This window comes from Cajanus cajan, chromosome 3, assembly GCF_000230855.2.
Source record: "Cajanus cajan strain Asha chromosome 3, NIPB_CcT2T_4, whole genome shotgun sequence".
NCBI lineage: Eukaryota > Viridiplantae > Streptophyta > Magnoliopsida > Fabales > Fabaceae > Cajanus > Cajanus cajan.
This window is the reverse complement of record NC_138519.1, coordinates 10,397,191-10,469,279: the sequence shown is the minus strand read 5'-3', so window position 1 is coordinate 10,469,279 and position 72,089 is coordinate 10,397,191. Positions and strand designations below refer to the sequence as shown.

The window sequence follows — 72,089 nt, the reverse complement described above, 5'->3', positions numbered from 1 at the left end:
ATGCCTGGTTCTCCAGATCAAAATGGTGTGGCAGAAAGAAGAAATCGAACATTGATGGATATGGTGAGAAGTATGAGGAGTAATGCAAAACTTCCTCAATTCTTGTGGGCTGAAGCACTTAAAACGGCTGTGTATATAGTAAACCGAGTTCCAACCAAGGTTGTTCCAAAGACACCTTTTGAGTTATTCAAAGGTTGGAAACCCAGTTTACGACATGTACGCATTTGGGGATGTCCGTCTGAAGTAAGGATTTATAACCCACAAGAGAAGAAACTAGACCCGAGGACTATTAGTGGGTATTTCATTGGATATGCTGAAAAGTCCAAAGGGTATAGATTCTATTGCCCATCTCATAGCACTAGAATTGTGGAATCAAGAAATGCAAAGTTTCTTGAAAATGACTTGATTAGTGGGAGTGATTTAATTCAAGATATTAGTTTTGAAAAGAATCACTATGAAGTTGAACCCTCTCAATCAAATGACAGACTGGTAGTCAATCACGCTCCTTCAGTTCAAAGATGTGTTAGACAACCAGTGATTCAAGTTCCACAAGTTGCTGAAGATTATAATGTGGATCAAGTTCTTGACCAGGAGCAACAAGTAAATGTTGAACAACCTATTGAGCAATCGGTTGAACAACAAGTTCCTGACCAAAGTGATGAGACAACATTAAGAAAATCTACTAGAATCAAAAGATCAGCAATTCCTAGTGATTATGTAGTGTATTTACAAGAATCAGATTATAACATTGGAGCCAAAAATGATCCTGAAACGTTTTCACAAGCCATGAATTCTAAGGAATCAAATTTGTGGTATAATGCTATGAAAGAGGAGATGAATTCTATGACGTCTAATCAAGTCTGGGATCTTGTTGAGTTGCCTCATGGTGTAAAATCCATTGGATGTAGATGGGTCTTTAAAACTAAAAAGGACTCACAAGGTAACATTGAAAGACATAAAGCAAGACTTGTTGCCAAAGGATTCACTCAAAGAGAAGGAATTGATTATAGTGAGACATTTTCTCCTGTATCTAAGAAGGATTCTCTACGAATAATCATGGCATTAGTAGCTCATTTTGATTTTGAACTACATCAAATGGATGTAAAAACAACATTCCTTAATGGTAATCTAGAGGAAGAGGTTTACATGAAACAACCTGAAGGATTTTTCTCTAGTGATGGTGAGCACTTAGTATGTAAGCTTAACAAATCCATCTATGGATTAAAACAAGCCTCACGCCAATGGTATTTAAAATTTCATGAAGTTATATCTTCATTTGGTTTTGAAGAAAACATCATGGATCAATGTGTATACCAGAAGGTTAGTGGGAGCAAGATTTGTTTTCTTGTTTTATATGTGGATGACATTTTGCTTGCAACTAATGACAAGGGTATGTTGTACGAAGTGAAACAATTTCTCTCAAAGAACTTTGATATGAAGGATATGGGTGAGGCATCTTATGTTATAGGCATTAAGATCCATAGAGAAAGATCTCGAGGTATTTTGGGTCTATCTCAAGAGACCTATATCAACAAGGTTTTAGAGAGGTTTAACATGAAAGATTGTTCACCAAGTGTAGCTCCCATTGTGAAGGGTGACAAACTCGAGTTGAGTCAGTGCCCGAAAAATAATCTTGAGCGGGAACACATGAAAAATATTCCATATGCTTCAGCTGTTGGAAGTCTTATGTATGCTCAGGTTTGTACTAGACCTGACATTGCATTTGCAGTTGGAGTTTTAGGAAGATATCAGAGTAATCCTGGAGTTGACCATTGGAAAGCTGCAAAGAAGGTAATGAGATACCTTCAAGGAACAAAAGATTTCATGCTCACATATAGACGGACTGATAGTTTGGAGGTGATAGGCTACTCTGATTCAGACTTTGCTGGTTGCAATGATACCAGAAAATCTACATCTGGTTATGTTTTTATGCTGGCTTGTGGAGCTGTATCTTGGAGCAGCAGAAAGCAGACCTTGACTGCTACTTCTACTATGGAGGCTGAGTTCGTTTCTTGTTTTGAGGCTACCTCACATGGTGTATGGTTGAAGAGTTTTATATCTGGGCTTAGAGTTGTGGATTCAATTGCTAAGCCATTGAAGTTGTATTGTGATAATTCTGCTGCTGTTTTCATGGCTAAGAATAACAAAAGTGGAAGTCGAAGTAAGCATATCGACATTAAATATCTAGCCATAAGAGAACGTGTTAAGGAAAAGAAAGTTGTCATTGAGCACATTAGCACTGAGTTAATGATTGCTGATCCTTTAACTAAAGGCATGCCACCAAAGAATTTTAAGGATCATGTAACTCGAATGGGACTTGGTTCCATGATGTGACAATCATTGTAATTACTTGTTAAAACTCTTATTTAGTTTGATGTTTTCTCATTTATCTTGTGCACATACCTATTTATTGTGAGAAAACTCATTAATTGTGACCTGGAATAAACGTATGGTTTATTCATTAGAGCTAAGAGATTAGGATGAGAGACTTAATATATTGTGATACATGGGAGATAATACTCATTATCAAGAGGACCTATCACCATGATTCATATATTTGGTTTCCTATTTGATTGATAATTGGATAAATGAACCAAGTGGGAGAATGTTGGCATATGCGTTTCATTTTGAAAAATTGTTTTGCAACAGTTGGAACAACCACGTAATAGGAAACAACGTGCTTCCGATTTTCACGTTGTTCTCTTGATCCCTTTACTTGCTACGGTTAACATATAATGTATGTGGTCCATTTTTCAACCCATTATCAAATAACTGCCGGATATGGTACCGTGATTTCCGCGCGTTTTTCTCCAACGTTCAAAGAGGATCTACGATGGATTAGAACTCTATAAAACTGAACACGTATCTCTGTTTTTGGGTCCTGAGCCTACTCTCCTCTTCAGTATACTACACCATCGCGTATAGAGAGCAAGGGTTCAGAAACCTGAAGCAACAACCGAGCAACAATGGCTGGAGGTTGGTCTTTTAATTTCCGCAATTATAAGTATGATCTGAACATGTTTATTTTGTTTGATTTTTACCATGTTTAGATCTTAAGGATATTAGTTCTCATATTAAATTCAAAGTCAAACCATGTCCCTCATTGAGCAATTTTTTTGAACTCCAGATATTCCATGAATTAAAAAAAAAAAAAAAAACCTGTGACCCTCGCTTACTTTTATAGTGTCTCACGAAATTGAATTTATTTATTTGCTAAAACCTATTCCGCTTTTGTACTCTCCTTATATATTTTTCCTTCTACTCTTTCACTGATTCAATTAACACTCCATCGATCTCAATTCAATTTTAATTTATTTTGTTTAGTATTTCCTCGTGCATCTATCTTAACGTGTAAATCTTCTCTTCTCCGTCAGCTGAAGTAGCTCAGCTATCTGAAAGAAGAAAGGCATGCAGAGATGAACATTGCGAGAGAGTACGTAATATATATGATTTCATTATTGAAGTTGCTCATTTACCTCCGGTATACTTCAGCCTATTTAGTTCATTCATAATATAATTCCCACACGTTTAACACAGGAAATAATATAGAAAGCACAAAACTGAACAAATGCATAGCTTCCAGTTACAGGTAGAAAAGAAGACAAGCACAAGATGTTTCACTCTTCAAGTCATTTATTTACCTCCACTATACTTCAGCCAAGTTTATTTTTAACCCAATGCATATGATTCAACTTCACTCATACTCAAAAAAGCATGACCAATTTCCTCTAAGGCATGTCCTCTACATCAATTAAAACTTTTTCTCACAACATTTAAGCTTCAATGATCTCACACCTATCATCAGAATCACTTCAGGAACAATAATGAAGCCTCCCAGAGTAAAGTTTCCCTTCACCAAAATCTGTGTCCTTCTGTTCATAGCCATCTTGTATGCAGAGAGTTTCAGTTACATTTCTTCCAGTTCCATTTTCAATTTCAGACCTTGTTCTACAAACAACACCAACCCTATATCAAGTAGGTCCTCATATACTATTCTGTGCATGTGTTGAATCTTTCGGTGTAAATTTTGTTTTTTTTTTTTTTTTCTGTCACAAATATCTTAGTCCAGTGTGGGTCAGACAATAATCTCGCTCGCAATATTATAATTATAGTTGGTATGAAAGATTTTCACACACCCAGACTTTTGTCTAATTGCAAAACGAAAACAAAATTTTCATTTCACAAATTTAGTGTATATTACAGCTTTAACTTATCTACCAATATGAGTATTTGACTCTAATGCATCAATTAATGATGTCTCATGTTGGGTTATCCAAAAGATTATAACAAGACAAAAAGGGTGGTTCCTAATGTTTCATGGTTTAATGATGGATTCGTTTATGAGCCTGAGGAGTGCGATTTTAGCAATGGAAAATGGGTGTTCAACAGTTCAATAAAGCCTTTGTATTCAGACACTAGTTGTCCATACGTAAGTAGACCTTACTCTTGTGTCAAGAATGGGAGGGTAGATTCTGACTACCGCTATTGGGAATGGCAACCAGAAGATTGCACCTTGCCCAAGTAGGTCTCAAACTTTATAACATGCATCATATAAATTATACTATATGATTGCAGAGCTAGTCTTATTTATCTTCTGCATTCTGAATTTGCCTCTTCTAAAACTACACTCATAACCAACCATGGATTATCTTATAACAATGTAATTGATATCTAATCCTAGAGTATCATATAGTTTAAAGTTGCTGACTTTTGTAACATATCTTTATAAATTCATATTCAAATTGATTTCTAACTAGTGAGACATAAATTTTTGTTTTTAACAAATTACATATTAACACTTTATTCTAAGGTTTCGAGAATTACATACAATATAAACTTTTATAAAGTCTTTGTTTTATGTTTGAAATAACATGACACTAATAACAGTTAAATATATTATATTAAACCCATTATTTAATTGTTTAAAAAATATTATATCTAATAAGGAACGTTAATATAAATATTAAAAAAAATAAGAAAGTTATGAACAATTTAACGTAATCTCATTAAGAGTATAATTTACTTTATTTTTACACCAACAACAATAATGTATAATAACTAAATTCATGTTAATAAATATAAATTGCTGATTTAAGTCATATAGTCATTGGATGTGTATTTATACACCCCAAATTATAAAATGGACACAATTTTCAGGTTTAATCCAGAGCTAGCTCTAAAAAAGCTTCGAGGAAAACGGCTACTATTCGTTGGGGATTCACTGCAAAAAAGCCAATGGGAATCTTTTGTGTGTATGGTTGAATGGATCATACCCCAAAACCAGAAGTCTATGAAACAAGGAACTCATTCAGTCTTCAAAGCCAAGGTATTGATATAATGAATATATGAGGTCAGAGTGACACACTTAGATTCAACCATAAATAATTCAAACACACGTTGCTCTGGTTCTGAATATGTAAATGTAACTTATCAATGATATTTTAATGATGAGATTAACAATTGTCCTAATCGAAATAATAAATACTAATGTTTAATATTCTTAAGTAGATTATTGAAAGAAATTAACGTTTTGTGAACAGAATGTAAAACATATTTCTTAACTCACCAGTATTTTTTTGTTTATGATGTCTTATATATGTTTTAATGTTTTGTAAAATGATGTGCAATTTTTAATATCGTAGATTGTCTTGAGAAAACAGATTAATTACTTAGTCCCTGCTTGCTTGACATAGGAATATAATGCTACCATAGAATTCTATTGGGCACCAATGCTTGTTGAGTCCAACACTGAGTTTTTTACCATAAGGGATCCCAAGAAGCAGATAGTAAAAGTTGATTCGATCATGGATCGTGCCAAAAACTGGACTGGAGTGGACATCCTTGTTTTCAATACCTATGTATGGTGGATGAGTGATGCTAAGATTAAAGCACTGTAAGTCCTCTTTAATTTGAACCAAGCCATCACATGTCAATGTCACCTAAAATATAAAATATGTAAAAGGATAAGTCACACACATTCATCTCTTTTGTTCACAATCATTTTCATTGGTCAAAACACACTCAATTACAATTTGATCTTTAACAAAAAGGAAAGAAAAAAAATGTTGACTAATGTGAAACATGATTTCAGATGGGGTTCATTTGCCAATGGAGAAGAAGGGTATGAAGAATTAGACGCACAAATTGCATACAACTTAGGCTTGAGGACATGGGCCAACTGGGTTGACTCAACTATTGATCCAAACAAAACCCGAGTCTTCTTCACAACTATGTCCCCAACACACACAAGGTCTCTCTCTCTTAAAGGAAACTTTAAGCTTCAACTTTCCTTGAGTTTTTACCTTCAAGTCAATTGTTTCTTTGATGCCATGTTTCAAGCACTAGAACTAAAAAAATTGCTTATGATTAAGTACAAATCTTGTATACAATTTCTTAGGTATTTTTATCCATTGAAGAATTGTAGTTGAGATTTGGTTATTATTACTAAAAAAATTCAAATGAATGTGTGATGTTTTCAGAAGCGCAGACTGGGGCAACAAAGATGGTGTGAAATGTTTCAATGAGACAAAGCCAATAGAGAAAAAGAATCATTGGGGAAGTGGGTCTAACAAGGGCATGATGAGTGTGGTGGAAAAAGTGGTGAAGAAAATGAAAGTTGCAGTTAAATTCATCAACATAACACAAATCTCAGAGTATAGGATTGATGCACATTCCTCCGTTTACACTGAAACTGGGGGAAAACTATTAACTGAGGAGGAAAAGGGTAACCCACTAAATGCAGATTGTATTCATTGGTGTTTGCCTGGAGTTCCTGATACTTGGAATCAAATATTTTTGACAATGCTATAACGAATATAAGTGGACAAATTAATACATAGATTCATGCATTTTATTTTTTGTACTTGTTGGTTTGAACAAGTCTAGTATGGAAAGCTAAGTGAATTGCTGTGTTCACGTGTCTTCATCATTCAGTGCCATTTGTGTGTGATGAAGTAAATGCCTATGCACAAAATTCAGAAGAAAAAAATGCACCATGTTACTCTCTATTTATAAAATTCAGAAAAAGATATGCACCACCTTACTCTATAAATTAAAATAATTATCTAATTTGTAAACGTACGTATCACACTTTTCACTCGGTCATTTTCATTAGAATATTTTTCTCTCTTTAAAAATCTTTATTAAATTTCAGAAGAAAAAAAAAGTTTTTATTTGAATACTTTCTTCATTTTTTTTTATATATTAGAACTACAATGGCAACAATAATATTTAAATATAAGATCATGTGTATATTGTTTCAATCTCACATTGTTAGACTAATACTAGTGATTCAAAACACTTTCCTTCGAATCAAGAAAAGTTTTATTCAAATATTTTCCTTCCAATTAAACCCAATCTACGTTTAATGGCTAATGAATTAATAATAAAAGTTTAATTGATGATTAATTTCTACATTTTTATATAAAAATTATTGAGAGAAAAATTCTATTCAATTATTTATATAGTTTAGAAATAAACTCCTATATATTAAACATGAACAGTTTTTTACATGAAAGTGTTTTTAGATACTATTCATTTTTAGGATTTTTTTTTACTTTTTATCTAAATTTACTTTTTTTATCATGCCTATTTATAAATTAAATTTTAATATTTTTAAAATATACTATCAATAACAAAAAAATAATATTGTGTGAAAGGTTATCTTGTTTGATAGTATTTTTAAGGAACTTTTCTACAACAAGAAGTTCTTAGAGATTTTTTAATTTCTTATTAAATTTTTTATTTATCATAATTATTATGAATTAAATTTTAATATTTGAAAAATAAATTATAAATAAATAAAAATAAAACTTTATTACAATATAAATTATATATCATAAATTTAAAAAATATATTTAAAAATATCTATTTATACAAAATTTAAATATAATTTATATATCAAATAAAATATTCATTTATCTATATAATTTTATTATAAATTTTAGTTATATTTATTATATTATATATAATAAAAAAAATTCTGTGAGCGTGCACATTAAAATACTAGTAAATAAATAAAAGAGTGTGCCTCTGAATTTCAACTGGATCTGAAGCCCATTGAAATTCAAATTCAACCTTTGGGCCTCAATAATCTTAAATTACGATTTTAGCCCTGAACAGAAACCCTGGTTTACCTTTCGATTCCCCTATATATATCGAACCTTAACCCCAATACCTCGTTCCGTCGAACGTTGCGTTTTGCCGTTGTTGTCGCTCGTTCCTCACTTTTCACTCTCACTTTAATTCTCATTCCTTTTCATGTTTTAGTTTCTCTTTTGTTTTGCCGAATTTAGTTCCGATTACTTACGATTGTTCTCTAACTGATTTTCTCAGTCATAGGAAATTTTGTTTTGTGAATGTATTGTTTAATCATCGTTTTTCAAGTCCTTGCTTGTTGCGGCTGATTTATTGCCACTGCCAATGATGTCTTTCGTAGGCTTGTAATGATATCTAAGATGATTGGAAGGATTAACTTCCAAACACGAAGACACTGAGGCTTTATTGTTTTCAATTTTTCATTGATTTTTTAAGCAATGGTCGTTATTGATTTAATCTCGTATATTAGGTTTGGGTTTTTAAGTTTTTATACGTGTGAATGCAGGTTGTGTGGTTAATTGGTTATAGATATATGGCTTGATTGCACTTTTTTTTTTCTCAAGTTTTATGGTCTCCATAATTTTGTGAGATTTTTCCTTTAAAATCTTATGATTAAGATCATTTTTTTAACAGATTTCCTGTTAAACGGTCACGATGTTTTATGTAGAAGCAAAATTCATGATATTTTGAAAATTGGAGACATAATCCGTTGAAAAAAAATGGGGGTAATTTATGTGAGATTGTGAAACTTTGGGGGAAAGTGTGTAATTAAACCTAAATATAAATACTGGTATTCCTGCCTTGAATTTACTCAAGGCTTTAAGTTCTAATTGTTAGTTTTATGTGACACCAGTTTTTGGTATCACATAAATGGGGGTATGTCATAAGGAATGCAGGAGTAACAAGATGAATTTTCGGTATTCTGTAGATCATGTGATTAGTTAAGTTTAAAGGAAGTGTGTTGTTTTCAGTGGAATACTTTTTTTTTCATTATGTTTTTAGATAGTGTTTTTATTCATTGTTTTAACTAATATTATCATTATCTTATTCCGGCAACACATGGTGGTTTTGGTGTTCTTTACACAGCTAAAGATAATATGACAAGCTTATGATATGACAGGCTCAATGTATTCCCACAAAAATCACAAGTTATGCTATCTTCCTATCACTGGTCTTGTGAATTTGCCTCTTCAAATGATGCTTAATGCTTGCTGTCCTCTGTTGCAGATAATAAAAAAGACTAAACAGAACAGAGGCAGCAGTGTAGAATCTCAGAAGCGAAGAGAATGATTCGCCGGAAAATAACGTGGGTTTATGCTAAAAATCATGTTAAAATTGAAGCTAGGAATCATAAAAATCAATTTGGCTTGAAACTTCAGAAACATCATGTAGCTTATTGCATTTAATCACCAAACAATACTCATCTTTACATCCTTATGCCACAATTGTTAATCCGACTTGATCCTTCAATCCTTCTGGCCAAGCTTAGACTCTTTCTTTTGTCACGTGTATATGAGAGGAACTAATGTGTTGATTGGTTTGTTAAGCAAAACGTTATATATGCCTAGAGATAGTTTGAAGATTTATAATCTTAATCTTCATTTGCTTTTATCTAAAGTGTTGCCAGGCATGCTGCTAAAGTGAAGAGATGAGATTAAAAATGTTGAATGAATGTGTTAAACTGTGATAATATATATATATATATATATATATATATATATATATATATATATATATATATATATATATACATGGGAATGCTAATGTACTCCCACCTATTTTTTAGTAGGAGTATGTTAGCAACCTACACCAATTTTTTAGGACAAAAAAATCATTCATTTATTTTGATTTGGTTAATTCGTACAAAGGATATTATAGTAATTTAATTTAATTTTAAATGAAAATAAAATATTTTCTCTCTCTTATTAATTTCATTCTCTAAATCATTTCTCTCTCTTATTAAATTTCTTCTCCAACTCATTTTTCTTTCTTATTAAATTCTTTCTCTAACTTATTTATCTTTTCTATTAAATTCTTTCTTTAACTCATTTCTCTCTCATCTCTCATGATGTCTCCTTCCTCTCTCTCTTTGAACAAATAAAAATTAATAATAGAAAAAATAAATGAATTGGAGCATGAAATTAATAAGAGAGAAAAAATATTTTTATTTTTATTTAAAATTAAATTAAATTATTATAATATTCTTTGTACGAATTAATCAAATCAAAATAAATGAGTGATTTTTTTGTCTTAAAAATTGGTATAGGTTGCTAACATACTCCCACTAAAAAATAGGTGGGAGTACATTAGCATTCTCCATATATATATATATATATATATATATATATATATATATATATATATATATATATATATATATATATATATATATATATTAATCATGGTGTGCAGAGTCAAAAATTAAGATAATAAAAAATAATTAAGAATATTTAGATTATACATGCATGTTGTTGTGACCCTAAGATAAGAGATGATGATATTTGACCTTCTATAAGCAAAGTGTTATTGAGAGGGGAGTATGAACTCATGTCCCATGCTTTAATTTTTTATGCATATAATAAAGAACAAAATTTTATTAGGTGTAAATTTTTAAATATTATAATGTTATTATTCCTATAGAATTGCAAATCTACATTGATGATTCACATGATATATTTCAAAATGAAATTTCATTTTTGATATGAAAAAACACATAAAAATATCCATTTAAATAATTTATGTGTGAGTATATATATATATATATATATATATATATATAATCAAATAATATCTATATAACTTTTATCAATTATTATATTATTTAATAATTTATAATTAAATAATTATTTTTTAAATTATTAAATTAAAAGTTTCTTTTTCTTAAGTTGTACATACAAAATTTATATTAATTTAAAATTATTTAATATCTCATTTATATCAATTAAAAATGTAATATATATTTTAAAATATACAAAATACGAATAAAAAAAGTAGAAAATCAAGATTATTTTACTCCTTCACAACTCATACTATAACTCATTATATCCCTGTTAAACTTTTTAAAAATAAAATAAAAAAGAGATAATGAAATAAATGATTGAGTATAATTATTTAAAAAGAATATGAAAAGTGATTATTTTCTTAATATTTGATAAGTATAATGATTTATTAAAAAGTGATAATTAAAAAAAGTTACACGTATTGATATTTTTTTTTAATATATATATAGATACATAAAATGAGAAACTTATAGTGTTTTGTTTGTGAAGGTCCTGAAGGAGCTTGTAATATAAAATGAAAATTATAGTTCAACTTGATGTTTTTATTCTCCCAAGTATTGAGAATTATCGTCAAGGAAATTCCCATTTTAAAGGAAGTGATATATAGTTTTTTTTTTTTTTAACAATAGAACAAAATCGTGTCGATAAAAAAGGAGAAATTTCCAAAGTGTTTTAATATTCCAAAAGATAAAAATAATCTATTGAATAGGCTACCAAAATTACAGTTTTTTTTATTATTAGTTTTAGACACGTGTCTACATTTTTAGGTTTATATATAATTTTAGATTAAAGATATTTTATATTTTTAAATAATTTTCTAATAAAATATTTATTAATAAAAAGATATGTCAATCACAAAAGATCTTCCTTCTTTTAATAAAAGCTTTTTCCTCTTAAATGGTAAAGAAATAAGGAAATATACCATTAAATTTAATTTTTTTTTAAATAGATTAGTTTACATTCTCGTCATAGTAAAAATTATAGTCATCTCTTTAGGCTTATCTTGCTCTAAGAGTTGTAACTTGCAATATTATGAATTTCACCCTTTTAAAAATAACAATTAAATCATAGGATACATGATATACTAATTAATTTGTGAAAGTAACTATAATCGAACGCACATGTCACACTTAGTTTGAAGAACAAATTAAGTAGTGAATAATCTTTAATGGTAAAGAAATAAGGGGAATGTTAATCATTATCGAAATAAACTACTAAATTTAATATTTTAAAAACAAATTAATGTTACATTCTCATAACAATAAAAATTGGAGTCACCTCTTTAAGGTTATCTTGCTCACACTTGCAACACTGAATTTAACTTTTTTAAAATTAACTTAATTAAATCATAAGATTTATGTTATAGTAACTAATTTGCAAAAGTAACTACAATCAAACACACATGTCGCACTTATTTTGAATAACATATTAGATAAGTCAACTTACATAATATATTCACTAACAAGAAAATTTGGATAGTAAGGTGTATATAAATGCATATATTATATTAAACAAACTATCTGTATGGTCATAAAATGGAATAAAAGAGAAATGCTTAATTACATGGTATTTAATTCTTCACGTTCCTTTTCTACATGCTTGCGGGCATCACCATATACAAAAGTAGCCTTAGCCAATATGGTGTCACTATTGTTCTCAGCTCTATCTTGAAACATGTGCTATCAAAAGATGATAAAAATGACTGATGTGACATGGAACCTTCTACCAAAGATTAAAAAGACCCTAAAACTTCATCTTCCCTAACTTTACTTCCTCCGATACATTTTTTTATTAGCAAATCAAAATGTAGTTTTTACCTATTCAAGAGACATGCATTAATCTTCATCTCTTTCCAGCTCCATTAATTTTCATCTCCATTAATCAGATCCTTTTATATTTACTTGCAGCTCGACTTTCATATTAATCTTAAATGGCAACAGTAGCAACTATTTATGCGTGTTTGCAAACTGAGTGACAGGTTTATTTAAAGACCCCAAAATTTCATCTTCTCTAGCTTTACTTCTTCCAATACATTTTTTTATTAGCAAATCAAAATGTAGTTATTACTTGTTCAAGAGACATGCATTAATCTCCATCGCTTTCTAGCTACACTAATCTTCATCTCCATTTATTAGATCTTTTTGCATTTACTTGCAACTCGACTTTCATATTAATATTGAATGAAAACATTAACAATTATTTATGCGTGTTTGCAAGCTCAATGGCATGTTTATTTAAAGTTACCACTCCATCTGAGTCACTACTAGAGACATTGATGTCCAATAAGTTCCAACTCATCCCTTAGCAATATATATACCTACCATTTAAGATACTTGGCTTTATAAATAGAAGTCTGAGCGAGAAATCATACTTAATGCTACTTTAACTTCATATTTGAATAGTATAGTATCATATTGTCAAATTTTAAGACATTGTTTTATGTTTAAATTTCTTATAGGCATGGTTTCTATTAGCATCATTGATCATTTCTATTCATAATTAATAAATGTTGTTGATATAAGAGTGTTGATTGGCATTGACACTATTTTAGTGATTTTTCTAGCTTATGAAAACATGTTTATTATAAATATATAATAGAATAATTTCCCAGTTGATCCATCAACATCATTATAAAGCAGTGTAGTAAATATTAAACAGTTTGTGTGAGTTGGAGGAAATCTAGCAGATCTCTACCTTCATAAGTAGAAATCATGCAACAATCATGCGGTAAGAAATCATAATTTAAGATACTTAATTATATAAATAAAAGTCTGAGTGACAAATTATGTAATAATATATTATACTTAATGTTATACTTCCATATTATCAAATTTTATGACATTGTTTTATGTTAAAACCTCTCATAGGCATGGACATGGACAATGAACAAAATTTAACTGAAGAAGCTGCTGCTAAAGCACTTGAAAAGAAAAAATGTGCTACACAAAAAGACTGCAAATATATCGATTAGAGGAGTTGAAACTAAACAGTTGTTTTCTCAATAAAGATCAAGAAACAATATTCCACTTTCTGGATTAGTTTCAACATACTAAATTGGGAGAACGAACAAATTTGTCACTCGAATAACATCTACACACAGCCAAGTGCACACCAAATTCTACTAAAAAAATAGAAGAAATACAACTTATGTTCATTTCCAGGATGAAAACCTATTGAAAAAGTTTGCTGAGGCCAATCATAACTTATCAAATCTAGAAGGAATTAACTCTAGGCCAAGCTTAACCATCACAACATCTACATCAAATCTTAGATTGTCACCAATTCGATGAATATGTGTTGTCTATAATTCCAGGTATTTCTTTCATCGTACAATCTAGCATTTTAAAATACTTAGAGTGATAAATAGTAGTTTCAACTTAATTGACTATTTTTTGTTGATATTGTTGTAGGTGATGAAAAAAATACCTTAGTTATGATTCTATTGAGAATTCAGAGTCAACTAAAAGCCAAACTTTTGATGTACTCACACCTAAGTTTTTAAATTCTCTTAGAACATTAGGTCTTCCAAATCATAAAATTAAATTGAGATTGGAACACCTATGATGCTTTTAAGGAATTTAAATCAATCTGAAGGATTGTGTAATGGTACTCACATGATTGTTACAAGACTAGCTAATCATGTCATTGGAGCAAAGATAATGTCTGAAAATTCAAACAGAAATGAGATTTATATACCACGCATGTCTATGTCTCCATCACAATCTCCACGGCCTTTTAAGTTGATTAGGAGACAATTTCCAATCATTATTTCCTATGCAATGACAATTAATAAGTCTAAAGGTCAATCGTTAGCAAATGTTGGATTATACTTACCTAGGTCAGTGTTTACTCATGGACAATCATATGTTGCAATTTCTAGAGTTTAAAGCAAACAAGGGTTGAAGATCTTCTTGATTCATGACAAAGAAAATAAACCATTGATATCTACTACTCATGTTATTTTTAAGGAGGTCTTCCAAAACTTTTATAAGTGTTGCAAAACCTTTAATAGGTACGAAATCATATACAGGTATAACTTTTTTATTGTAGTTGTTCTTTTAAAATTTCTATATATAGATATATTTTTATTTTTTTGATATTTAAATACTCAAAATATACGCTACATGGTAGAATATAAGGGTTCAATTGTAAAACTTAACAAATTACAATTTGTGAATGCAGGAACATTTGATGTCATATGTACAAATATTGTTATGCAATACTTTTGTATCTTTAATACTATGCTTATAGGTCTTATACCAAACTAGATACCATGGAACCAAACATTGTGAGTACAAAATTTATATAAATTTTTAATTATATCAAACTTTATAACCTCAAACCTATAATTACTAAATTTTTTTAAGTTTTTGTGCAGTTGCTACATTAATGGAGAATAAACAACAATTTTTTTACATGTACTTAAAAGTATTTTTATGAAAAAAAGTTATCTAATCATATAATATAAAATATTTTATATCTTTTTATTTTAATGTGTACTAAATTATTAATTAAATTCTTCTATTTTTTTACTAATTTTTTAAAAAAATTTATTAATTTTTAATTTTTATAAAATAATACGAACCAATTCAACTCGTGCGCACGCACGAGTAATTAGCTAGTGAATAATTAAAAGAAAACAATGGGACTTTGTTAAAAGAAAAAACAAATGGATAAAATAAATAAATTATTTAGTTAAAATGTGACGAGTTTTCTATCGATGTACTTCTAAAATAATATATATATATATATATATATATATATTAAAATTGAACAAAACAAATAAAGTGAAATTTTAAGTTATTTATTTTAAATTATAAAAAAAAATAATGAATATAAAATTTTTTTTACATAAACCAAGATTAAAGTGATAAATAAAAAATATTTAAATAAAACATGAAGTTAACAACTCAACAAAATATTGACTCGACAAAAAGAAATGAAAATTAAAATATTGACTTGCCATTTCAGTGTTTATCTAGAAGTACATGAAACTAACAATTCAACAATTATTAATATACAAAAGTAATGCAAATTAAAATGTTAATATAACAACAAGACAGTCCACGCCTCAACAAATATTAGATTATAAATAGATGTTTACCCAAAGATATTCCTAACTATTCAAGCGTAATAAGGAAATTATTGTATAGTGAAAACAACTATAAAAATATAAATAAATAAACTAATTGTCACATGCATGACACAATAATTGGACTATATATAATATTAATCAGATAAAAAAAATACAATTAAATAAATAAAGTAATTGTGACATGCATGACACAATAATTTGACTATATACATGTTACATATGCACAGTGTAGACATTATACAAGCAATAATTTCTCCAAGCAAAAGACCTAACTTGAAGGTGGGTAGTGAATAAAATGCTAGAGAATACTGTATACTCTAGAGCATGATACGTGTCAAATGGAGAGTTACAGCATCTGCGTGTGTTCTTTCTCCTTAAGCCGCGTCTGTGTCGCACGTGTCAATGCATGGCCACCCTTACAGTTCCACTTTAATCCGTTGTCACCTTCTTCTTTTTCCCTCTAATATTAATATTAATATCAATGCATCACACTTTGCTCTCTATATAAACCCTTCATGTCACACACCATTATTCACCACAATATTTCAATCGCATAAGCATCATTCAAAGTGAAGTGAAGAGTGTGAGAGAGAAAGATGGGATCTCGTCAACAAAAGAACGAACAAGACCTTGACGAAAGGGCAAGGCAAGGAGAAACTGTTGTTCCTGGTGGCACTGGTGGCAAGAGCCTCGAGGCTCAGCAACATCTTGCTGAAGGTTAATTCATTATCATATATATCATATTTATGCATGTTACAACATGTGACTCTATTTTTATGTTTTGGTGTGTTTGTGATTGTGAAAGGGAGGAGCAGGGGAGGGCAAACAAGGAAGGAGCAGTTAGGGACAGAAGGGTACCAAGAGATGGGACGCAAAGGAGGGTTGAGCACTATGGACAAGTCTGGAGAAGAACGTGCTCAAGAGGAAGGCATTGACATCGATGAGTCCAAGTTTAGGACTTCTAATAAGAACCACAATAAGTAGCTGCATGCATGCATGTCTAGTGCATCATCACGTCTGTTTTTATGTTATGCTAGCTTAAGTGTCACTGTTTTAATTATCGCGTAGGAAAGAATAGCTTGTTTTAAATGTTATTAGGTTAAATGTGTGTTGTGTAATAATTAGCTAGCATATAGGTTTTAGGTTGAGTCTTATGGGTTAAGTCGTTAACGTTGTCTACTGTTTTAGGTTGTTTTAGTTTAGGTTTGTGTGGTTTTTTCATGGGTCTCAACTGATGAGGCATGGCTCTAGCTATATATATAAATGTAGTTGGAGAGTATGTGCCATTGATGTTTAACTAATATTATAATCAAATGGTCTTATATGTAAGTTTATCTACTTGTAGTTTCTCTATTTATTTCATTTCAAATTTAATTTTCTAGCATCAATGCGTGTTTTCATCATCACTGAAGTTCCCTCTGAGAATTTGGCTTCTCTCTTTTTAACAATTTTTAGTACAATTTTTTGGTGGACGATGTATTCAAGTTTATGTTTTAAATTAATTTAGTTGATCAGCTATAAAATTCCAGGAATGACCTTGTTCTTAAAATTCAGTAGTTAACTCTTCATAGAGACAATTAATGAATTAATTTTACTTTGCATCAATTGATTAAATAAATATCCGGTCATATGTTTTAATTTGCAAATTTCCATCGATAATAAGTGAAATTTTCATGCATAAATAATTAATATTTAATTTTAAGATATCTACTGTGCACAAGCAAGCCATGGAATCCTGGACTGCTAATTATTTATGCATATCCATCTCTTTGTAAATTGCATATTAGACATATTTGTCAGCTTTAGGCGATATGAAGGTCTAGAAGAAGCCAAAAAAGTTGTTATAACAATATTTCGTGAAGACAAATGTAACAAAAATACTTTTATAAAAATATACTATCAATTTGAAAGGTTCATATGTTAGAATTTTAGATAATTTGTTTGGTAAGAAATATGCATCTGCATTCCTCCTGCTGTTTTTTTTCTTTCGGGTTGGGAGAAGTGAAATTTTCTATCATTTATCCGTGAGTATCTGATTCGACATCAATACTCTTTACTAATATTTTCTTTATTTTTAATTAAAAATTATAATTTTAAGTCAATTCTAATTAAGATTCATTAAAGAACATTTTAAATTTTTGTCTTCCAATTAGCATTGTCTATTGTCCGAATTTGATTTAATTAAAATATAGAATATGGTCAGGTTCATCTGACTTATTTTATGTATTAAAACTGAAGATAGTATAAAAATTTAAATAAAATAAAATAAAAAACTACTTGCGACTTATAAAATGGAATATTTCATCTTATTTCACTCGATAAATCCTTTCAACTTAATTGAAATAATTTTAAATATTAATATAATATATACCATTATAGTGCTACTTTTTTTCACATTTTTTTGAATCATGTATTCTTTCTAGTTATTTTCAATATTTAAACACTTCTTCTCACACACCGAAAAATGTAAGTGCACTCTTTTTTTTCCCTACTTCGTCATTATTATAACTAATTGTTCAGTTAATATTATTTAATTTCCGTTGGTTTTTTGACAACATACATAGAAGCACGTGCCTTTTTTTCTACTAGTAAAATCATAAAATTATAAATATTAAAAATTATAAATAAAATATATTTATAATATATATTTCAATAAAATAACATTTATGTAAGCGTAAAATGAAGTGAAAAAATAAGAAAACTAAATTTATCTATAAATTAAAATTAACTTATTTATAGACATAAACAAATTATCTTCTATATTTAATTAATGCACAAGTTAATTTTAGTTTTAATAACTAACCTGAATTAAATTATAGTTATTAACCGAACTCATTTCTTTAATATTTAAAGCTAAATTTTTTTAAACCGACCCGTCAAAAGTAACTTGGGACTCGAACATATTAATGAGACATGACAGGTCATAACCATTCTTCTACTCCACTTCACAAGTCATTTTTGTTGGCTGCACAATCCTTGACTGTTATCCTTCATTTCATTACTCGTTTTCTGCTAATGAATTGGATAGGTATCAAAAAAGGGACAAGGGGAAAAAGGAGAGAAGATAGTTTCCGTATCACGCTAACTATTGCATTTCTATATTCAGGCTTTCCTAATAGTATAGGTAAAATGAGCATACATATTAATACATACCAAAAATCAGGTCTATCGAGTGAAGAGATATAAAAAAATGTAACGGGAATGTAACTAGAAAAGAAACGAGATATAAGAAAATGGAACGAGGAAATAGAAGATAAAGAAAGTACAGGTTAATATTTATTAAACAAAATAAGGCCAATAGTCTTTGTAGATCTGCAACGGCATCAGCATAATAGATCATTACGGTACGAGTAATAGGGCCACCGTCTTTCAACTATATGGATAAATAGGAATCAAAATTTTAGGAGAAAAATGTCTCCCTTCAAAGGATCATAACTTACATTTCTAACATCAACAAGCATCATTTTGCTTGAAGCATGCGATTTTTGTGACCCCTAACCCAAAATAATACAAGAAAAAACTATTCTGGGGCTATGTCGATTTGTAGCTGTAAACCTTGCTCAATGCTCAAGCTCAGCGATCTTGTTGATTCTCTATAGTATGTATATATGGTTCATATCATCAGACCAGTAATGTCTTCAACCATAGGACATCTCTGATGTTGGATGGTTTTGACGAATTCACTTTCTACCTACAACAAGAGAGCAGATTCAGATTACTTCGGAGAAAGCCAAGAAATGCAAAATTGCAAGAAGTAAACCATAAGAACCTGCACAACGCACACTAAAAACTAAAAAGACGAACAGGAAATAAGGAAATGGTTCACAACCTCCATTTTTCATGCATGAAAGGAATGCCTCTGGCATCTTATTTGTCTACTTCTTCAGGAATGATGGCTTTGCCCAAATAAACCTGTTGCATTTCCTCTTTCCAAATCTGTAAACAGCATTCATAGTGTGATTCTCCTTCAACAGATTCACATAATCAAGAAAACATTCTTAGGATTTGTAGACTTTTTACCTAGCAAATATTTCCCATTAATTTTGGTTTCGATTCCTATTATATATACTTTTGTACTGGTTATGTTTTCACGCAATTTTTGCTCCCTATTGTTGAGTATCAACCACGTACATTTAACTAATCCAGATTTTATTCCTCATAATTTCTATTAACCAAAACTAGTCCGTACTTTGCCAGAAAGATTGGTCCTCTGCTTATTAAGGTAATGGTGCTTGAGGGATCGAACCTAGTAGTACTATGAAACTATAGGGACCAATACCAAAGGAAAAAGAATTATTAGGATTTTATCTCAAGTCAAGAAGTTATAAAAACTTATAGGGATTAAAGCTCAAACGAGTGAAAACTAAAGGGACCAAAATTTATTCTATACCATATTTTATATACACACTTTCAAGAAATAGGTTTTCATAACATGTGCCGTGCGAACAAAGTTAAGAAATCAGAGAAGTATGACGCCCAAATTACAAGTAGAGGAAGTTCAATTTTCTCCTTTAGGTAATAATTTTCCTATTCCTAGCAACCTCAATTTGTTTATATAATATAGTTCAACCATACATGAAAACATGGAAAGAATTCTAATACAATTTTTAATTAAAATCACGTGAAAAATTGCCAGTTGTAACAAGTTATATATAATTTAACAATAAATAAGTTCATACCGTATCACGGAATTCCAACCGGATGTGAGGAACATTTGTTCTCTGAATGTCATTTCCATTTGGCCCTCTCTTGTAGTACTCCTTACCAATCCAATGTGACTAAAACAAGAGACTGATCAGTTTTAAAACATTATAATTTTGCAAATAGTAACAATGTAACATTCGTATAAATATGTACCACGATCATCATTATACAATTTCATATTGGTGATATTATCGACACACTCTTAAAAGGTTAGGATTCAATTGCAATGTCCGGGATTTGTGTCCATGGGATTTATAAGTTGGGCTCTCCAACTACAACAACTAGCTATTCTGGTGTAATTCTCCAGAAGTTCTCATCAATTGGTATTAGAGCTTTCCACCATGAGAAACGGGGGGAGGCAGAATGGTGCGCCAGCGTTACAGTGCTCACCAATGACAAGTCAAAATGGCTAGTGCAGAGTCAGTCTGCAGGGGTGCGGAGCATGGTGGAATTTTAATGCGAGTCATAAGGCTTTGCAACAACTAGCTTACCAAAATAATTATTGTTGTGTCTAAATTTAATAGGAACCAACAAATACTGGAAAAAAATGGAGTTCATGTCATGGTGATTATGACAACTCTGTAGATTACCCTGAATAAATGGCAGGATAAGAATAAAATAAATATGCCTTAAGGGTAGGGGATTTCATTCAGGAGATTCACGACAAGAAATGTACCTTTAAAGCATGTGAGAAACCTGATTGATAAACTGAATTACGGGCAACCTCACATAAATCACATGAGCTCAACTTCCATACCTGTAAAATAAGCATGGTGTCCTGGGTGTAAGCATTGTCTGTTTACATGCCAAGCAGAGAGAGAGAGAGAGAAAGAGAGAGAGAGAGAGAGAGAGAGAAGAGAGAGAGAGAGAGAGAGAGAGAGAGAGATCTCACAGAAGCAGCTATGCTATATTCTTCAACCAATGGTTCCTTTGTTAAGTGAATTTGGAGAGGATCGTCAGTAGAAAGTGACACATTCAAGCCCCGTAAGAAGAACATTGGAAAAGGATTCCGATGGTAGTCTAAGAATAAGGAGTTATTACTCAAAGGAGACATTGCCAGCCCAATCTAATAAAAATATATTCAATTAAAATTTGATAACTGCAAATATCACAACCAAGTGAACAATTGACAAAGGGGGGTCATACCTGAGCTAAATAATATAAATATTGAAGCACGGGAGATTTTTTCAAATTGATTCCATGTGCAATATTGTGAGCCGTGAGAAAAGTTGCTGCTAGGTGGTCAATATCACCAGCCTAAAGCCAGTATGATGCATCAGGTCTCCTTAAAACAGTTAACAAATAGACAGAAAATATATTCAAATATATACCTCTCCAGAATGTGGTCGGAATTTGATTGTTGTCATCCCCTTTGATTCACGAAGCTGAGAAATATTTATATTAGGTTAACTTAGGTGTGTCAAAAGAAATCCCAAAAATTCAAATACTCATTATGAAGTTAGATGCAGAAAATTTGATACATTCTCTGGAGAAAAGCTACATACCTTGTTTAAGGTGTAAAGATTTGCATAACAGTAATAGACATAGTATGAAAATGCTGGATTGAATACATTAGTCCACTGATCAGGTGTGGGCATGTGTTTTGTTGGTCGCCTTTCAGGCTTGCTTTCATCATCCACCAAATCCAACCCGACAACCTAAAAAAGCCTAGATGATTAATACCATATAGTACCAGAATAAACATATGTTTGGTTAAAGCTTATTTCAGAGAAACTCGCTTGTTTATTTGAACATTGTGCAAGAGCTTTTGAAAAATAAGCAATCATTTCTCAAGATTAAGCTGAACCAAACATTCTATAAAGCTGCTGCAAAATCAACTTGTGCAAGCAGTAAACACAGGTAACTAACTATAACAACACAAATCTTGCTATTTCAAAAGTAGAGTTTCAGCGGTCTTCAATTGGGCCTCCAATGATGAACACGTCAAAATATCAAACTGGTTCCTTTTGAGGATCACTTTGATTTAAAAAATGCATGAAGGACCTTTTTGAAATATTTATGATACGGACCCATCTAATGACACTCCCTCTTTGGAGAACTAAAAATGGGTTTTACTCTAAAAAGTAATGTAGATGTACAACATACCTGTTTCAAGAAAACATGAAGCTGAGGATGTGAATCTGGGTCGACAGTAACCTCAAAAAGTGGAATAAAAATATTGTCAAGCATGTTCTGGAATGATGTCACAATTCCCATTTCTTTGTACACATTGTACAACCGTGGAAGCTGCAAGACATTTATAAGAACTACAATCAATTGCTAACACTACAATTGCCTGAGCAATTTAAGTCATCGGAAAACAGGAAAAGCTCCCCAAATACTACTAAATATTTAGCAGTCCCGAATACAATTAGATTTGTAGATTTGGAATATTGCTCAGTTTCTTATAATATGAAACTGAAAATGTTAAATTGACAATTGCTGAGAGTACTTATTTACACAAGAATACTAGAGAAATATCATATCTTTACTACATCATGAAGAGAAATATAACCAAAATCTGTAATCTAAAAAAATAACTAAATACCTGAATCAACCAAACAACATTCTCGCTGTACAAATCATTATTAACTATCCAACTGGCTAGTTGGTCCCACTCACTTTGCTTCCTACCATATATTGATATTCTATATTCAGCCATCTGTAAACAAATAAAGCAGAGAGGAAGTTAACAAACATTTAAATGGGGATAATGAGCATATAAAAACAGTCAAGAAATGGTAAATTATTGTCAACAAATCCAAACACATTGGCCAAAATAGGTTCGCATACTTAGGAACATTACTACACCATTGGGTAGTGGTAATTAAAAAACATATCGTAGGTTCATTGGGTGTATTATACACACAGACTCAAGAAAGCACCTGATATTTACTGGCAGCAAGATCCGAAAACACTTGCTTTGTCAACTCACCAAGAAAACGACCTATTCAATGCAAGAAATAGTATTATCACATGTAAGTAAAGATGCTTAGATGTTGAAGACAACTAATAAATCACAAACAAACAACTTGATAATAATTTGAATTTTGAAGTCATTCAATATAACCCTTTTCCATCTTTATTAACACACAGGTGGTATTGACAGTGGCTTCTAAGAGCAATATAAAAGTGCTTTAAGAGATAAAGATTACCAAGGCTATTTGAAATTCAAAATTCAAACCTTCATATATATATATATATAGACACACATTATATATGCCAAATTTTACACTTGTACACAAATATATATATATACACACTCCCTTGTGTCCTTTTTCTTAAAATCCCCAGTTAACTAATTCACAAGTATTAAGGTAGTTAGTTAATTTAGTTAATAGGAATAAACGTGTCCTAAATTTATATGTTCTTTACAAAATAACCCTAAACACCAATGAGACATTTTTTTTTAAATATTCTTATACGATTTAATTCTTTTAATTTCTTAACAATAATCAATAATATATTTAATGCTTTCATTTTTATTGGTTATACAAGTGAAGAAACAAGGTTGAAAAAAAATGCTCCTCAAACAAGGCAAAGTTAGACTACCAAGAAGCTCAATACATTATTAAACTCAAATAAATGACTAATAATTAAGGATAATTTTGTAGAAAGTAATTAATGGAGAAGACATTCTAGATTGGTTCTTCTAAAAAAGACCAGACTTGTGTGTGTGTGTGTATTAAAGAGCCAAATTTTTCCATATGCACCCACACACTCCATTTTCAAAAAAATTTATGATATAATATAGCCTAACAAGAAATTGAGGCGCATCCACCCAACATGAAGCAAATTAGTCTAGGAATATATAATCAACCACTGCAAGTATAATTAATTAGTCTTGGAAAATCCAACCTTTTGTCTTCAAAGGTAAAAATAATGTCAATGTCTTTAGAAGATTGCACAGACATCAATGATTCATTTAAATATATTCATTCGATTTCAGAAAATCATTGAACTAGAGACCCACCTTGTATTCAACTTTTTTTCAGTGTCTATTGCAATAAATGTGCAACCCAAAAAAATGGCACATAGCATTGTCTAAAATACTAAAGAAACCCAGAATCTCACAATACTGATATAGGCTTCAAGAAAACCAACCAACTTTGAGTCGCATGCAAAAATACCCTGTACACCAACACAACTTCTATAGTAAACCAAAATGCACAAAGCAGTGCATATTGACCCCACTCAGGCATGTGCAGAAAACCTCCCTACATAGAAAATATGAATGCTTTGGGGCGTTCAAGGAGTGGTATTGAAAAGTTGAAAACGACATTGAGTTTCTACTCACAATCCATAGTTGGATGATGTTTATTAAATTTTAATCTGTGATAAAAAAACCTTACTTGGAACTTTTAAGTAGATTCTATCAAGCAAAAAGAATCCACAAAGCCATAGGATATTTCTGCCACTTTGAATATGATTAAAAGTAAACACATGAGTTCGATAGAACTGACTGTGTTACATCCAAAAATAATGTTACCTTGAATGAGATTATCCTGCTTAAGAAATATCTCCCTGAGCCTACTTTGACCACAAGGATTATATTTAAGATTGAACTTATCAAAGCGATGAAAAGTACTCTTGTCCGCGTGAACATCCAAAAGGTCAACATTTAGATCATATCTGTTAAAAGAGGTCAAAACAAGATTAATTCCTGAAACATACAGCTAGTAAATTATAATTATAATAAGTACAGAAGTCCATTACCCAGTTAAGTCCAAACTCTCGAAAACCTCTTTCAAGGTTAGATATGTGCCATCTCGAAATATTACAACCTAAGCAAGTTAAAAGTAAACATAATGAGTACACAATGCATATCAGTTTTGTAAAATATAGTTCACATACATCAGCCTTTAAAAACTAACATAATACATCATGATACATACTTCTGCAAGTGATGACAGTAATCCAATCATTTTAAGCATATTGGGAACATTACTGAACCCATCCATAGGTAGTATGTTATAGTAATATGAGCTAAACTATATTAATATTAGCGTGGATATCAAGTTACTGAATTTATATAATAAAACATCAAATAGTTTTCAAACTTCTGCAAAAACTTGTACCCTTGATCTATTCAATAAAAACTCTTAATTTAATGGTTGGATCATTAAAAATTAATGTATATCATTATTGAGTGAAATAACTTTACCAAGAGTTAGCTTTGGAATAACTTGATCCCCACCAATAATATTAATATATTATAATAAATACACACTAGAAAATACACAAACTTATATGCTTAAAAAAAATCCAATTTGTGCTCTATCTCCTCTGCCTAACAGTTCAATGACAATGACTGTCAGAAAAAGGGCCACTCGCAAGTATGTTACATCACAGCAACAAAGAGATCCAAAATATCACCTCATCAGGCTCTTTTCTCAGCTTTGACTTGATGAACCTTAAAAGATGTTTCTGATTCATGCATGCTGAATGGTGAACATGAGTATCAACTTTTCTAACATTATAGAAGTCTCGATGTGGAGCACTTTTCTGAGCAAGAAATTCTCTATCCGCATTTAGCATCAAATGGAGATTGAATTTCTGAATACATACACAAATTGTCAAACAACCATTGATTCTTATGTGAAATTAAAATACATGCATAGGCAGCAGTTTGTTACTCATTTGGTAAATTAGAGATGTACTTACTTGTTCTAGGAGATTGAGCCTGTGATGGCATAAAGTTCTAATATTCCCAGCTGCTATGACTCGAAGTATATGATGAAGATCAGTGAAAAATGTAGTAGCATCCGCGACAGGAAAAAGTTCTTCTTTTGCTACAAGTAATATGCAAGCATCCATAAGAATTCCACTTTGAGTGGTGATAAAATTACCGAGTTCATCATAACAAATTCCTTTGTTACTTACTGTCTTTATCTGGATATACATGAATAACCCCATCTTGCATTTCAAAGTAATGCTGTACCAAAAGAAATACTACTAATTAAATTACAGGATATTAAAAATAGGGGGATCCAAGTTTTCAAAGGTGGGAGAAAAACTCACGTTAGACTTTCCTTCAGGGATGTATAAGAATGGGTCTGGGTTAGGCTTAGGAGTACTGGGGTCAGATATAATTTCTTTATCCCATGGAGCAACTGCTTCTCTAAAAATATATCTTTTTCTCATTTCAAGGCATTCTTGAAGAACCACATAAGCTTCAACTTCATCAGGTGACGGAGCCTCTAAACAGAAAATATAACAATTATAGTTTGCTATATGATTTTCAAAAATTGCAAATATTGTCATCCAAAAAGTTTCTTAAGGAGGTGGATTCTATGCATGTCAGGAGAAAAATCATTCAAACAAATTTATTGGCACTCAAGGGAATGAGCAATATTTCATAGTTCATACCAATAGGAGTAATTTTCAATCTTGTGAAAGTCTCTTGCTCAGGACCTTTCCTAAGAATGTCAGCAGCTATTGGGTCAGGCTGCACACCATGCAGATCACCAGAAACACTATGTGACCGGATCATACTTGAAGCAACCAGAGGCTCTCCGTTGGCATTAACATGATTAGGCAAATTCTCATATGGGATTTTACCTTCAGGCACCTGCATACAGGTGATTGCAAATTCAACTCAGATCATTGAAATTATTTACTTTAGTTAATATAGAACACTGCATCATGTGATGATCAAAGCACAGTGAAAGAGTAATGAGGAAAAGCTAGATTAATTCCAAGTCCATGGCCAAGGGTCACGAGCAAGGAGGCATTGAAAGAGGAGGGCGAAAGTTACTTATCATCTCAACAAGAAACCTTTTTACATAGAATATCAAATGAATGATACACTTAATTTAACACAAGTGCATAACAGACTTACGACAGTTCCATTTGTGTGCAGATACGTAGTATCCAGTTTATCTTTGTCAGTGATGTTATCTTCATCATCAGATCCTTCTACACTTTCAAAGGCACTAGCACTTGCAACAGGAGACTTGGGAGAAGTTGGTCTTAAAAGACTTCTCTTAAAGGAACCAGATTGTGCAGATTTTCCTGTTAGAAAACATATCTTAAATCAGGAAAATATTAAGATGAACATGTGCAGATAGTGCATTAAAAAAGATGTGTAGTATAATGCAAACACAAGTTGATGCTACTGCAATGTTGCCCAAGAACCTTTCCATGGATTAAAAACAAGAAAGAATTTAATGTATATCTAAATTCTGGAGACATTGCAAAGGTAAATTAGTAACATGTGAAGAAAACAAATAATTATGACTTTCTTAAAGAAAATGATGATCTTCCAATACTGTATAGCTGAATTCCTAGCTGGTATGTCAGATGAATATGGGTCCAAGAAGACTGGTCCACAAAGAGAAATTATTCAAAGGGGGTGAGAGCTTTTTCAGTCCATTTATCATTCCAACGCATGTTTATTCCCCTTATACTTTCTTCTCTTTTCAACTTTCATTTCCGCCTGAAGTTATGAGATTTCTGTTTTATTCATCGGAACCTGCAGAACCTATTACCTTCTTACGTTTTTAGTGAAAATGAATAATTACAAGTTCAAGCGTTTAATTATATCATATCTCTTGATCCACGTCAGCTCTAACACTAGAGACAAAAGAAATGAGCTGAAATTGAAGGAGGAAATATTTCTAAATAAAATTCTGACACTTGATGGAGAAAATAGGCAAAGTAGTTCAATTCCTTAAACTTCAGATTCCTAAACTGTTATGGAGACTCGTCTACGTCCAGCAATATTCTCACTTCTTTTCTCCCAAATAACCCTGTTTTACATATCAAGTAATACATGAATACAAATTATTGATTTTTAACATCATCCCCACCCATCATGTGAACTGAACTTTTCTCTCAGCCATAGTTATGACAACCGAAACAGACCAAAACTCGTATCAATTGTCAAACACACGATCAACAATTCCTTTCAATCAACCTCAAATTGACTCCAATTAGAACCCAATTACACCAAAACAGGTAAAATCCGCGCCCCACAAATAGAAAGTTCTCCACCCAATGCAAAATCCCCAAGCTCCACAAAACCGATCAAAAGACCACCACACAAAACTAAAACATAATTCAACACCAGACAACACCAGATTACAGCTCAACTCCCTTCCCTCACAAAAAGCAATCTCAGACAAAAAGCATGCAATAATCGATCAAACCCGAAAAGCCTCACCACAGCCATACCTTCACGGAGCGTTTGCAGCCGAGGCAAGCCCGCGGGAATCCCTTCGACATGCACCGGCCCGTTCCGCTTCTCCTCCCCGTCGAACGCGCCGGAGATCACCGTGACGTCCGGCAAAGACGCCGAGCCGCGGCGGTACCCGCCGTTGGCCCTCCTCCTCGCGCCGCCGCGACGCTTCTTCGCAAGCGCCGGCGACGATTCGGCATCGGAGCCGCCGCCGCCGCCATCGTCGCGCTCGACCGTACGCGCGAACTCAAGGAGCTGCGCGAGCGTCTTCCGGTGCATGTAGTAGGCGGACACGGCGACGACGGAGGCTCCGACAAGCGCCGCGAGGGCCAAATGCACGGCGTGCGCGTCCATGATCGGCGTCTCTCACTCTCTCTCTCTCTCTCTCTGATTTTGGTGATGAAAAAGGGGATAAAGAAAAACCCTACTGAACACAACAGTGAGTGAAACTGTGAAAGCACTGAGCGAGGTCTGTGATAAATGGAGCCGAGTATTGTCTCCCTCTCTGCTATTTATACACAAAGGACGCGCGAGGACGTGGATCGATGGATACACCTTTCTCTCTCTCTCTGCTATTAATACTAATAATTATTTTTTAGTAATTTAATAAACTTAAATGCTTTTTTATTTTTCTTCCTAAATTTCACTTTCACCTTTTTGCTGGTGCCAGGGGATGGGGTTAAAAGGACCAATCCAAAAAGATAACTCCCAGTTGGAGCAGCCACCTTTTCGTAGCACAAACTTTTTTCGACTACTACACCCTATTTTTGTTTATTTTATTATTTTAATATTTTTTAGTTTAATAAAAACCTATGACTAATTTAATTTTTATTTATTAATTATAATTAGTTTAGTTTGTGCCTTTTTACAGATTAAATGTTCATTTTAAAATTAAATTTAATAATAAATTATTTATATTAAAATTTTGTATAAATAAATATTTTTAAATATATAAATTATAATTTTATTTAAAATAAATAATATATATTGTGATACAGGATCGTTTTTAATTATTAATAATTTATTTAAAATAATAAATTTTAATGTATGAATCAATATAATAAATAAAAATTTTGAATTTATAAAAAGTTGAAAGAATTTTAAAAATATTTCATTGATGAATAGCTTCTTAAATATTTTCATGCAAAATAATCATTTGTATTTAATATATCAAAGTTGATAACTAAAATTTAAAATAAGTTATTAATACATAAGATATAAATTATATTTAAAATTTACATAAATAAATAGTTTACATGTAAAAAAATATTTGTTAAATTTATACTAAATAATTTATATAATAATAAAATATTATTTTATTTTTAATAATTGATGTTTAATTATTAAAATTAAATTTATAAACAACTAGATGGATTGAGACACTTCATATTTTTAATAATTATATACAGATAGCATATTAAAAGATTGTGTATAGTTATTCAGGGAAAATATAAGAACTTTTTTATATTTGAGCGCTATAACGATTCACTAAAAAGTGGAGACCAAAAATAATTATATACCTCCAATATTTCTTTTATAATATGTATAGATGTATAAATTATAATAAATAAAAATCAAATTACATATCATATGAAATTTAAACAAATCTTTTGTCAAAAAAAAATCATAAAAATCTTTTTGGATAAGATAATTATCCATATATTATATGCAGAAGGTAATTTATCATAAATAAAAATATAATTTATATATTTTAAAATATTTTATTTATATAAATGTTAAATATAATTTATATATTTAAATATAATATTTGTAAATTTTAATTATATAAAATAAATATTTAATTTATATATTATACATATTAAAATATTAGTTACTGTGAAAATATGACGCAATATTGCTCTTTTATTTATTTGAGAGAAACTGTACATAGATTCTTCGTTAGGATATTCGTGGTACAAATTTTTAAAAAGTTTAGTGAGTATAAAAGTTGCTTATTACTACCTTCTTTTAAGTTACAAAGGAATGGTTGTTTGGAATATTCGGATATTAGAGTTTTAAAATATTTTATACATGTCCTCAAAAAAAATATTTAATAAAATATGTAAACTATTACTTATTATTTATTATACGAATAATAATTAAAACATTAATAAATTAATGCATAAAATATATATTTAATTTTGTTTTAATGTTAAAAATAATTTTAGTTCTTTGTTTTTAGAATTTATTTCGGTCTTTTAAGTTTTAAATTTAGGTTAATATTATTATTCCTATGTTAAGGAGAATATTACCAAAAGTAAATAGTAGTATTTAGTTTACAAATTTATAATATCTTATTCATTCTTTGTCTGGTAATTACGAGAGTATCATTTCCTATTTAAAACTTTTATGAATCAAAAAATTTTAATATTATTCTTTGGAAATAATAATGGTTTAGATTATGGGAAACAATTTTAATCTCTTATTTTACTTATCCATCATATGAAATTTGTTTTATCATATTTATCCACATGAAAACTATATAACTTAAGTAATGTTTAAATTGAAAAAAAAAATTATTAACATGATAAAAATTATGTGAAAATTGAGTCCTGTAGTCTATCAAAAATAAACAAACATTAGATTTTTTAATTTTTTTATTACACGCAAACTTGATTTTTATGCAATCTTTACTATTTTATGCTACTGTTTGGTTAGAGCATTGTGAGTTATATAATTTTTATATAAATAAATTTAATAAGACAAATTTCATTAAAATCAAAAGATCATTATTTCATAAAAACAATATTAAATCAATATAAAAAGTTAAATGATCAAAATAAATTATCATTATATAATAAATATGAATAATTATCTTATACGATAACATTTTTAGGAGTTATTTTTTTAAAGAATTATTTTCAATAATTTTTATTGTAACATTGTTTTTGTGTTTATGTATACTTATGTGTTTTATGGTGTTTGGTGATGTTTTGAGTTATTATGTTTTGCTTTTAGTTGTTTTTAGAGCTTTTAGGGTTAAAGAATCATTAAGAGCTAAGTTGTTTAAGTTAAGGTTAAGACTAACCAAAAATGAAGAAGGTATATAAGGCTATTAGAAAATAAGAATGTCATAAGTTCATTTTTAAAGAATTTTAGGGAGTGTTTGGTACGTAAAATATTTTTATTTTTCTGAGAATTTCAAAACGAGAATCTTAATTTTTCATGTTTGATGGTTATTTTAATTAAAAGAAATTCTTAAGAACATATTTTAAATGGAACCATTTTTATCTCACTTTTTCACAAAAATTCTCATGGAAAGGGCTGAGAATCCAACTTTCCCGAACTAGGAGGAAAGTTTTATGTATATAAATTGGCCATAACATCCTTTTTTAAAACAAAAAATATCTTTTTATTTCTCTTTCTCACCCTTTCTCTTTTATTTTCACTCTCCTTTTTTTTCTCCCTCCCTCCCCCATTCTTTAATTAAATAAAATGGAATAATATATTTTTATTCTTCTTAATTACAATGTATCATTTTTCTTTTTTAATTTTTGTTAATTTTTGTATTTAAATATTTTTAATAAGTTTTCAACTTTTTAAAATAGTTTAATGTCATATTTGTAATAAGATTTGAGTAAATAAAAATATATATACTGAGATTATTTTAATAAAGGATATTTTTTATAAATAAAAAAACATTAATATACCCAGGAATATACGTTCCCAAAAATCCTATATAAACAAATTTTAGTTATTCACAATAATCATGATTCTTGGGTATGAAAAAATGTTATCCCCTACCAAATGCCCCCTTAGAAAGAAGTTAGAGATGAGTTATAAAGTCAAGGAAAATATTTTCTTCTTCTAACTTCACCATGATTGACGAGATTCTCTCTTGAAGTTAAGTAGATGTTGTATAAGCAAATATTCGAGTTTAACAAGCTTAGATTTGTATAGAAAAGTTAACCATTGAGGGTTTGATAGTTTTTTTTTTCCTTTTTCTTCAAATTCTTGCCTCCTAAAAGTAAATTGAGGTAAGGGAAACTTGTTAAATCTTTTTAAGTTGATTTGTGTTGAGATCCTAGTTGTTTTAGTCCATTGGTGACTTGAATTGATGATTTGGGTATTTTGATGAAAGTGGTGCAGTTGGGGTACGTAACGCCTCAAGTTTTTTTAAAAATAATAAATGAAGCTTTTAATTACTAAAACATGTTTTTTAAATAATATGGCGGTTTTCAAAATAATTAAGTGTTTTTTATTTAATTAAGAAAGATTTTTTGAAATTATATAATATTATGTAAATTATTTGGAGAGACATATGTCTTATATTTGTTTAAATTAAATTAAGATAGGGTTGATTTTAAAAGGAGTTAAGACTATAGATATTTTGCTTTTTTTTATCTCTTTTTTCTCCTCAAACATAGAAGTCCTTAAGGAGAATATAGAGGTCATCGAAGCGCATGTTGAAGATCTCTGTCCTTTGTTTAATGTCTTTCAAGGTAAAAAGGAGTAAGTTATCTCGCCCTAGGATGTGAATCAATTATTTGGGTAGCAAGATTGGTCCACAAACCCTTTGTTGTAATTTTGTTGCTCTATATGGGACCTTAAGAATCCTTATTTGGTCTGAGAAAAACATAAATGTTTTGTTCCATGTGTAGCTCTATAGAGAGACTTTGGGAACCCCCTTGTTTAATTGTTTGAAAGAGATAATTCTCTGTCTGTATTAAATTATTAATCTTGATAACTTATGAATGCTCTTGATCAATGCATGTTTCGCTTTGTGCACGTGATATTGTGAATCTTTGTGAGAACTCTTAGGTTCTTTAAGAGACCCAATCTATTAATCATGGTAGAGATTGAAGAACATGACTTGTGGTTGAGTAATTGGTGGGTAATTCATGATGGAGGACCATCCTTGAAGGTACATGTGGGCCCCATCACTAGGTCCATGGCTAGGAGAGTGGAAGAGGAGGAGGGAGCTCACCCACCTAAGGACACCCTCCTCATGATCATAGAGTACTAAAATACTCTCCTAAGCTTCATTTGTATAGGGATATTTTATTTTCCAATTTTACCCTTGTATTTTGGGGTATCTTAGTCATAGGATTTATTTTCTTTTGTATTTCCCATTTTACCCTTGTATTATGGGGTGCTTTAGATCATAGGTTTTTAATTTTGGGCTAAGGTATTTAATTAGGGAGCTAGACGCATTTTTGGTGGTGTTTGGACCTATTTTTGGATTTAGAAAGGCTTAGGCCCAAGTGGAGGGCAAAGGTTGCATGGTCTTATCATGCACCTAGATGTAGCCTAACTAAACCCAAAGATTTCATCCTTGGCCACCAAGTTGCATCTAGGATTAATTTGGGTGTCATTTGGTGTGCATTTGACCTTGCATTTTCGGCTATGCACTCTCCAAATGCAACCCTAGATCCACTCCTATAAATACTCATAGCCTAGCACCTTGTACACACTTTGAATTATATGATATTGAGTGAGCATCTTTATGCCTCAAAATCCCATCCTTAGTCACTAGGTTAATTCGGCTAACCTATTTCATTCTCCACCCTTGGAGAGTGAAACCCTAGAGTGGCCTCCATCTTCATCTTGGAGTGAGCCAACCTACTTGAGCACCAAAACACTTCTGCCTACCCCTCCACCATCTTCACGCCCAAAAATCAATTCCACCCTAAACACCTCCATTTCTTGTCCTTTGGTGAACCTAGATCCTTGGGCAAGGTGACCCTCTTTAAGACGCCAAAATCATCCATGGAAGGGAGGTCTCCATCAATTCATTTATTAATAGTTGTAGCAATTTGTTTGATGGTGAAAGAGTGATTTATTATTTGAAAATTTTCATATGAACATAAATTAGTATTTACATAGTTTCTCTATGTCGTGGAGTGGAGCTGTTGAGAGGTCAAATCTGAGACGTGTTGCACAAGATTGTTATTTAATACAATTTTGAAATAATTTTTTATAAAAATATTATCAACAATACCCATGAAATTACCAACTGATATATTCATGGGTAATTATCGACGGATGTTTTAGTGGATAATTACCGATGAATGTATTCGTGGGTAATTATTTTTTATTAATAATTTATTTTAAAAATAATAAAATTAATTTATAAGTAGTTATGATAAATAAAATCTAAAATAGATAAAAAAAAAGTTAAAAAAATATATAAAATTTTTCTAGTCAAAGAAAAGTCTCTAAAAATGTTGACACAAAAAAAGACATTTGTGTTTTATATATAGAAGTTAATTATTTTTTTATTAGTTACTAATTTTAATTTAATATATATTTATACAAGTTTTAAATATGATTTATTGTTTTAAGTATAATATTTATTTATATATAGTTTATTATAAATTTTAATTATATATAATAAAAATGTAACTTGTAAAATACACAGACTAAAATACTAGTATTTTTTAATTATCATAAAAATTATAATAATATATTATATTGTAACTTGTGAAATACACCGGAATGAGAGGGAGTCCATAGATTGTACAAGTATGAGATTGTATAGTGCAGGATGGCTTAAAGAAATTAATTTGTACTATCTATACCAATAAAATGCATATACTTTTTAGTAGGTTATTCCATAGAACTTCATAGTAAAATGTGTTTGACATGGAGTAATTTAGGAATGGGTGATCTTTTAAGAAGTTTTCTGGAAAATGTGTGAGTGAAGACAAACCACGTTGAAAAGTCTTGTTGATTTATGGGGTCAGTCTCTAATCCTAAAAGCGGACGGACTTCTTAGAAAGGGCTACCCACGAAGGGTTCTGACCGATGAAGGGTTCTGACTAACAAGGAATTGCATGAAGTGTCGTGGAGTGGAGCTGCTAAGAAGTCAAATTTGAGTGTTATTTAATATAATTTCAAAATGATTTTTTATAAATATATATTATCAACAATATCCACGAAAATACCACGGATGTATCTGTGGGTAATTATTCATAAATAACTACCCACGGATATCTGTATGTAATTACCCACGAATGTACTCATCGATAAAGTTGTCGAGAAGTTACCCACGATTGAAAATTCATCGATAAATGTTTCATACGAGCAATTTACCGACAGATTATTGCCTGTCTGTAATCCGTCGAAAACAAAGTGTTACCCACGAATTTTTTGCGTTACCCACGGATTTTGGTCGTCAATAATTCTGAAATTTCTTGTAGTGGTTTCCCGAAATTTAATACTCATGAATGGTTGCTCGAAGGCCAATACTCATATATGATTGTCTAAAGACTAATACTCACGTACAATTGCTTGTAGGTTAATACTCATGTGTGGATGTCCAAAGGCCAATATTCATGTACAATCACTATTAGGCTAATACTTATGTACAATTGCCCAAAGGTCAATACTCACTCATGATGTATGTTTCACTTACAAGACTCTATACAACATTTCACCTAATGACTTATCACATAATCATGTCATTCATATAACATATCCATCATAAGACTCTTACACATACTTAGCTCAATCAAACATATAGCTCACAAGTACAAATATTTCAAATCCACATAACAACATATAGTACAATAGTTTATCACACAACATCTCAAACACATAGTTTTATCCCTTAACACTTCTCATATACATATTATAATTACTATTTAAACTTTTAGACAAGTCATAAGACTAAGTTTCTCTCTGTTTCCTAATGTTATTTAATACTTTCCATTCTAACTCAAAAATGTTATTTTTTCATCTTAAGTTATTATAACCTAGTATGGTATAAAGATGATACCTAGAGTTATATCTACGATATCAAATTAATTTTAATTTTACTATAAATTTAAGACAATAACATACAACTCCTATATTTACCTCAAGGTTAGTTTTGACATCTACTATTTTAAAAAAATACAAAACTATAACATTTAAGTGATATAGGTTGACCTTTGTTGGCTAATTTGATTATGTCTTGAGTTATAAAAATTCTTTGTAAGTGATTTCAACGCCATTAGAAATATAATATCCAAGGGTAAAAATCTCATGAAGATTATAAAACCTAATTCAATCATTCAAGTCTCTCGTAAGGCTTACAAGGTAAAGACATTACTTTTCGTGTATAGGATGTGAGGCTTAACTTTTAACTTACATAACTTAGTTGTTTCTTGACATTTTCATGTGATTCTCGAGTCTAAATTGTAGCCTTAAATGTTTATTTTCTAACCTAACAAACAAAACTGTATTTGGATACTCACATAGAGAGAGAAATAACATAAATACTAAGTATATTTTTACAAAAAATTTCAGATATCAAAACACTACTTTCACCATCAAACAAATTACTACCAATAATTAATTACTCAAATTACCCATCAATTACTCAACCACAAGTCATATGACTTAATCTCTATCATGCTCTATAGATTGGGTTTCTTATAAGAACCTAAGGTTTTTCATAAAGATTCACAATATCATGTGCACGAAACCAAACATACATTCAAGGTCATTCATGTAATCAAGATCTATAATTCAATATACACAAACAACTATCTCCTTCAAACAACCAAAAAATGGATCTTCCAAGGTCTACTTATAGAGCAATACAGGGCACTGCACATTTGTGTTTTTCTCATACCAAACAAATGACTTTCAAGGTCTCGTGTATAGCAACAAAATCATAACAAATAGATTGAGAGTTAATCTCGCTACCCTAACAATTATTCTACACTCCATAGCGAAACAACTAACTTCTTCCTTGCATCAATAAACGTTAGACTAAGGACGAGGATCTATAGGATGCGTTTCGATGACCTCTACGTTTTTCTAGACGATTTCTTAAGTTTCAAAGAGAAAAGAAAGAAACATATGAAGAGAAATGTAAATTATTTTCTCTTTTAAATTAACCTTTCCTTATTTTTAATTAAAACAAGTAGTAAAGTGCATATCTTTTCAAAATAACTCATATAATAAATATTATAATTTCACAAAAGCCATCATAATTTTATAAAATACATTTAATTAATTTAAAAGCACATATTATTAATATTATTTCAAAAAGCCTTACCATTTAATAAAAAAATTAATTAAATTTTTAAAAATATTATTTTATTTATTTCATTTATTTTCAGAAAATCGAGACGTTATTTAATTAAATCAACAATAATTGGTACATTTTTGCTTGAGTTTTTTTACCCATGTTAACTCTTCTAAGTTTAATGCTTACATTTTCATTGAGATTGATGGTCTTTATATATTAGAGTCATCAAATGAGTTAATCTGATTCAAGTATTCAACTTGACCTATCATGTTAAATGTGAGAAATTAGTTGATTTGATTTAGTCTAACTTTTACATTACTTGAATTAGATTGAGTCATCTTTTTTTTTATAAAAATTTTATATATAATTTTATAAAAAAAATATAGTTAAAAAGACTTAACACCTTTTAGTCTAATTTTAACCAAACCGATTGACCTTTAAGGCGTAGTCATTTCAAGTCTAAAAATAACAAACTCGTGTGACAAACCAATTTTAACAACTATATATTATTTTGTTTAAATCACTAACCAATGTATATCTCTAATTAAAGCAAAGTAATTTGAATCCTTCATGAATTACTATAACGACATGAAACTTTATTTAACAATAAAAAAATCTATTTTATTTAACATTTCTTGGGAAAAAGTCCAAGGAGTCCCACAAAAGCATGAGAAGTTAGTGCTATATAGCTAGCTAGGAGGAGTGGTGGTTCGTGTAAAACAAACACAAAAGAGTGGATTGTGTGTCATTTTCATTATCCATAGAATTGCAAAACATGCCAAAATGAGTCTACAGTGCACACCACATGTTCGGGCACAGATTTTTATTTTAATTAAATCTATGCCAATGGGACCATCATATACTCAGTACGGTCGCTGATCGAATGTGATGTGAGACACATCAAAGACATCGATAAGATGACATGCAAATATTTGATGCATCGAAGTGTCAAATTTGCATGTAACATTTAATACTCAATGTAGGACAACAACTCAACATCGATCATTCGCATCACTATATATTTGTATGTCATCGTGATTCATGAGCAGAATTTGGGTTAAGTTGTAATTCTCATACATGGATTTGTCCAAAATTTGATCTTAAATTGAAATGATTTTTAAATCTATATTGTTTATTATTTGTATAACAGATGATTTCATGTCACATACAGATATTACAAATACTTTATTTCATGTATAAAATCATTTTAATTTATTTTATCAATAATCATAATCTTAAAGTAAATTAAATAAACACACTTTTGTGAGATTATACAATCATTTCCCTATGTCTTTGATATAACCTACTTTTTTTTATATATAAAAAGATATTACCTACTTAGTTGTTTTGAAAATATTACACTAATATCCTTAGATACTAAATTGACCATGGTAATTATTTGAAAAAAAAACAATTACACTATGATTTATGTAAGGAAAATGTTAAAAAGGCACATACATCAATATAATTTACTCAATTTTATGAGATGTAAATATAATTTTAACAGTAGCATAAGTTCAATAAAAATGACTAAACTAATCTGTTAATATTTTGAAATTGAAAAATAAATAATGTTGAAAATAATCAATTATTATCCATTAATTACAACATCTTTATCTTTATAATAAATATTTTAGAATCTTTACTCGATTTGATAAAATTAAATTGATGAAGAAAATGAAAAAGGGAACAAGTAGACATGAAAATAGGCCATATCGTATCAGACTTTAAATATATAGATTAGACATATTTTATAAAATTAGTTTGAGTCTGATCTATTATTTATCATATATTTTTTTATAGGTCTAATTTAACCTTTTTAAAATATGACTTGACCTATTAGCCTATTTACAAGTCTATTTATATTAATAATATTAATTAGACCAATAAACTTAATTTTTTAAAAGTTAAAAAATTTATTTTTAATATGTAGTTTACTTAATGTTATTAAAACTTAAATTTATAAAAAAAATATAAGAGAAAAATTGAATCATTTTCTGTCGAAAAGACAATTCATGGGTAACCATGTATGTTAATATACACTCATGCACAGATTATAAACTTATAAACGTATAATAAAAAATAAAATAATTATATAAAAAGATATTTTAAACATTGGTAATTTATTTTTCTTTTATAAATTGATTTATATTTTTAATATATATATATATATATATTAATTTTTTATTATATTATATAAATAAATTTATTTTTAAAATATAGTTTGCTCAATATTATTAAAATTTTAAATTTTAAATGAAACACAAGACAAAAGTTGAATCATTTTCTGTTAGAAGAACAATTCATACTTAGTCATATCTTACATACGTTTATGCATAGTTTGTAAATTTATAAATGTATAATAAAAAAATTATATAAAAAATATTTTAAATATTGATTATTTATTTTTATTTATAAATTTATTTGTTTATTTATATTTTCAATAATATATATATATATATATATTAATTTTTTATTATATTATATAAATAAATAGGTTGAGCCATTAAGTCTAACAAATTGTTTACAAACTTAAATCTAAATATTTTATATAATTAATTTTTAAAAAAAAATTTAAAATTTTTATTAAATAAATCACATTAAATCAAACTTTAAAGATAAAAACTTTAAAAATCATAGATCTTTATCTAAAATCTAAATTATTCTTATCTCTAAATATAAGTAATAATAATAATTTTGAAGATTTGCGGTCGTTTATTAGCACTAATACAGGGGAAAAGAATGTAAAAGGTGGTGAACTCCATGTGTTTTATTCTCTTTATTTTATTGTGAAAGATATAACAAAAGTTGCACCGAATTGAAGTTTCACAAAAATATCCTCAGTGACAGTTCATGGACAAAAAAAAAAAAAGGATATGTTAATCGATTAGACACTTCTTTGTCATCATTTGAAACATGTTTTTAGATATATCTGTACACAATAAATTATAGAAATTAATACTGATAGATTAAAAATTTCATTATAGGTTGTAATCGATTGAATATTCATTTTAATTGATGAATATCTTCCCTTTGATGTAATCAAATGTGGATACATTTTAAGTGATTAAACTACATTTTTCATTTTAATCATACACATATGGATTATGAGCCGTGTTAGAAACATATATTCTCTAATTGTAACAAAAATATAGATGTGACTGTAAGTGGTAATTTTACTTTTAACTTATTAATTTAAATTAATTATTTTAATTTAAAGTTAAAAAATATTTATATTTTCAAATATAATATTTTTATAATATGCGTTAGTTATGTATTGAGAAATTAAATTATATTAGTTTAACTTTTATAATTATTACATTTTTTAATAACTTTAATTATAAACAATTTAACTATTAAATCATAATTTTATATTAACTTCAATATTTATGTCAAATTTTGTTAAAATTGAATAATAATAAAAAGGTAGTCAAATTATTAACATTTTAGTATATTTAAAAAAATATATACTACGTTAATTTTGATTTATATATATGATATCAAATAATTTTGAATTAATATAAACTTATGTACATACATGATTTAGGTAAAAGAAACTTTCAATATAACTGTAAGTTTTAAAATATATCATTCGATATGAAGTTATTGAATAATATAATAATTAATAAAAGTTATGTAATTTGATCCTTCCATTACACAATTTAATAAATTTATATAAATAAATAAATTTGGTTGATCCAATTATTAAATTATGATTTTATATTATCTTAAATGTATATGGTAAACTTTGTTAAAATTTGATATCAATAAGAAAGTGATCAAATTATTTATATTTTAGTATTTTTAAAAATTATATTATATTAATTTTGATTTATATGAATGAGCTAGCAAATAATTTTTTTTATCAATATTAAGTTATATATATATATATGTGTGTGTGAAAGGAATTTTTTAATTTAGTGGTTAGATAGACCAAATTCACTTTTTATGTATTATGTCAATATATGGAGAGTGATCAAATTATAGAAGTTTCATTAATTACTAGAGGGGTCGAGGTCTCTAATAATTATACACAGACAAATATTAAAAATTGTAGAAAATATAAATTTTTTTTTTACATTTAAGAGATATAAAGGTCCACTAAAAAGTGGAGACAAAAAATATGGTTCTTAAAATATATCTCCTTTATAATAGGTATTGTAACGACCCACCTGGTCAATACACACAACACAACACACCAGAATACTACACAGAAACGAACAAGTATATACATATAGGATCTAGAATATATATATATACAAGGTCCAAATCCGTCTAGAATCAGAGTGTACAAAATACATCCAGCAAATGCTAACTAAGTAGCTAAATACATCAAAAGAATAAAACTCCATCTGCCAGCTGCAGACCCTCAGCAAACACCAACCTAACCCTGCCCTACTCCCATACATAGTATGATCATCGCAGTCCAAACCACATGGAAACAACAAAGGGTAAGCTAGTGAAAAGAATCAACATACATATGTGAAATATGAATGATAAACAACTACAGCTATTAATACATCAGTCAGCTTAACAACATCAGCTTAAAATATCACAGCATTCAGCAATAACAGCACCGACATAGCGGCTATAGTACCACAATAGTGGCTAATAATAGCACCGACATAGCGGCTACAACAGCACCACAATAGTGGCTAATAACAGCACCGACATAGCGGCTATAACAGCACCACAATAGTGGCTAATAACAGCACCGACATAGCGACTACAGCAGTACCACAATAGTGGCTAATAACAACACTGACATAGCGGCTATAGTACCACAATAGTGGCTAATAACAGCACCGACATAGCGGCTACAGCAGCACCACAATAGTGGCTAACAACAGCACCGACATAGCGGCTATAACAGCACCACAATAGTGGCTAATAATAGCACCGACATAGCGGCTATAACAGCACCACAATAGTGGCTAATAACAGCACCGACATAGCGGTTATAACACCATAGTAGTGGCTAATAACAGCACCGGCATAGCGGCTACAGCAGTACCACAATAGTGGCTAATAACAACATACATCTTAGCACAACATAGCAATATCAGCATCCAGCACAGCAATATACATCAAATACAGCTTTACATCTTAATGCAGCATAAACAACATTCGGCACTACTCAGCTCAACATCCAAACACAGCTCACAGCACAGCCTAAACATCCTTAATTATCAATAACATCTAAAAGCACGGCATATTCATCAATTTTAGCTCAGTTTAGCATATATCTACATTTGTCAGCAAATTTCAGCACATAAATCATCATCTCATCCGCGCCCGGCGCACTCATGGTCGCGTCCGGCGTAGCACAACCAGAGAGCACTAAGGATCATTGCGCCCGGCGCAATTCCTATTGCACCCGGCATGATAAGAGGCAGATACCTCACAAGGTCTCATAAGCCCGGCGTGCAAACCCGCGCTCGGCGCAAGGTAAGCAGAGACCTTCCCAAGGTCTCACCCCCGGCGCAATATAAATTGCGCCCGGCGCCACCTCTGGCAGAGACTCCCAAGGAGTCCCTACGCCCGGCGAGACCAAGTCATGTCCGGCGTCACACCAGAATCACCAATCAACCTAAGCACCTAAAACAACTTCAACTTAACCAAATCACTAACTTAACCTAAAACAGCGTATCAGGAGTTATACTACTCCTACCATGCTCATTCTTATCTCATATGAAATATAGGAAAATTTCCTACAACTCTCATGAAGACCCCAAGTCTTAATTCTTCCATCTACCCTGTTAAAAATGATAAAAACCGCAACAGCTATAAGCAATGCTGACAGCTTGACCCCTCTTCGCTAAAACAGCCATAACTGGAGTTCTAAAACTCCTTTTTGGATGATTCCAGCGCCATTGGAAAGCTAACATCCAAGGGTACAACTTTCATTAAGACTATAAAGTCAAATTCTGAAAAGCAAACTCACGCCTGGCGCATTAAAATCACGCCCGACACAAATCTCAACCAGAGACCTACAGAGGCCTTTTGCGCCCGGCGCAATTAACCTGCGCCCCAGCGCAATATCACCCAGGGATTTCCCATTTCAAATCACGCCCGGTGCGAAGAACTGCGCCCTGCGCAACTTCAAACAGTAACCCTCACCACTTCGAAAATTTCACCCAAAACCTGCAAAAATCAACATCCCAGGCACATGCAATCGGCCCAAAACATCACATTTTCATCAAACAACCCGAAAATACCAGCTTTTTCAACATGCAACCACAAACAAGGAAAAATTCCCAAATTTTTATCAAAACCCCGGAACCCCCGAAAACCCGTTTTCATCAAAACAGCTCATCAATCATCAGAAAATCAGCCACTCAATGAGTTTATGAACTCATTTCCAACAAAATCAGCCAAAGAACTAGCTTCCCTTACCTCGGAGGAGAAGTTTCGAGCTTCTGGGAAGGAGAAAGGAGAAAACGAACGGAGAAAATGATGAACGGAGAAGGAAGAGTTCGCGCTTCAGCTTCATTCCCACACCTTTACACAGCTCCTGCGGCCACCAAGATAAGAGAATGAACAAGTCAAAGTGAGTGGGAGAGAAAGAATGAGAGAAAGAAGGAAGGTTGCAAGTGAAATGTTGAGAGGGAGAGAATGGAAAGACTGAGGGTCTCACAGGTATAGATTATATTATTTGATAACTATATAAAAAAAATGTGCTTGGTTGGTTTAATCGTTGATTTTAATACAAAAACTATTATTTGGTCAATCTAATTGTTTATATATATATATATATATATATAATGCTTTATTTCATTAAATCGAATAGACATATATTCATGAAAGTATATTGTATGTCAATTTTATAAAATTTTGTGTACTTAATTTATTTACTAATAATTTTTAATTTCCCAATAGGATTATAGAAATTTAATGTTAGTTATAAGTTATTTAGTGAATTAAATACAAAGACTTATCTTTGAAATAAGTGAATCATTTATTTACACACACACACATATATATATATATATATATATATATATATTATCAAAATTAAAACTAACATAAAATCAAATGATCACTTAAAAAATCACAATTTTATAAAATTTATCAATAATTATTATTTTAGGCATATCAATTTCTAGAGTATAAGTTAAAAATATTTTTATAATTTTAAATAATTTACGAAGAATTTATATTTGTGATGACAAAATAATAATGATAATGGCAATAATAATTGCATGAATACATGGTAAAGTAATAGTCGTAATAATAATAGGGATAACTGTATGTTAGTGATAATAGTGTTATAAATAAGGACAGATGTATGTTGTACATAGTGGGGCATAACTTTTTGACATTTAGTTATATAATATTATTATTATTATTTTATTATTATTCTCTCACTTATCTTGTAAAAAATTAAGTACTTTTAATTTTTTTTATTTTTAATTTAGAAAAAAAAAATTAAAGTCAATATATTATATTTTTGAAGTATATTTTTTATAATATATAATATTTTTATCTTATAAAAATAAGTCTCAAAATAAGTGTTATGTTAGTTTTTTAATATAGTATTAATTACCGCTTTCTAATTTATACCCTTTATAATATTTTTTAGAAAATAATTTGTATTGTATTATTTATGATAAAAGAATTTAATCAAAAGATTTCTTAATCTATATAAAATAAACTATGTCAATGCTTATTATGAGACAAAAAAATTTAAATATAACTTATAATTAAGTTAAGTTAGTAAAAAAATTAATGAGTGATAACTAACACAAGTTTATATTGTACTTTTGAAAAGAAAAAAAATGGACAAGATTTTGATATAGGAAATATAAATAATTAAAGGATCATTTAATTACTTATATAAGAAATATATTTTTTAAAAATATTAAAAATAATAAAAAAATCATTTAATATTTTTAAATTATGAAATCTCATAAAAAATAATTTAATGTGTATTTATATTTATAAAAATATAAAATTATTTATTTAATATTATAACTTTATGTTTAAATATTATTACCATTATTTAAAATTTATGAATCTGTGATCGGTTAATGGTGAGAATATAAATGATATCATAAAAGCAATATTTATAATTAAATTTTAGTTATTATTTTTAATATAAAATTATTATTTAATGTTTTAATAATTTATAGTAATTAATAAAACACTCGTATTGTAACGACCCGACCGGTCACTACACACCAACCTCAAAACACCGGAAACACCAGACAAAAAGAGCAAGTATATCTTTATAGGGTCTAGAATATAAAAATATACAAAGCCTTGATCCGACTAGAGTTAGAGTGTATCAAACTATCCTACCGGCAAAATACAACCAACTGCTACACCTAGTAGCTATTACAACAAAATATCAACAAAACATGGCCAGCTCCGCAAACCAGCTGCAGACTCACCACGAACCAAACACCTAATCCTGTTCTGCTCCCGTAAATCATACGATCATAGCAGTCCAACCACAAGGAAACAGCAAGGGTAAGCTAGTATAAAAAAAAACAACATACAACAAAATTCTAATAATCAGTACAACTTCAATCGTCAATACAACAACATTCTACTATCCATTCAATTTATGCAACCAACCTGCAATTTGATATAAATACGTCGTCATGCATATCACCTCGGAGATTCTCCTACAACAACTCAGCCGTGAAGGCCTACAACAACTCAGCCGTTAAGGCCTACAACAACTCAGCCCTTGAGGCCTACAACAACTCAGCCAATACGGCCTACAACAACTCAGCCATTACGGCCTACAACAACTCATATCAATATTCAACACACCTCAACTTTTTCAAACTTAACATACAACACAACTTATCCACATACACTCAACTTATCAACATACAACTCAACTTATCAACATACAACTCAACTTATCAACATACAACTCAACTTATCAACATACAACTCAACTTATCAACATACAACTACATAATTCAATACATAAAAGGAAATGTCTCATCCCCGCGCCCGGCGCCCTCGAAGTTGCGCCCAGCGCAGTACAACCAGAGAGCCCCAGGGGGCTAGCGCGCCCAGCGCAAGCAGGCTCGCGCTTAGCGGGACTCAGCCAGAGAGCACAAGGCTCTCCCGTGCTTGGCGCAATACTAACTGCGCCCAGCGCAGGCCAGACAGAGACTTCAAGGAGTCTCACGCGTCCAGCGCACCTAACCCAGCGCTCAGCGCGGGAAAGGCAGAGACCACCCCTTGGTCTCGCGCCCAGCGCAATTCGAAATTGCGCCCAGCGCCCACGAGGCAGAGACTCCCAAAGAGTCTCACGCCCAGCGCGACAAGGGTCGCGCTTAGCGCAGCCTCTAGAGCCCAACAACAATTACAATGGTATCGCGCTTAGCGCAGTCCAAGTCTCGCCCAGCGAGGGCCAACCAGAGACCTACGTTCTCAAGCACGCCCAGCGCACTCATCAAGGCGCTCAGCGAGCTTGGCTAAATGAGGTCCCATGGCGGCCACGCGCCTAGCGCGATGAACAGGGCTCAGCGCGAAGCTCATCTGAAACCTTACCAAGTTCGAAAATTTTCCCAAAGTACTTGCAAAAATCACATCCAGTACATGCAATTCGGCCAAAGTAACCCATTTTCATCCAAGAGTTCAAAAATAACATCTTTTTTAACATGCAACCACAACTTCATCAAAAACCCCAAATTTATCAAAAACCCTGAAAACTCAAAAACCCCATTTTTCAACAGTCCCAACTTGAATTTTTTTTTTTAAAAAACTAACCAACAAATGAGTTCTGGACTCATACACAGCCAAATGCAACGGAAATAACCAGCTTCCCTTACCTCGGGTGAAGAATCCGAGCTTCCGGGAAGAGAAACGGAACGAAGAGGAAGAGAGTTGGAGAAGAAGAAGAGAAGCTTGATCGGAGGAGAAGAACAAGCTTGGACAACAAAGAGCTCCGAATACTCAGCTAGAAATCCGAACTACTCCACCCCACCACCTTGAGACAGCAAGAAATGGAGAGTGAGTGGGGAATGAGAGAGTGAAGAGAAAGAGTAAAAGAAAGTGAAGGAGGATAAGAGGGAAGGGGTCTCACACGTATCACTTCATATGTTCCATATATATATATATATATATATATATATATATATATATATATATATATATATATATATATATATATATATATATATATATAAGAAATACGTTCTTTATCATTTACTTTTAACAATTTTTTTTAATAGTTCCTCTATTTTTGATCATGACCCGTGAGTATGCAGAAAGTGAAGGACAGGTTAAAATTCGGTCACAATTTTCAACAACTGAATGGGAGACAAATGTGCGTGGAATGTGGAAAACCATAGGTTGGTGAAGACTTGGATTTTGGAATATGCGCATAAGAGAGTCTCACTCGCGTGGTATATAGTTTCATGCTATATTTTATTCTTAAAAAAGTAGCTAGAAACAAAGACTATCCATCAAACATTATCTTAATTTGATAGTACATACACGTCATCGCAATAACTTGTTAAACCAAATAGTCACATTTTATTAGTTTTAACGTGAGGTAAGTCGATTATAGATTGACTTAAACGTTGTATGCACTTTCATATTTGTAAGTTTGTGTATATGTACAAACTATAAAGATGGATACATGATGTGACAAAAAAAATGGATACATGATCCTCGTAATATTGCCACAATATTCTTAGTATATAATGGTTAAGGAAGGTATGTAAATAAGTAATGTTTGAGGTTTTTTTTTAAATATTAATATATTAATATAAAATATTTATTATTAAAAGTGATGATTGATCTTTGTCGGAGATTATGAATGCACACAAAATAGATAATCTATTCTCAACATAGTTAATTTCAGACTTTAAGTTAAGATTTGAATCCTATAATAATTTGGTTAAGAGATACAAATTGTTACTACTTGTATTAACCAATATTGATTCAAATGATTTCTTTTGTTACTAAGATTAATAGAGAATGAAAATGTAAGTTATTTGTTAATTATTTGAGTTTAATTTATTACTTGTTTGTTTAAGATTATTTACTCAATTAAATAAACGTGTTTAAACTTATGGCTAGATTTAATTATTTAAATGAGATAAGTTTAAACCTTATAAACCCAACAATAATAATTTGTGTGTGTTTTGTACACGAAATAAGTAAAAACAAAAATAAACAAAACTACACCTAGATAAAGGGTCATTTTGTTTAAAATTAAAAAAAAAAAATTCTAAAAAATTACTTTTCTTAAAAAATTTGATTATTTAAGAAAATAAAAGTTACTTGTTAAAAAAAATTATTTTTCAAAGCAATTTAGATAAACATTTAAAAAAATGCTTATTTTATTAAAAAACATTTTTAAGGAAAAAATTAAACAAGGGTGCCCAATAATAACCCAATAGATCACTATACTTAGTACGATATAGTTATAATGCAACAAAAAACATAAAGTCATCAACTATATTAAGGTTCTCATGCAACAATCACATGAATATTCATACAACATATATATGTACAGGGTGCATATATAAAACATAAAATAGTTCTTGCTAATATAACTCAAAAACATAAAGTCTTTTATGAGGTTACATATATACCATGTACATATATACAATATATAAGGTACTGAAAAACATAGAACCTATCGTCAATCATGCATCTATACAACAATACTACATCAAAGTAGTATACTCAAATCAGTCATCTCCAACATGACTATCCACCAACAATTAAGCCATCCAAGTTAATCTTGTTATGCTCCCATACTAATTATGATCATTGTAGTCCAACCACATGGTAAGTAAAGGATAAACTTATGAAAGAATCAATATAGCAACAAGTAGTGAGTCTATAATTTATACAACATAAACAACTTAAACCACATCAAGTTAGTTCATAACACATCATCAACTTATTGTCATCATTCACAACTTACAATAACTAATATAACTCATGTCATGTGCAATATTCTCAACATTTATAAATTTAATCACAGCTTAAACAACATTCAATCAACTAATATTTCATCACGCATATCAGCTTATGAAGATCTCCTACAACTGAGGTAAACAATCTAAATGGTTTAACCCTATAGAACCACAACTACTTGACCTATCGCGACCAAATGAAGTATCAACAACTTCAGGTCTCTCTGAACACCTGATAAACAACTTAAACTAATTTATTAGGTTATACTACTTAAACTAGGAAAGTCTAGTACTATTGTTAGGGTAGAACAACTTGAATGTGAGTTTACTATGGCTTTAACATGCATAAATAAGTCTTATATGGAATTCGTCCGCTAACTACCCGCCATGTACTATGAGCCTTTCCAACAATCAATTAAGGATTTTAACTCTCAACTTTATACTTTACTCGATTGGTCACTTTATACATGTATAGCTCAACTTAGCCCCAATACGATTCTACATTGGTCACTTTATAATCAATATGACTTGACTTGACCCCTATACACATTTTCACATAAAATTTAGAGGAAACAACTTAAAAACAACTACCCATTAAGGAACCAACTTACTCACTGAAGGGTTCTCAACCTTGGGCTTTTAGAGCACCGCAACTTAGTAAAGTCGTTAGTCTGAATATAACTAGACTTGATCTTTTTAATCAAGGTTTCGTTTCAAGTCATTGGAATGACAAAAATTATAGTTGGGATGGAAGATCTTAGTAAAGGCGACTCATTTGATTTTTCATATATAAATTATTATCTTAATCGGGGTGATGAAAGCTACAGTATAAGTAGTGATGACTACAATGATGGTGATTATAATGATAATGGTGATGACTTAAGATAATAATTAAGATCAATATTATTTTGGAATTAATTTCCTTCATAAACTTACTATAATCATATGTTTGGTAGAGGTGAATTAGAGTGTATTTAAAGGGAGGAGAATGGATTGAACATTAATTTAAAAAAAAAAACTTTGTTTAAGAGGCTTAAATCGAGGAGAATTTTGAGAAAAAAATGGTGGGTCCCATGCAGTAGAATTACCCTAAAAAATGGGGGGATTGGCATGAATTTTGATTGAAAGACAATACTACCCTTTTGTATTTTCCTCTCGTCTTATCCATGACTCTACTTGTGTGATAATCAAACTACCGTGTGAGCATAATCAATTGTGGTTCCAAGTTAAGCGAACCATAACCAGTAATGCTTATATTCCATTATGTAGTTTTTGAAATTCTTTATCTTAGTTGATAACTCGTTATGACTACTAAGTTCACAAGATTGGTCAGTCCCACTTATACAACTCGGAAGCAAACTGATTTTTGAGTAATTTCGAGCAATCTTGCCCAATCTCGCGAGTTTCCTTTGAATTTGTGAGACTATAGGGGTTCACTAAAAAAAACCCCAGAATGAGCGTTTCACTTAGGGTTTCGATGAAACTCACTTGAATGTGTCTCCCACTCTCCACGTTTCTCATTGTCAACCTTATTTCTCTTCGTGTTTGTTCTTTCTAGTGGCTCTCTGTGCGCATTCATTCTCTTTATAGTCGCCCACTATGGCGAAGCTTTAGAGTTGTTGTTTCTCTCTAGTTAGGGTTAAGGTTGTGCCATGGGTTTTCGGGGTTCTTGTGGTGAAGGTTCTATCCTTTTTTTCTTCTTTGTTCTTTGTGTCTTATTTATTTTTCTCTCTTCTTTGTATCCCAAAAAAGATTACAAAGGAAGTTACAAAGTGACTAAGTAATGCTGAGATGGAAAAAGCCAAACAACTTGTGTCATTATTACATAATTTTGTTGTCATTTTAAGAACTTGTGTTTTGTGTAAAATTATAGATGATTTACTATTAAACATTATTACTTTAATATTTTATTTTGCTATTTTACTTTAATATAGAGTTGAAATATTGAGTTATTATATTATTTATAAATATTATAACATATTTTTTATATTAAATAAATTTTTACAAATTTACGATTCAAATTTACATAATTTCTCGAGATTGACAATCTTGATTATAATACATTATGTACATAAAAAATAGTAACAACATACATGAATAGATATAAAAGTAAAATGATAGTCTTGTATATTATTTATTTTTACATAAAAATCTAACTTAATAAAATACAATCTAAAATATCAATTCATTTTCTCACATAATTATATTTTACCAATCAATTATAAATTTCATTATATTTTTTACTTATTTTTTTATCAAATTAATTTTTACAAATTATTATCTTCACCTTCTACCAACATAGTGTAAACTATTTATAGTGTAGTGAATTGCTGACAATTAAAAAAAAAAAAACGCCAAAATTATTATGGCCGGAGACGATTGGCCATTTTTTGGCTATCTTGAAAAAATATAGACAAATATTTTTTTACTGTTTATAGAGACCAACAAAAATAATAGTAATTGAAAACAGTCCTATTATGATAAATAATTTATATAACCCAAATTGGTTACCCAGCTCATAAAACTGAATTGGTGTTGAATTCGATTAATTCCATGAATTATTGAAAAAAAAAATTTCGAAAAAGGTAACATTCATAAGAGATGCTTATAAAATTCATATAGTACATGGTCCCACCACGATAACAAATTTGATCATGGTTCGTATCTCATTCCACAGTAGCTTTATCAACGTGGATGTTCTTTTGGCAAATAAAGCAAATTCATTCATATTTGTATACATTTTCCTGAAAGTTTAGGTTTGGCACAACAATCAATGGTTTCGTATTTACAATTTAATATTCACCATTTATATATTATACATTAATTTTTTTAAAATATCTAATCATATTTCTTGTAGATGTTTTCATTTATCATTTTAAAAGAAAAATTAATCGGAGGTTTAAAATAAAGTTGATTATCTAAAAAAAATTACTTATAGGTAAGAAAAAAATAGCTCTTAAACATTGTATTATAGTGATTGATATACTCTGAAAGGTTAATTAATTAAGAATTATAGAGGTGAAGATGAGCATGAGGGTGCAGAAATATCTGAATCTTTTGTTGTGCCTAGCACGGCCAGAAACAGGAACAAGACATACTGACCTTGTTTTGTGCTTTTATGAAATCTAGATAGGAGTCTATGCCATACACAACTGTCTAAGGATGAAGTTCCACGCAAGCAAATAATTCACACACACACAAAAATAAATAAATATATATATATAATATATATATTAATTATGTTTAAAATTACCAATCAATAATTATCTACAATTTATAAATATATAATAATATAATATTCTATATTATTATATTATAAATATAAAAGTTTTGTACTAATTTTATCAATAATTATTTTTTTGTCAAAAAAATTAACTAATTATTTTTAGTAATATTTTCTTAATAATATATTTTTTAGTTATAAAATTTAAACTTAAAATGTTGGTGTTTTTTTTTTAAGACTACATATTCCCATCTACCTAAAATAATTCTGATTGAGTCAGATAAAACTGACAAAGATTTTCTTTTATAAATATGTGATATAATTGGATATCTAAAATTTAAATTCAAGATAATTCCACTTCAATTAATTTAGATGTTAAGTAATTGCTTAAGAATCTAGTTCAGTTTTATTTGGCCCGACATAAGTTGATTTAATATTTTAATTTTTTTTATAATAACCACAAATTCTCAATTAATATATTCCTTGTCTACACACTGATGGACCTTTACGGAATTCCGCATTACATGTGAGTTTTGGTCAGTGATAGAGACATTATTATGTATAAAACAGACAGGTTACCAACTACAACAAAATATAAACAAGATAATTTTGCAATAAATGATATTAAATTAAAGGCCATCTTAAATATTCTATTCATGCACTCTTTTCATAGAATGATAGAACTCTTCGCCATTGCAGTTGTGTGGCTTATCTTAATTACTAGCCATTTTGGATTTTAAATTATTGTACGTAGTCCCTGTTGTTCATTAATTAATTAGCCAAAAAGAGACATGAAAAGGTGGCAAAATTAGATTATATTTGTTTAGGTGGTGGAAAATAATGATTATTTAGTAGCTAGAGTAGACATAGACAATCTAAGGGGATAAGCATAACAAATTTTGATTTGATGTTTTTATTCGGCCATGTCTCTGTTGTGATGGAGTTTGCATGTCTAAGGGGTACCAAATACCAATTAAATGTCACATGTGATCAAACATGACAGAAACCTAAGCTAAGTTGTTCAAATGCTAAAATAAATAAATTATATCCTAATAAATACTTTATTGTGTAATTATTTTATCAAATGCGAAATAATTTTTGTCTATAAAAAAATTCTAATTGACCATTTTTTAGTATGATCTATTTTTTAATTATATTTTTACCAATGTCAGCGACCATTAGTTATGAAACACTAAGCTTTGGAAAGTTCCCAAGTGCTAATTAATTTGTTGCACCGACATGAAAGGTGGGGAAAAGAAAGAATGTGCAATATGTTGGTAGTGGAGTCAGGAATCACATTCTCTTATAAGATAGCAATACAAAATTTGGTATAACTTTTTCATAAAAATAAAAATGGCATAACTTGAAAAAAAAAAAAAAAAAAAACCTACAGGGTCGGAGTATTTTGCAAGAACGTTGGAGCATTATTCTTCACTTGCGGGGACAACTGCTTTATATGCTAATATGCTATTGTTATGATTACAAATAATATGCTATTGTTATGATTACAAATTATACCTTGTCCCATACTACACTAATAAATATCTGACATTGAAATTCTTCAACTCTTTGTTTGATAGATAATTTTTAACTCTTTGTTGATCGATAGTTTTGAGGAATGAGATCCTTGTGAAAAATATTTCGATATTTAACTTAAATTTGATATAAGTAATTCGCAGAATAATAAATGAATACTAATTTTATTTTAATTTATGTAATTATTTATATCGATTAGAATGAATTTAAATTTGTTGAATTTTAATTCTTAATTACTAATTAAGTAATATGGTTGCTAGTGATAAATTATTGTCCTAACCTTGTTTATTCTCTTTGTAATTCGCATCATGTTAAAGATATGATGTGCTAGTTATCTCGACTTGTTTGATTGTCGAGAATACTTTGTTCATTATGATTAACTTGATCATGCTCCAAGATTGATTATCTCGATAGTTGAGAGTGTTAAGATTACTAAGGTGAGTTGGTCATACAGTGATTAGTTATATTAACAATCTCGATGGCCTAAGGTGTCAAGAATATCAAAGTTGCGTTGACTATTTAGTGTGGTCAGTTATCTCGATTATCTTGGTGATAAAAAATTTCAATATAATCAAAAACTTGGTCATATAATCCATTTCAATGTACAAAGTATAACTTTTTATATATATATATATTTTTTTTATCTTAATTCAATAAGTCACATGATAATTCCATTTGCTATTTGTATTGTTTTCACATATAACAAAAATTAAACATGAGATTATCTATTAAATATATTGTTCTTACAATATGTTATCGTAAGATACTTAACAACTATGATAATTCATTTAACTCATTATGTTAAAGATTAATTCTACTTACAATATTTATCTATCATTAACCTAAAAGATTTTCGCATACAACAGAGATCAAATATGAGATTTTCTACTAAATTACCTTAAATTAATAATAAATATGTAAATTCTTTTATAGCCAAACTTTTAATAAATAATTTTATCATGTAAACTATATTTTAGATTTATGATAAATAATATAAATAAAAATTTTCAAAAGTATTTTTGTTAAAGAAAAATAAATAAAAATATTATTATTGAATAATAATTTTTAAAAACGTTTTGGTTCAAGGTAATTATTCTAATTTATATATAGAGAAAAATTTTCATATTTTTTTAGCTACTCTTTTTTATTATATTGTTTGAAGATTAAATATTTTATTAAAAATTTTAAATAAGTATTGTAAAATATAATATAATAATTAATATAGATGTCTGGGATCCATATAATTATATTTTCACCGTATTATTTTCAAGATAATAAACAAAATACAGCTAAAAGTGGGGAGATGGGAGAGAAGGATTTTATTAAAATATGATTGTAAAATAAAATAAAAACAATAAATTATCAGTTTATTGTCACTTCAAGTAATATCATAAATATGTATATTATTTTTCTTATAAACTAGGTTAAATTATATTTTTAGTCTTTTTATTTTTATCAATTCACAATTTTGATCTTTCAATTTTAAAATAGATATGTTTAATCCTTTTAATTTTAAAAATATAAAATTTTGGTTCTCCCATCAAATTAACATATATTAATTATTAAATTTTAATATTTATACATACTTAAATACTTAAATGAGATGATATTTAGTAACATGACATTTGAAAATAAAAACTAAAAAAATTATTCAAATATAATTTATTAATAAAATAAATATTAATCATTTGTTAAATTGGATACAAATAATGATATTTTGTAATTTGTATGTTATTTTTAAATTTTTATTCCTACATATTAGGTTATTAAATATATCATAACTTGTGGTGACAAGTAAATAAAAAACGTCAAAATTTAATGATTAATGGGTATCAAATTGATAATATAATTAAAATTTTATTTTTTAAAATAAGGGGACTAATTATCTCTATTTTAAAATAAAATGATCAAAATTGCATATTAACAAAAAATAGAAGGACCAAACTTATAATTTAATCTATAAACTAATTAGAAAAGTTCGTTTATTAAATGTTTGTAACTTGATAAAAATGCATTTATAAACTAATCGAATAAATTATAAACTAGTCAAAATAACTAACCAACATAATATTAACTTTGTTTTTTGGAAGAACATTTTGGTAAGAATTTTGTATTTTAGTAAGAATATTTTGGCATCCAACATGGTAAGAACATTCTAGAGAGATTAGGAGATCATATACCAAAACTTATTATATTCTGGTAAGAACATTTTAACGTATAACATCATCTATGGTTTTAACTTGAAATCAAGTACATGAAAATTTTAAACAAGGAAATTTGGGAGCATCGACCATGGAAGACAATGAAACCTTGTGTAGATTGGCAGATCAAATAAAAGTGATAAGACAACTAAACCCAAAAGGCTCTTGAAGTTATGCGTCAACAACATGAGTCTGAGCTTTAGGCTTTATGAACAAAAAATGATAATATAAGAACATAACTTCAACAACCCCACAATAAATCTAGTCACATTAATACTCATGAAGAAAAGGAACATCATATTTTGTCACTCACCCATACACATCAATTTGAACACATTAGCACATGAGGCAATTCCCACCATTTCCTACACATCATAAACAACCACTAAACCATCATCAATGCTATGAACATTCATTGACCTCATTTCTTCTCTTAAAGGGTCAGTACCATCATTGTTGGAGGTTTTAGAAGAGGAATGTTGATTCTCCTTCTCCTTCAAACCTAACCTAGGTGCCCCATTTGCTAACTTAGACATTGTTTCTCCCAAATTTGCAAATACCCTACCCTTAAATAAGGTAAATGGGTAAAGAGATAAATTACTTGGAATGAAAAACACAGTGATAGATGAAATCTAAATGAGCTCCAAGCCAACAAACTACCCAAAAAAGTAGGAAATATTGTAAGAAAGATGAAGGGAAAAGTGATGGGTAGATTAATAATGTGTAGTGAACATTTGTAGGTATGAGTAAGGAGCAAAGAGTAAGGAAGACAATGAAAGAATGCATGTTTCATCGAAAGGTAGCCATGCACGCAACCCTTATCCCAAAACAAAGCCCAAAGAAGATGAAACAACACATTTCATTGTTGGGATCCAATAATTCCAAACGCTTTAGTTTTTCTAAATGATAAGTCATAATCATGAGCGCATCCCTTTGTTATCTCACCAATATTAATATGTCATTATAATAATTATCACGACTACATAATTATTTATTGAGATGTCACAAAAGATGCTAACACATGGGAATTATTGCCTCTTATAATCCTAAGTCCTCTCGTTCCACGTAAACTTGGCACTTTGACAGATTATGTACTCACTTGGATAGGAAACTCAACCAATCCTACCTTACAAGATCAACTAATTCGACCTTAGAAGATTAGGAAAAAGTAATTGCGCGGGAAGCAGTTACCCAAATTGAAGGAAAGGTTGGACGCTTACGAAAAATTAAGGTATGTATACTAGTAAAATAATTAAGGTAAACCAGATAATTATGCTAACTTAATCCTTAAAATCCTTTTTGTAATTACTCTCCCCTCCCCTTGGCCACTAAACAATCTTAAGGAGATGGAGACTAGGAAGAAAGTTAGACATGGAGGTAGAACTTCTACTTTAAAAATTTAGGAGTTCTTATACCAAATTCTATCGTATTCTAGTAAGAACAAAAGAGATTTTTGATTATCTTTGACCTTACATGAAGTTGTGTCCTACCTAATATAATTTTCTCTGTTATAAAAAAATCTCTCTCTTAAATTTAAAAGCTAAATCCATTTAAAGGAATCCATTGCTTGGTTAGTTAAGCTCAATTATTTGAAAGGAATAATTAGGTATTTTTACTATTTTTTATAAAATGTCTAAGAAAAATGATTTACTAAAAAGATAATCCAAACAAAACATTCTACAAGAGAATGTGGTAATATAATAAAAGTAGCTTTTCCAAGTTAACCTTGTTGGAAGGAACAAGTTTATACTTTAATAAAAATAAGACTTAAGTATATTTTTAGTTATTTAACTTTTAAGTGTATATTTTTTCTTTATAACTAAAATTTATGCTTTTAATATTTTTATAATTTTAAAAACTATTGTTTTGTTGCATCAAATTTAAAATATGTGTATTTTATCTCCAAAATAATTTTTTTTCTTCTTAATTTATCACTATCAATTATGATATTAATGATTGAAATAATATTTTTTTAAAATTATAGAGACTAAAAAATAAAATTTAAATTTAAGAGATCAAAAATAATAATTTTTATATTTTAAAGACTAAAAACACAATTATTAATTATTGTTGTTTTAATTTCTGTTTGCCAACGATTCAAATTAGAGTATAACCATTGATATATTAGTACCTAATTACTTCAATAATTGGTTGAATTTTAAAAACGTTAATTGATAAATAGATACTCAAACAATCAAATTCATTATAAATTGTTAATGTCTTTGGAGCCCCAATTTGTGCTGTGAGTCACTGAGCTTATAAAAGATTGTTGAAGGAAGGTCAACACCACTCAAGCATAAAGTTTCTAAAATACATATAAAAATAGTGAATATTATAATAATGTGGAGTAAAGTTATTTTGTTGCCCTACCTAAACATAGTAATCTTATCTTTAAGAAACATTGAACCTTAAGAAATTTAATTCATTTCAAATTTTATAAATACAATCATGTCACTTGTAGTTGATAAAAATTTACTATATATCATTATTTTGATAGTCACTACTTATTTTAACATCAAAATGTCTTTAGCAAGTACTCACCCTTTATCTATAATGTCATAATCATGTAATAGCAAAATCATTATCAAGACATGTTGGATCTCGATTCACTTCAAATACACCTACGTTACTAGTAATGCCCAAAATTCAAAGTCAACTTGAATACAACAGTAACAAATAGGCATAGAATGTTTACACGTTATTAAAAATATTTAACAAATATATGCCTATATTCACGAGAAAAAGGTGTAAAAGTTAAAAAAAAACATAATAACAATGCAATTTTCAATTTTCCACTTGACCAACTCATTGATCAAACTAACAAATTACATTATTATTTTTTCCATGCTATGGGTATTTTTAGTTTATTAGGTCAGTGACTCTGATTGTTCATTTTTAATGAAATTTTTCTTTGTAATTATATTTTTTTATACACAAATTTAAGAAAAACAAGTCTAATAATTTTATTTATTAAAAAAAAGGAGTCCAAAAATATTCAAATGAACAACTTATTTGTAAGTCATAACTCGGGTTACATTGAACTATCATCATTTCTGCATTTGGACATTTAAAAAATAGTAGTATAAACAACGTGCTCGTAAAGAATTTGATTAAATTTGGTATAATAGGAAAGTAAAATTCAATTTTAGCGTCTTGTCATTCAGTTGGTGGAAACACTCAGATGAGAATGAGACAGAATTAGACAAACAAAGGATAAGGATACTGATCGATCGATGACATTGAATTGTGAAAATAATCATTTTGATTCCAAAATTACAAGTATTGTTCACTTTATTAGTTGTTAATTTATTTTATTCTTTTTCATTTCATTCACGTTTTACAGATTCAAGTGAATGTCATTTTAAAATGTCAGGATTAAAGCGAATATTTTATAAAGTTGATATTAAAGTGATTGATGCTTACAATTTATATAAAGAATTAAAATGGAAATCTATTTCTAAATTATGAAATCGTTGAAACTGCGATATATTTTTATGACCTGGTAATTGTCTCTGGATTTCAATTGAGAAGACCCAAAATTACTTTCACTCCAAAACAACGCTTTTTAATTTCCTTCTTTATTTGTTGTTAGGGCTACTCGAAAACTAGATGAAACAAATTGGCTATATTTATGAAACTATTCGAAAGGAAGATAAAGGTCAAACACCAGGATCGTATTAGGAGCCTTATTTGTTCGCGCTTGAGATGTGATCGAATAGAAATTTGTTTGAATCAAATCAAACAGAGAAGTGCTCGAAAAATAGGTGAAGGAGGCTACTAGAGGTTTCCTAAAATGATTGAGTAGTTAAACCAAAACGGTTATTGAGAAGCGAATCGAAAAGATAAAAAATACGTGAATGAATGGTTACGAGAAATTATATGCTAGACCACCTAATGAGAGCGTAGTGGATAACGGTTATTTTCCAATAACTCACACGTACACAATTAAACTGCCCTCGATTAGCTCTATAAATATGCAAGGCATAGTAATTTACAGAGGTCGGAAAACTCATACTGGAATTGAACTCTCAAGCACTCTCCGCCTACGCATATGACTTTCGTGCAAGGAATTGTTTTTGGGTATGACTACTTCTCGGCCACTTTTCTTTTCTCTTTTTAGGATTAGTGTAGTTTCCTTTTGTTAATCACGTAGTTTAGTTGCATAATTATGCTTCAGCATTTCAATTGTAATTCTATGCAAGTGAACCATGATTTGTATTGCAAATATATGTATTGTTCATTCTGTTCATCTGCGTATTTATGTGCATGAAAATTATTACTTGTTAATTATTGATAAATATTTAGAAACAAGTAATTATTAATCTCTCTACTCCATGTTCTCTTGTTCCTCAAAATTCAAAACGAAATATACCTAAATTGAAACGTTTGTTGTGCTAGTTCGAATAAAAAGAATCTATAAACGAATTCCACCATAAACATTTGTATATTGAAATTTACAATTTTGCATGGAATTCGTAAGAGTACTTTTATTACTGCTATCCAAACAAAGCCTTAAATAGTACTTCATTTTTGCTCCTGAATTTTTTGTTTTTCTCATCAAAGTTCTATCATCATTAGTGTCATGGAACATTAATCGCTCTAAACACGAGATAATGAGAATAATGAGTTTTAAAAACTGGTAGGTCCAAGAGTTTAGATACCAAGAAATACTTTATTAATGGAATAGTGAGTAAACCACATAAATAAGCTTGATATTATATCATAATCTAAAATCTTAAAACGTTAGATTGGTAGATTCTTTTTATTTATATACTACTTAATATGTGTAACTCTAATTGAGGTGAAACTCTTCTTCATACTTGAACTCCAACACTAGGTATGAGAGAATGAGGATAATGAGTTTCAAGAAAAATAAAATTAATTAGATATAGTCTTTTGGGTTATTCTTGAAACATAATTGAAAGTTAATTTTGGAAATATGTATCATAAAGTCTTGTAATAATTAAGTTTTTTTTTTCGCATTATATTGACAGACGTACTTACGGACTTTGTTGAAAATTAGTTTCTCTCGATGTTAACTACAGAAATTAGTCTCCATTCAGACCTTGACTTTATTAAGATTATTCATTTCAATGTCATTTTTTTATATCAAATTCAGAACTTGAATTCTAGATTTTGAGATTTAAAAATCAATTATAACACTAATTAGATCAACGAAGGTTGATAAGAGAGGTTTGGTTATATAAACTTATCTAAAATTATTTTAGGAGATAAAAAGAAGAAAAAAAAATGAAATCTATAAATTAAAATTAATTTATACATAAGTTAATTTGTAGGAACTCTCTCATTAATTTTTCTAAGAATTTATTTTAAGTTACACATAAAGCTGGTTTAAACTTATGAAAAAAAAATATTTTATTTTATTTTATTTTATTTTTTAAATAGTTTTAGAAAAAAATATATAGAACTTAAATGTTAATCTAGAGTACCAATGTAAAACTTCAATCCTGACGCTAGAAATTGAATATTTTCACGAAAAACATAATACAAAATACCTGGATTTCATCAAGAAAAATGATCCACTTTGCATTCATCCTTCAACTCCCCATTACACCAATAAAAGCTGGTAATATCATGTGACTAGGAATTTAGGATAACTGTGAATAAGATGTGTAAACCCTGTAGTTAATTTTGACTTTGGCAAGACAAAGAAAACAAAAGTCAAAGCACTATTTGTTGGCACATAATCATCTATGTGCCAACACAAACACACCTCACAAAGCACTAATGCCCAAAGCTTCATGGGCTGTGACCCAAAGAATAATAAAAAATTTCCTAGTTTTTGTCCAATTTGAAACGGCCAACATTACATGTCTTGTCTTGTATTGCTATAATCAGGAAACCAAAACAAAAATGTATTATATGTGTATCACATTAGAGTATTTTTCAGTTTCCACGTCTTTAAAGATAATTATTACTAATTAGTCACTTTTGAGTGGAGTTATTGATTTATTTATTATTTTTTTAAAATGTTTCGTTCTGAGCCAAAAACATTTTCAAGATTGATGAGAAAACTGAAGTGAAGTTGCGTAATTACATTAGAAAATGAAGATGGGAAAGATGGTGGCAAGCCAATCCTTTAAGTTGCGTAACCATGTCTTGCAGTCTCACTTTCCACTTCTGAGAACCCATTTACATCTTTTCATGATGCATGATTTATGCAGTTAATATGATTTCCCTATGTAATTAATCCAATTGTTATGTGGAAACTGGACCTGGAAAGGAAGAACTAATATGACACACTAATTGAGTTCGCAACTTTTTAAAAGGGTGACAGAAAAAAGAAACAATAATTATAAAATATTAGTAAAGTTCAAGCATTTCTTATCTCTATGAAAAATAAAATAACAAATAAAATTAAATAATAAAATTATTGTGATTTATTATTAATACTGTCATTACTATCACATTATCGTAGTTATAATTATCTTTATTATTATTATTATCAATATTATCAGTTATCATTAATGATTTTATTATTAATATTGCTACTGTTACTGTCCACCACAATTAATATTATCATTATAATGATTGTCATTGACATTATATTAAAATTATTAATATGAATTGTATTAAGATAAGTAATATTAAAAACATATAGTAATAAAATTTACATTATTTATGAAAAGATACACACAATAAAAGTTGTCATGTAATATCAATATTTGTTTTTTTTTTATGTTGGATCTTAATATGTATCAAATGCACATGTAATCAAAAGATTAATTTAATAGTTAACTAAGTTGATTAACTCCAATACATTTCATTTAGAGGTCTAAAAACTAGGTAGAATTTATTGAACTAACAAATTTGATTCATAAAAATCTTAATCGGAATTAAATTGTTCTTTTGTTTGAGTATGAGTTGCCACGGCAAAGGGTTGCTTCTCTATTGGATCCAAATCTGGTGCAAACTAGGATTGAGTGAACATGAGTTTGTTACCATAGTGGAGTTGTTTAGGCACTTCATAGTGGGTTGGCACGTCTAGGCCCAATCTCTGGAGTGTGAGCGTCAAATCAGATTAGGCTACCTACATTACTTGAGGTCCATTAAGAACAAAAAATAAAATACAATATATTAAAAAAAAAAGATAAATAATGCTAGAGGTCATGCTAAAAAGAAAATGCACAATCTTTTTAAAGGTGCATTTGGATTATCCTTCCGTTGAACATAATCCACTTTTTTTTTTTTTTCAATCTATCAATATTGTTACTTTTCTGTTTTGTATTTTGAAATACACAAATCAATGTTTGATGTCTTTCTGACAGCAAGCCAAACACATACTAACTAGTTTAATGATGAATATGGTACACTCTTTCCATAGTTCACAAAGTTGTCCAAAGGCTAGAGGCTCCATGGAAAACTTAGTTTGCAACTTGTTTTAGTTTATAACTTGTGTTCCTTGTTAGTTCCAAGTTCATTATATCATCTTGCAAAAGATTTTATTAGGATAAGATTGATTAGTTATTTATGATAGGATAGTTTTTTTTTTTTGTTCGTCCCTGAAGTATCTACCGCCGACAGCAGTGACTAATCTCCTCGCTAAGTTGGAGGCACCTCAAAGGGTGGGATAGCTGGCCCCAAGATTTAACGCGGTTGCATACACAAGGCAGGATTCGAATCCCTGACCTTGCTTAAGCGTGGATCAACCTCTACCGCTGAACCACACGCTTGGGGTTTATGATAGGATAGTTTGTTATCATGTTGCATTTCTATTTTATATGATTTTCTGTTTCTATCTTATCTTGTATATATTTATGTTATTTGAAATATCTATATAATGACCAATCCGTGAATGAGATTTACAAGCTGCTCCTTCACAACAACTTCCTTTAGATTCTTTACTTGCTTAGGTATGACTTGTTTCTTTAATAATGTATCTCTAAAAATAACTCAGAGAAGCTCTAGTCACCACCACCATCGTGTGCCTTCGATGGTTTACCAGTTCATGATGCTGTGAAAGAGTCTTTTGTTTTCTTAAAGAGTTATCTAAAACAAAAACTTATATCTTGCGGTAAATCTTGTAAATCTTGTGTTTGATATTCATATGTGAAAACTTTTGGGTTAAAAAATTGCAGCAATGAGATTAATTTCTAATCTAATCTGTTAAAGATATTCATGAGAGAAAAAAGGTTTATATGTAGAGTTAATCACCTATACACTGTCAGTATAAAGTTTTTTTTATACTGACAATCAATTATATCTTTTAATTGTGTCATGTCACTGTTAAAAGTAAATGTGTTTACAGTGACATGACGCAATTAAAGAATATAATTAGTTGTCAGTGTAAAAAAAACTTTACACTAGCAGTATATAAGTGATTAACTCTTATATGTATTATTAAGATGATATTGTCTTTTAATAGTTATTTAAGGTTGTTATACATAAATAAAAAAATATAATAAAGTTTTCTGTATTCTATATATTAATTTTAATATTTTTGATTATATTTATTTTATTTTGTTTTATAATAAATACGTTAATGGTAAGTATAAATTAATTAAAAATTATATGAGATATAAGATGTAAGAGTATTATTGTCAAATATTAATTAATGAAGTTTGAACTTTGAAAGTGATGAATAAATAAGAATTTTTTTACTAAAAAACTGATAATAAGAAAGAGAATGTATTAAGTTACTTTGTAATGAATGTTCACTACTTGGTCTAGCTTAAAAAATTAATTATAAATTTAAAATTGATTTTGAATTTTAAATAATTTTAAGTAGTTTTTTTTACATGAAGAAAATTATATTAAATTTTTCTGCTAACTTATAAAAAAATCCGAATATGAATTATTTCGCTTCAAAATCAATTTCAACTAAATTAATTTCATGCAAAATCATTTTTCTAACCATAGACACACATTAATTCTTATCAAAATTAATTTTCCAAGCACAAAACATACTAATGCATATACAATTCTTTTAAACATTTTTTATATATAAAAATCAAACTCTATGTTAAGAAATTACAATAACTCACATATTACTTAAATAACTAAAACCTACTTAATTAAAAATATACATTTGGTCCTTATTGTGATCATTTTAAATTTTAAATATCATATAAAAAATTATACATTTTTATCTCTATACAACTATTATACATATAATAAAGTTTGTTTTACACCATACATATAATAAAAGTTAAAGTTTGTAACTTACGTTAACACCACAAAAATTCTTTGTACCGCATAAAATTGCTAAAAAGCTTTCTAATGGGTATAAATTACCATAAAAAAATCTAAAGAATAAAACATATAATTTTCTATTGTATAGAAATTAAAATTAAAATTTAAAATATAAATAAATATAAAAATTAAATAAATGATTTAACTTATTATTAAACAAATTAAATAAAAATTAATGAGTTAAACATATTAAATTAAATTTTATTATAAGTGTTCGAGTGAAATAAACGGTAAGAATGAAAGCAAAAACCCTACGTTAGTATGAAAATCCTATATAAGCCACCGTTTCCCTGATGCTGTGCACCAGTAAGTCAGTAACCCTAGTTCATTGAACTGCCACTTAGCCACACAAACCCCTTTCTTAGGTTCTCCTTATACCCTCATAACCCCTTCTCTTCTTCACGCTTTTTCTGCACCGTGAGTGTCACTTTCTGCTCCTCAACCCTTCATCAGGGTCTTCCTTATCTTTGATTTTTGATGCCGTTTTCGGCTACCCGCTTGGACAAAGTTTTGATCTTTCGTTTTTTCTTCTTCTGGGTGTTTTCAGAATCAGAATCCAGCAGGGTTATCCGGAGAAGCTACCATGTCGGACGATGAGAGGGAGGAGAAGGAGTTGGATCTCACTTCTCCGGAAGTTGTCACCAAGTACAAGAGTGCAGCTGAGATTGTTAACAGTGTGTTACACTCACTCATTTTTGTTATATTCTAAAAGGGTTTTTGTTTTTGGATACATTGGGTTCATAACTTTGATGGGTTAGATTTATCTGTGTTTTTTTTATTTTTTATTTTTTATTTTTTATTTATGGTGATGAGTAATGGGTTTGTTTTTCTTCTTCTCTTTAATAGAGGCTTTGCAGTTAGTTATTTCAGAATGTAAGCCGAAGGCCAAGATTGTTGACCTTTGCGAGAAAGGGGATTCATATATTAGAGAGTAAGTTTGTGCTTATTTATGCCCCATTTGTGTTGTTTTGGATTACATGTGTTTTTTGTATTTGTTTTAGGTTTGTATGATTTTTCGATTTTTTTTTTTGTGGTTTTAGCAAATTAATGGAGTTTGCGGTGTTTTTTTAATGAAGGCAAACTGGAAACATGTACAAGAATGTGAAGAGGAAGATTGAGAGAGGTGTTGCCTTTCCAACTTGTGTGTCTGTGAACAACACTGTGTGTCACTTCTCTCCTCTCGCCAGTGATGAATCGGTGTTGGAGGAAGGTGATATAGTGAAAATGTAAGATTTTTTGGAGCAATTTTTGTGATATATAATTAAAAAATGTTAGCTAATAATGTGTGTTATTGGCGGCAATAGACTGATGGTGTGTTTGGTTGGGTGCAGTGATATGGCTTGTCATATAGATGGGTTCATTGCTGCTGTGGCACACACTCATGTTCTTCAGGAGGGTCCAGTTACAGGACGTGCTGCTGATGCCATTGCAGCAGCAAACACTGCTGCTGAAGTTGCCCTGAGGCTTGTGCGGCCAGGAAAGAAGGTAATCATATGTAAGAGATTTCATCCTATGTCTGTGTCGCATTTGTATAGAATGTGATGATTTTGAATTGATTTTATCTTTTATAATCACATTTGCTTGTACCCTTGGTTCTTGTTCCTGTACTTGGCTTGTTAACATGAATTAATTGCTGTTGTGGATTAGTTACAATTGTTTTAGGCCAAGTGAAAAATGATTGGTTTGATTGCATAATTGTTCTCATGTTGTTGATCCTTACTTGCTCCATTGATATGGGTACATGGTAGATATAAGAATCCAATCATGGTTGAGAATAGCACTCTATAGGGCCATTGTGTAGTGCCCTTGGCCACTAAATGGGCCTCTATAGCAGTTTGGTTCAGTGGCATGGCTACGTCCAGAGTGTCTGGGATAGTGCCGCCATTATGGAAAAAGAGTGGGACACTTTTATTATCTCACACTTTTCTCTCTTCTCTTTCCATTATCTCCGATGGCTTTTATGCGGCCATCTTCAGGCTTGTTCGGCTTGTCTGGGCTCCCTGTTTACTTATCCTGCACCCGAAACAGTCTAACAATTGGGGGGAGGGTTTCTTTTGATATTTTGATATTTTATATTATTAATCATATATTATGCTATTATAATACTATAAGATACTCTAGGATATTAAGAAAAAATGTAGAAAATACAGTACATTAATGCATAATTATATTATATAATTATATAATAGGGACAGAATGTTCCATATGAAGCAATTCCATTATTTATTTATTTTATACTTTTTCTCTTGTCAGGTGCATTAGGTTGCTTGATATATGTTGTCTAAAGTGATTCCTTCTGAGTTTGATCTCTAAATGATGAAAACTGTGATCAGCCATGGATAAACTCCGATGAAGCTTTATAGTCATAGTTACACTGATAGAGAACTTTTTCTGTTGCTGAAATATCAAATATATGTTGCTTCTCATCTTATTTTCTGTTTTCTATTTTTTTATTTTATTTGCATGTCAGTTCAAACCAAGTTCAAACTAATTGGATGCTATTTCCCTTGCATATTGAAAACTACTACTATGCATGACTATTTTTACTGTTGATTGATATTTAAGAAAAAATATTATTGGATATACCAGAATATATTTTTGCCATGCATTTTTGGTTACCTTAAAGCTGTACACTGTTTCTTCTGTCATTTGTTTGTTTCATGCGCTATGAACGGAGAGAACCATGCTCCCTGAATGTTTTCAGGAACAACCTGGATGTTGTTTGTCCAATTTTTAACCCTACATGATGATCACTTATCAAAGGCTATGGGCAATTGTCCAAGTGAAGCTTATGTCATAGTTACTCTGATAGGGATTTATGTTTTAGAATTTTTAACCCTAGACAATTGTTTTTTAGTATCTTTTTTGTTATTACAAAGATTTCCATTACAAATGCTTATTTTTTTAAGTTAAAATGAAAATAATTCTAATCAATGCCTGCTTTTATGTGTATTCAAAAGTTTTATAAATGACAACTTTGCCGAGGTTATCGATACTATATTGATTTTCCTCCTTTCCCTGTTGTCTAAACTACATTTGGCTGAAAAATAGTTAAATCATTAAATGTTGTACTGATTTTTTAGTCAGAACTCTTGTCTATTGCAGCCAACATGTAACAAAATTCATATTAATGTCTGCCTGTATGTGTGTTTGAGTCTTAGAAATGGCAACTTTGCCGAGGTTTTCGATATTATATTGATTTTCCTCCTTCCCATGTTGCCTAAATTACTATTGGCTGAAAGACTAGTTAAATGCTGTGCTAATTTTATAGTCAGAACTCTTGTCTATTGCCAGCCAACATGTAACAAAATTCAAATTAATGTCTGCCTGTATGTGTATTTGTATAAGTCTTAGAAATGGCAACTTTGCCGAGGTTTTCGATATTATATTGATTTTCCTCCTTCCCATGTTGCCTAAACTACTATTGGCTGAAAGAGTAGTTAAACGCTGTGCTTATTTCATAGTCAGTACCCTTGTCTATTGCAGCCAATATGAAACAAATTTCAAATGTGTATTTGTAGAAGTATTAGAAATGGCAACTTTGCCGAGGTTTTCGATATTATATTGATTTTCCTCCTTCCCATGTTGCCTAAACTACTGTTGGCTGAAAGATTAGTTGAATGCTGTGCTTATTTTATAGTCAGCATCATTGTCTATTGCAGCTAACATGAAACAAAAATTGAATGTGTATTTATAGAAGTCTTAGAAAGGGTAACCTTGTCAAGGTTTTTGATGCTATATTGATTTTTCTCCTTTCCGTGTTGTCTAAACTACTATTGGCTAAAGACTAGACTATTTAAATGTTGTGCTTATTTTATAACCAGTACCCGTAACCTGAAACAAAGTTTAAATCAATGCCTATGTATATTTGGAAAAGTTGTAGGAATAACTTTCCGACTCTATTTGATTTTTCTCCTTTTCACTAGACTAGTTAAATTATGTGCTAATTTTATAGTCAGTACCCTTGTCTATTGCAGCTAATATGGAACAATTCAAATCAATGCCTATATATGTGTATTTGAAAAAGGTGTAGAAGTAACAACTTTCATTGCAAAGTAATCTCTGAAGGCTTGTTGTTTGAAATAATTTTATAGTATTGTGATCATGTGATTACATAAAAATTCTATTGAAGCAATTTTAGATGAAATTAATATTTGTATGTTGAAAGTTTAAATTTGTAATTTATTGTTACGCTTGGTTATGTAATATATTCTTATGAATTTTGTTATTTTCCTGACAGAACAAGGATGTATCTGAAGCAATCCAGAAAGTTGCTGCTGCGTATGACTGTAAAATTGTTGAGGGTGTTCTTAGCCACCAAATGAAACAGTTTGTGATTGATGGGAACAAGGTTGTGCTTAGTGTATCCAATCCTGATACAAGGGTTGATGACGCAGAGTTTGAGGAGAATGAAGTTTATGCAATCGATATTGTAGCAAGTACTGGAGATGGCAAAGTAATTTGGTTTTGTTAATATATTTTCCCTTGTGATGCATCTTCCTATCATCGATTTAATAAAATTTCAATCCCTGCAGCCTAAATTATTGGATGAAAAGCAGACAACTATTTATAAGAGAGCTGTCGACAAGAGCTATCACTTGAAGATGAAAGCATCAAGGTTCATTTTCAGTGAAATAAGCCAAAAGTTTCCCATCATGCCATTTTCTGCAAGGTTAGTTTGATCACCTAAATGTTTATATATTTTGTTCAAACCGAGAGTTTGAATATGGTTTCTCTTTGTCACACTTCTCATGTCTGTTCTTTCATAATAGAGCCTTGGAAGAGAAAAGAGCTCGTCTGGGTTTAGTGGAATGTGTGAATCATGAGCTCCTGCAACCTTATCCAGTGCTGCATGAAAAGCCGGGTAAAATTATATTGCTTTGAGACTTCACTAGATCACCATGAATATGTTCCCAAAGTGTTTATGCCTCACATTCTTGGTTATTTTTTCAGGTGATTATGTTGCACACATCAAATTTACCGTATTGTTGATGCCTAATGGATCAGATCGCGTCACTACTCATCCACTCCAGGAATTGCAGCCCACCAAAACAATAGATGATCCTGAAATCAAGGCGTGGTTAGCTTTAGGCACAAAGACAAAGAAGAAGGGTGGTGGAAAGAAAAAGAAAGGTAGCCTAGAATGGTGAATTTAGCATTAATCATGTATTATGTGATGTTATATTTTGTGTTATTTCATGTTGACCTTAGTGATTGTCAACTAATTGTCAAATGAGGTCTCAAAGAAACATTTGTTGTTAGCAGGTAAGAAGGGAGCAGAAGCTGAGCCAATGGAGGCAACAAATGGTGCCACACCCCAAGAGCAAGATTGAGACAGAAACCCTTTTGATCCCTTTCAATTTTGGTACTTTTTTCACCAAGTTGTATCTGCTTAATTTAGTACAGCTTCCGGACATCCAATGTTAATAGGAATTTAAATTCCTTGCGCAATTGTACTTACCTGAATGCTGTACTCCTGATTAAGCATAAATGCTTGTTTGTGGGGTTTATTGTTTTATAAACAAAAGATATTAAATTTAAAATCTCAATTTTATGTTTTAAAAAAATTGTGTTCTGGTCCTACATTTTGACATAGGTTAAACTATGTTGGTTTGGTGACACAAATGTGGTCTTCATATGCATAGTCGTGAGATTGTTGTGTTGAATGAATACCCTTGTGTGTTGAGCTTGAGATGAAAAAATTTAAATGGTGGTACATGGACTTGTTTTGTTTGTCAATATCCTTTATTTTTTTGTTAAGGTCTTGATGGTTTTAAATTATGCTTTAATTTTGTAAATGATCACACTTGATAAAATTATATATCAAGTATTGTTGTTATGTGAGTGTTCTATATATTTTTTATTTAGGCTAAAATCCTATTTTGGTCCCTTGTATTAATTGTTGTTTCAATTTAGTCCCACTTTTATTTTTGGTTTCAATTTGGTCCCAAACTAATTAATTGGTTTTAATTTAGTCCCAAATTAATTAATTGGTTTCAATGTGGGACTTCCGTCCAAATTATTTAAACGGAATTAACTTTTGGCCACGTGGTTGCCACGTAAATGCATATGTGGATGCCACGTGGATGATAATTTTTGGCTAAACTTATTTTGGTCCCTTATAATAATTGTTTGTTTCAATTTAGTCCCAATTTTATTTTTGGTTTCAATTTGGTCCCAAATTAATTAATTGGTTTCA

At 29.9% G+C, this 72,089-nt stretch overlaps 4 protein-coding genes and 1 long non-coding RNA gene across 10 annotated transcripts; 3 read left to right on the top strand and 2 right to left on the bottom strand.

Moving 5' to 3' along the window:
* Nucleotides 1-3,297: 3,297 nt before the first annotated feature.
* LOC109813640 (protein trichome birefringence-like 3) lies at nucleotides 3,298-9,686 on the top strand. Of its 2 annotated transcripts, XR_014432161.1 has the most exons (7): nucleotides 3,298-3,975; nucleotides 4,281-4,521; nucleotides 5,158-5,326; nucleotides 5,694-5,893; nucleotides 6,092-6,250; nucleotides 6,480-9,245; nucleotides 9,325-9,686. XR_014432161.1 is itself a non-coding variant. In XM_020377862.3 (6 exons), the coding sequence occupies exons 1-6, from the start codon at nucleotides 3,825-3,827 to the stop codon at nucleotides 6,808-6,810; spliced, it is 1,251 nt and encodes a 416-aa protein (XP_020233451.2). In that variant the 5' UTR covers nucleotides 3,298-3,824; the 3' UTR covers nucleotides 6,811-9,686. The 2 variants fall into 2 exon arrangements, 1 of the variants encoding a protein (XP_020233451.2); XM_020377862.3 differs by having other exon boundaries at nucleotides 6,480-9,686.
* A 6,819-nt stretch (nucleotides 9,687-16,505) lies between these two features.
* Nucleotides 16,506-17,301, top strand: GEA6 (Stress induced protein). Its single transcript, XM_020377854.3, has 2 exons — nucleotides 16,506-16,689; nucleotides 16,778-17,301. The coding sequence occupies exons 1-2, from the start codon at nucleotides 16,569-16,571 to the stop codon at nucleotides 16,954-16,956; spliced, it is 300 nt and encodes a 99-aa protein (XP_020233443.1). The 5' UTR covers nucleotides 16,506-16,568; the 3' UTR covers nucleotides 16,957-17,301.
* A 1,918-nt stretch (nucleotides 17,302-19,219) lies between these two features.
* On the bottom strand, nucleotides 19,220-29,352 carry FAC1 (AMP deaminase, putative / myoadenylate deaminase). Of its 2 annotated transcripts, XR_014432160.1 has the most exons (21): nucleotides 28,852-29,352; nucleotides 27,518-27,690; nucleotides 27,046-27,247; nucleotides 26,698-26,876; nucleotides 26,560-26,611; nucleotides 26,341-26,468; nucleotides 26,053-26,232; nucleotides 25,393-25,460; nucleotides 25,166-25,308; nucleotides 23,562-23,623; nucleotides 23,225-23,338; nucleotides 22,783-22,923; nucleotides 22,182-22,334; nucleotides 22,008-22,061; nucleotides 21,823-21,933; nucleotides 21,569-21,742; nucleotides 21,353-21,433; nucleotides 20,830-21,101; nucleotides 20,652-20,750; nucleotides 19,802-19,908; nucleotides 19,220-19,659 (listed from the first exon to the last, which is right to left on the bottom strand). XR_014432160.1 is itself a non-coding variant. In XM_020377845.3 (20 exons), the coding sequence occupies exons 1-19, from the start codon at nucleotides 29,207-29,209 to the stop codon at nucleotides 19,840-19,842; spliced, it is 2,541 nt and encodes an 846-aa protein (XP_020233434.1). In that variant the 5' UTR covers nucleotides 29,210-29,349; the 3' UTR covers nucleotides 19,220-19,663; nucleotides 19,802-19,839. The 2 variants fall into 2 exon arrangements, 1 of the variants encoding a protein (XP_020233434.1); XM_020377845.3 differs by lacking the exon at nucleotides 20,830-21,101 and having other exon boundaries at nucleotides 19,220-19,663; nucleotides 28,852-29,349.
* A 16,677-nt stretch (nucleotides 29,353-46,029) lies between these two features.
* On the bottom strand, nucleotides 46,030-47,886 carry LOC145956504 (uncharacterized). Its single transcript, XR_014432767.1, has 2 exons — nucleotides 47,615-47,886; nucleotides 46,030-46,235 (listed from the first exon to the last, which is right to left on the bottom strand). It is a non-coding gene; the product is annotated as an uncharacterized LOC145956504 (long non-coding RNA).
* An 18,261-nt stretch (nucleotides 47,887-66,147) lies between these two features.
* LOC109813624 (ERBB-3 BINDING PROTEIN 1) lies at nucleotides 66,148-71,400 on the top strand. 4 transcript variants are annotated; one of them, XM_020377847.3, is made up of 10 exons: nucleotides 66,148-66,307; nucleotides 66,438-66,564; nucleotides 66,737-66,821; nucleotides 66,967-67,116; nucleotides 67,222-67,375; nucleotides 70,131-70,346; nucleotides 70,426-70,562; nucleotides 70,663-70,754; nucleotides 70,844-71,023; nucleotides 71,156-71,400. In XM_020377847.3, the coding sequence occupies exons 2-10, from the start codon at nucleotides 66,474-66,476 to the stop codon at nucleotides 71,221-71,223; spliced, it is 1,173 nt and encodes a 390-aa protein (XP_020233436.1). In that variant the 5' UTR covers nucleotides 66,148-66,307; nucleotides 66,438-66,473; the 3' UTR covers nucleotides 71,224-71,400. The 4 variants fall into 4 exon arrangements, with proteins under 4 accessions (XP_020233436.1, XP_020233435.1, XP_082926489.1 ...); XM_020377846.3 differs by having other exon boundaries at nucleotides 71,153-71,400; XM_083070363.1 differs by having other exon boundaries at nucleotides 66,438-66,643.
* Nucleotides 71,401-72,089: the final 689 nt, after the last annotated feature.

Excerpts from the sequence above, each read along its gene's own strand:
- GEA6 (XM_020377854.3), top strand. The coding sequence starts at position 16,569 with ATGGGATCTCGTCAACAAAAGAACGAACAAGACCTTGACGAAAGGGCA. Across the intron at positions 16,690-16,777 it reads TCAGCAACATCTTGCTGAAG|GGAGGAGCAGGGGAGGGCAA; the intron begins GTTAATTCATTA and ends TGATTGTGAAAG.
- LOC109813624 (XM_083070362.1), top strand. The coding sequence starts at position 66,484 with ATGAGAGGGAGGAGAAGGAGTTGGATCTCACTTCTCCGGAAGTTGTCA. Across the intron at positions 70,755-70,843 it reads AGTGCTGCATGAAAAGCCGG|GTGATTATGTTGCACACATC; the intron begins GTAAAATTATAT and ends TTATTTTTTCAG. Across the intron at positions 71,024-71,152 it reads TGGTGGAAAGAAAAAGAAAG|CAGGTAAGAAGGGAGCAGAA; the intron begins GTAGCCTAGAAT and ends ATTTGTTGTTAG.
- LOC109813640 (XM_020377862.3), top strand. The coding sequence starts at position 3,825 with ATGAAGCCTCCCAGAGTAAAGTTTCCCTTCACCAAAATCTGTGTCCTT. Across the intron at positions 5,327-5,693 it reads ATTCAGTCTTCAAAGCCAAG|GAATATAATGCTACCATAGA; the intron begins GTATTGATATAA and ends TGCTTGACATAG. Across the intron at positions 6,251-6,479 it reads ATGTCCCCAACACACACAAG|AAGCGCAGACTGGGGCAACA; the intron begins GTCTCTCTCTCT and ends TGATGTTTTCAG.
- FAC1 (XM_020377845.3), bottom strand. The coding sequence starts at position 29,209 with ATGGACGCGCACGCCGTGCATTTGGCCCTCGCGGCGCTTGTCGGAGCC. Across the intron at positions 26,877-27,045 it reads ATTGAAAATTACTCCTATTG|AGGCTCCGTCACCTGATGAA; the intron begins GTATGAACTATG and ends TTTTCTGTTTAG. Across the intron at positions 22,924-23,224 it reads ATGTTGTTTGGTTGATTCAG|CTTCCACGGTTGTACAATGT; the intron begins GTATTTAGTTAT and ends AATGTCTTGCAG.